A 68,295-nucleotide genomic window follows, 5' to 3' on the forward strand; every position below is an offset into this window, starting at 1 on the left:
AGGACATGTTGGTGAGAATATGGATCAATTTGATTATCAAATCAAAATTTTGGATATTTTATTTTTATCTTCTAATAGTAATGATGAAAATGTTGAATTAAGGTTAGTATTGTATATGTATACTCTGCATATGTAATGTATACAGGTTGGGTAATTTTAATCTATAATGGCTAATAGGTCGTTTTGTAATTAACCAATCAAAAAAAATAACTTAATAATAATATCCTAAACTAAACTTACTGAGTTTGATGCAGGACAACGTGTTCTGACGTCAGATTTGACCCAATTCTTCGTGTTTCTTTAACAGCCAATTTAGATCCTAAACGATAAGGAATAGAATAACACTTAGAAAGTTAATTCTCATAAAAAAACTAACAATAATCATCTAAACCTTTTTTTCGAAAATCGTCAGCTTTCGGAGAAAATGCGACTTAACTACAAAACGAACTATTAGCTATTAGAGATTAAAATGAACCACCTTGTATAATAATTATTAATTTATTAATTACGCCAGAGAAGTATAACTTTTCACGTGCGTACATAAATACACACACTTATTTTTGTTTTTAGAAACGCATTTAATACGTTCTTAAAAAGCGCTGTAAAAGAAGTTGAAAACAACAGTATGGATAAAAAAGATAAAATGATTTACATGAATATTTTTAATAAAATCATAGATTTATTTAAAATAACTTCATCATTAATGCTACTAGAATATGCTACAAATATGGCATTAAAATATGATGGATGTAAAAATATTTTAGAAGATTCATTAGAATGGAAATTAAAACATGTCAATAATGATGAACAAATCAAAATTATAAAATGGATACAAAATCAATGTCTCACAGATACATCAAATTTTATACCATTATTAAATTATTTTATTACAATTATCAATTTTGCACGAGAAACAACATTAAAAACATATTTTGAACAAAATATTCAAGCTATTTATTATGAATTGGAAGAATCTGTTTCGGAATATTCATTTGAAAATCTTTATCGAAAAGTAATTGCATTAATATCGATAAAGTATTTTTTTATTTTGAATGAAGATACAAGAATATCGATTATAAAGAACTCACTTTTAGAGTTATCTGAAACTGATTTTTCTAAAAATGTTACAAAATTCTGTTTTTTGATATCAAATATTAAAATTGAGCAAATTGAAAATGTCGAATTACAGAAGTTAGGTCGGTTATACATATGCATGTCTTATAATACTTTGGCCGCAGTTATACAAAATACAGAAACTAATAATCTTTACTTATACGAACCATTATTTAAATTTTATGGAATATGGTCTAAATTGATTGATTGTTCTGTTAATTATACCTTTCCACAAGATTTTGAAGAAATACCGTCTAGGAAAAATAAGGTGAGATTATTATTATAGAGTCACCAAAATTTTACCTCGTCTTTAAATCCTCATATACAGAGTGGCTCATTTTAATCTAAAATGGCTAATAGCTCGTTTTGAAGTTAACAATCAAAAAATAACTTAAACAAAAGTTACAGAGTTTGATGGGGGATATTATATTCTGACATCAGATTGGATTTAGTTCTTTAGGTTTCTTTAAAAGCCAATTCAGATCCTAAACGGTAAGAGGTAGCATAGTACTTTAAATTTTCTACGGTTGCAGAAAACTCGATAGTCTACCTAGCCTTAGATGAAACATCTTGGAGCACACTATATCAGATTTAGTAGTTGCCCGAGAGTAACAAATAAGAAATCCCATAAATTAAAGCATTTCTCATTCTAGACATTCTCATTTAGATCTCTTCTGTGCATAGTAGGACTGGCGTAGAGTCCACTTCATACTAGTGTCCCAGAAAGTGCTGCCGACAGATGGCGACATTATGACAATGCATGTAGGTTTTCGAAGCACAAGAAGGGCATACCGAAATGAAGTGCATCAGTCTCTCCGATTGAGATTTTCACAATCTGCATATAGTAGTAGAGACTGCTTCCTTACATACGTACTTTTGGTGTATTAAAGTAGCTTTCGCACTGTCTTGGTTAGCGATGAAAATGCCATCAGATTTGAGGCCAGCTGATCGAAATATCGAAAGAAAGATATAACAAGATTAACGTAGAAACCACAGGAGGCATGATGTCAGTAGAATATACTCTGTTGGTCACGATTACAATAATTATCAAAGAGAGCGTATTTCAGCTCTTTTCATAGCTGAACGGAATCGAGATTTAGAGAAAAGAACCAAATTATCATCGAGAACACGATTAGTCAGATCACAAATATCCAATTTTTACGCTGCACGTTGTGTTGCAGATAACAATAATACTGCCTTACCCTGCAATTCGTAATCCCTCACGAGTATTATAAGAAAGGTCAGAATTAGTAGTGACCTGTCAACTATATCCTGTAAAATTATCCTGTCATGTAGACAGTCGACGGACAGGAGACCTCTACCATATTGCTGACGACCTGACGTGGGAAGTAGTTTCGAGGCACAGAATCATTATTATTATTTATTCCATATATTTTACCCGTTGGCAAAATGTTTTCATGATATCAAAATTCAAAACTAAATCAATTTTCCGTGACATTGCAAATTACACGTAAACTTTTTTCATTTAGGCTACACTCTGTTGAAAATTGACAATGAAATTTGTAAATTTTTAGATAATATCTATTAGAAGAAAAATTCGTGAAGAAAGTTTTTCAACACATTCAGCAAACACCATGGACTACCAATTATCTACACAGAATGTAATGAGCAGTAGTCTAGTTACAGACATAGCCAAATATGATTTTTCAACAACACTTTTAAGAAGTTCAACACAACAGGAAATTAATAATGAAGTACCCGTAATTGATAACTTTTATCTAAACATTGAATTAGACTCGATTAATAGCCATGATTGTATGCCAACAATATGTGGTTTGATTATACATTTAAATCAACTTTCATCAAATCAAGAAGATAATTCAATACCAAAATGGATAGAAAATGGTCTTTTAAAAACGTTAAAATCACCTAATACACATAAAAATATCAAAATATTTGTTTTAAAAATTATTGAAAATAATTATAAATATTTTAAACTATATGCAAAATGGCTTATGGGTCCCATTATGAACGAAATTTCAAATGGAACAATTGGAGATGATTTAAATTATTTTGCATTGGATTTGGTAAATATTTAAATTTATATATTCATATAAACTCATTACGAGAAAGCTAATTTTTTTTATTTTGTCTTTGATAATAATGCACTATTTGAGATCCTCAAATTTTTTTTCGAACAATTCTTATTTATTCTATATATTCATTAAGCCCATACTATTCCATGGATCACTGGTATGGTGGACAGCACTAGAAAAAGGAATCCACCAAAAACTACTGGTTAAAATCCAGTGGTTAGCATCCGTACTAATCTCGGTATGTCTATGGACAACACCAGGCTAAATCTGGTCTCACCTTGGGCTTAGATGCATTACATACACGGATCTTACGAAGGTACTCAATTCCAAAATCGGTTGACTACGCTGTACCCTCTCCCTACTTCGGGAACAAGTTCTCTGTAAAGATTCCCTCCAAGCAGAATTGGGTTGAGAATTTGGTTAAGCCAAAGGGCGTGGATGGTATTTTATACCGACGGATCTAAATTGGAAGGGAGGGTAAGCTATGGGATTTTCTCTGAAAATCTAAATTTACGGTTATCATTCCGGCTGCCGGGTCAGTGTAGCGTGTATCAAGCCGAAGTGATGGCTATTTACTAGATATGTGAATGTATAAGACTGAATGACATGACATGAGAGGGTGCAGTGAAATTATTATCTTCACCGTTAACCAAGCAGCGTTAAAATCCTTCAGCTCAGTCTACCTAACCTCAAAGGTCGCACTGGACTGCGGAACAAATGAATGTAAACCTGGTATGGGTACCTGAACATAGGGACATTCTGGAAAATTGTGGAGCCGACGGGCTTGCTAGAAATGGCACAATGCTGCCGGACACAAGCATCAATAGACATCCGGGAGGATACCTTAAAAAAGGCCAATCTAAGATTGAGGGAGGAACGTACTTGTGGTACTACAACACAAATATGGTCTGAGTACAATCTTAGGCGTTCCGAAGATCTTATATCACTTCCAAAGGACTCTATTAGCAAAATTGTTGTTGGTTCATGGAGTAATGGCCTGAGATGGGCCAATCCTTTTTTCAATATCACGATGGACCCTATGGTCTAAGTGTGTCCCACCCCAGGACAGCCAATCTAACTTAAGCTAACCCATTTATTCCAGGAACAATCATTTCAAAATATTTTTCAAACATCTGAGTGGCTTAAGATATTTTAAAACCATTACTTTTATGGGCGGAAACAAAGTGGATAAATATCGGATTTAATATCCGGTTATTCATTTATCCATTTTTCTAAAACCCTTAATGATTTTAGCCAGAAAATGTAGGCGGAAATTTTCCCCATTGAATAGTTCATACTAATTATAATTGATTTTTAGATATTAATGTTATTGAAATGGAATTGTAAAGATTTAACAAGTGATGATCAATTTAGATTATTAAAATTATTCGATTACGTATTACCTCGAACTTACAACATCAAAAATAATTTATATAAACATAATTTAGAGATACTTAAAAGTATTATTGAATTGTGGAAAAATTACATTAGACCAACAGAATTCTTGGTTACATTTTTAAGTGAACACAATATGGATCAATTATCAATTGATTTACAAATTCAAGTATCTATGTATCTACTTAAAAATAATATTCCATTATGGATCAATGAAAACCAAAAAACAAAATATCTAAATAATATAATAAAATATATGTCGAATAGTAATGTGAATATTTATTTAAATTCAACGGAATTAATTGGTTAGTACAATATAAAATTTTGATTTGGGTATATTCCTATCTAAAAATTTTAAATAAAACAGGCTTTTTTTGTTATTAAAACATAATAAATGTCTTAAAGTTGCTGTGTCATTACGGGCATAGTGTCAGAAAATTCATATGCCGTCACTTACCCTCCTTTTGTTCACAATTTCGTTTAACCTCTAAAACTTCGGTGTTTCTCTACTATATTACGCATGTATTATACAAAACAATATTTTTATTTAAAATTGCCTTGGCGCTCGTACATCCTTACTAAGAGAAAAGGCACCAAAAACATTTCATATAGGACTAAAACCCAAAACTTAGAAGTCAGGATGAGACATATTGGACATTACTTAATAAGTTTTCCCTATTAATGACTTTTCTTTTTTGTTTTTAGGTAATTTAATCAAAATAATGGATGATACAAATGATAAAACTGAACAAATTCAACAAGTTAAAAATATTATTGAACGGTCAAAGGATAAAAATACATTTTATAATCAATTATATGCAATTCATAAACATTATCCACAAGTAATTGATGCACAAATCGTAGCACAATTAATCAATATTGAAATTGATCAATCATCGACTGCCACAACTCCATTTACAATAAAATTATTAAAAGTTATAGCAGCCTGCTGGCCACATTGTTATTCAAAAGTCAAACTTAAACAAAAAACCAATTTAATCAATTGTTTGAATCATTCGGATATCGATATACAATTAAATACACTACAAGTATTTGATGCAATCTCAACAGTTGCCGATCAACATCTTCTAAATGATTATTTTACAAGTATCGGTAGTTTTGTGAAACATCCAAATGTTCGATGTCGTCAAATAATGTTTTCTTTCATGAAAAATATTTACCAACGTGTTATCAACAACGAAATGTTATTAGAATGTAAGAAAATTTTATTATTAGGTTTGGGAGATCGTGATGAAAATGTACGAAAAACTTTATACCGTTTTTGGTATACGCAAAAGAATCATAATTCAATTTTTCTATTTATTTTAAATTTATATGATTTATTCACGATTGAAACCGAAACAGATTTTTTGATACAATATTTATGGTGTTTACTTGAATATTCAATCGATAGCGAGCAATGTAAAGAGAAAATGTTTAATACACCATTAGTTGATTGTAATTTTACTGACTATAAAATAATGGTGAAGAATTATGTTGAAAATGCATCGCTAACACCCCTGTTTATAAATAGTACATATTTCGATCGATCTATTTCGAATACGCATAACACGTTACAAATATTAGCTACAAATCAGGAAAATGATATAAAATCTGTTGAAAATGATGCTACGGTTACCAGTGACGACATATCACAAATTTCACAAACTATATACAGAGATTCTACGAATCGTAAGCGGTTTTTGATCAATCAAAATCGTACAAATCGAATGAATGTTTTAGAAATACATAATAGAAAATATATGATGGAAAAGCGTAGACAAGAACGTCAAAAACAAAAATATCTGAATGTTTCTGTGCAACGTAAATACAGAAAAGGTGATTTTCCAGATATTGAAATAACAAATGAAGATTTAATTAAACCTCTGCAAATATTAATACAGGTATGGTTAAATATTAAGGGGTTATATCCAGTAAGAATTTTCAAAGAATCAATTTTTTTGGCATTTCCGGAATGTACATATATTTCAGTTTATTCTCTCGAAATTTCAATTTGATCCGATAAATATTCAGGAAGAAAAACGCATAAAAATCATTTCATACTTGAAATGCGTTATTCTCGTTATCTTCTTAGATATTTTCCCCAGATATTAATCGAAGGAACAAGATTTCTGAAAATTATTTCGATATTTTTAGACCACTTTCAAGTTGGAAATTTTTTGCGGAAACTTGAATTTTTTTGGAAGCTACCTGCTATTTCATTTTCTATTTTATTTCTAGCAAGACACAATTATATCAAAACTTTTATTTGTATCACTCTTTAATGGTATAATAGAAAATTTATCACCTGAAGCAGTCGAATTTCTGGAAACTATGAATAATAAAGGTATTTTTAGTAATATTTTACAAAGTATGAACTTATATTTACCTTCAATGGTTGGTGCCTTCTTCGAATTAGCTTTAAAGCATAAAAATTATATAAATTTATCACCTGAATTGATTACAAATGCCAGTAAGCAAAGTGGTCTACTTTCTCTTGGATGTTTACTGTTAGAAGAAAGATTGATAACTGGCTTTGACGATGAAGAACCACCTGTAAAAAAATCTTCTAATTGCTCCACTTTAGAAACTGACTATTGGTTAAAATTATCTGAGTAAGTATTTTTGTTTTAAATAAAAAGTCTCATTTAAAAAAATACGAATTCCAATTTGTAGTTTTTTAAATATCATCACGTAGGGGTTATAAGCAGTATATATTAGGAGTTATAATAAATTCCAGTACATATTTTAAAACGTTTTTAATCTGCAATCATTATCATAAATTTGTTGTTACCATAAAGGTTCGCTTTTGTAAATTGCTAAAACGAATGCGAGAAATTTCGCAGAAAAATTTCGTTTTTAGTATTTAAATCGTTTAAATAAATAATTAAGTAGCACAGCCCTCGTTTTACGGAGGCTAAAACCATGCATAGGTTTCTTACGAAGGTTAATACAGTTTGTTCATTTAATTAATAGTACCTGAACTAAAATGTCTCCATACATCTACCAATTAGAATTTCCCGGTAATGTACTTTATTTTGTTATTTACGGTATACGTATATATCACAACAGCTATAATCAACCAAAACTGATAAAGCCACACGGACGCTATAGAATTGGATTTTATGCTCTATACCGACTTACTTCCTTTGCACACAAGGGAGTTCCCTCTTGACCCCCGTGCCCCCATCGGCCTTGGTTCCGCTTCAAAGGTAATAACATTTTATGAATTGTAATGTAAGGAAAAGATTTTCTCCAAATTTAGGGAGAGGGTTTAATTTTTCAAATAACCTCATTAGTTTGTAGAAATTTCTCACCAAATACAAAACAAAAACTGCATCTCTAGCATGTATAGAAGAAAAGGGGTAGTTTTGGGGGTGTTTTTCCCATTTTCGGGTGGGTTTTATTTCGGGTCGATTGATGAAAATACCACCTTCCTAGCATGTATAGAACTGAAAAACGTAAATTGGGGGTTTAATCTCCGTTCCTCAGACATACGTCTATAACAGAAATCACCTACATCATTACGCGATATAGTGTTTTTAGCTGGGCCTATCTGGGCATTACTATACTGTTATTTTCAAATTATAATTCCTATTTTTAATCCCCAAATAAAAAATATAAGTTTGACTGCTATGTGTGTGTGTGTGTGTCTATCTGTTTGTGGTATCTTAGCTCCTAAACGGTTGAACCGATTTGATTTTTTGTTTTTGATTGATTCTTGTTTTTGATTAAGGTAATTTAATGAAGTGTTCTTAGCTATGTTTCAAGTGCGAATTTAGGGTTCCGTACCCGAAACAACTAAAAAAAGAGGCGATGATCTTCAAAATCGGTTCAGTTTGGAGATACAATCAAAAAAACCATATTTGTCTAGGGTTTTTTAAATTTTGTAATTAAATTCATCGGAAAATATGACTTACAGTTTTCAATCCATTTACAAAACAATCAATGGAATGAATCGACTACAAACCACTAAACAAAGAATTTAATCGGAGTGTAAAACTGATAACATACAAGAAAATTAAAATTTGAAATTTTTAATCCAAAATTTATATCAATAATTTTCAGTTTATATAAAACCATGGCGGAAACGTATTATGTTTACGGAATTATGGGAGAAAAAATCAATAATAAAGATTTGTACGAAGCATTTAACTACGAATTAAATAATAAATGGTACAATGCTAGAGAAATATACAAAAACAAAATTGATAAATTAGTAAAAACAGACTCCATTATAATCAGAGATTTCTACTACGATTCATACTTCAATTGTTTTGCAAAATTATCTGAATGGAACTGTGAAAATGGATTAGATGAGAATTTAGGAAAAGTATTAGGGATAAAAGGTTTCGATGAAGTGTGGGAAGATGACTGGAATCAAGAGAAAGTATTGCCATGGATAATCAAAACACAAATGCATAATTTATGTCAAGATCAACAAAATAAAGAATTTTTGAAAAAATTATCTGAATGGCTAAAGGATCAAAATAAAGCACAATATTTAGAACGGAATTTTTATGAATATTTAATACTGTTTTCAATCTATGGTAAGTAAAAAACTATTTAATTCGTGCTCATACATCCTCAATTAGTCGCTGTGCCCGACTAATTGAGGATGTATGAGCACGATAGTTGGGACACAAACTAAAAAAAATCTATATTTTCAATTTTGATGTTGATTTAATTATGTTATAACTTGACAATATGTGACGAAAAGTAAGAATAAAATTTTTCGAAATCTGGATTATCAAAATATTGAAAATTTTGTTTAATTATTTGGCTTTCGATATTTCGTCTACATTCATGAAGTTATAACAAGTTGAAAATAAGGTACAAATAATTTCAACTCTAAATTGGAACTTACCTTGGTGCTCGTACTACCTTAAATAGAGTTTATAATTTTATTTCAGCTAATAATTATCAAAAAGCAAAATGTTATGTCACACTGTTTGAACAATTATTTGTAAATGAATGGATGGATATCAGCAATAAACACAGTTTACTAAAAGTTCTTAAATTAGGTCAGCTACAAGTATTTTACGATATCAAAACATTTTTACATACATATGAAAATATAAATGATGATAATCAAGAATCATTAATAAAAACATTAAATATTAAATGGAATAATATAGCAGAATTTCAATCACTAGATCATTGTGAGACTACATTATGGTATCGTCAAATGTTTACAAAAAAGATTTTCACTAAAATCAATAACAATCCAAACAATACTAATTTACTTGGATTATTAAATGAAACAATTTTAACAATGTATACGGATATTATGAATTATGCATTAAATAATATGAATTGTGCAGTATGTCGAAAATATAATAATTTTACTACAAAATTATTGAAACAACCAAGTATCCCTTTATCGGAATCGATTTTATTGAAATATGAACTTGCTAAAAGTCGATTGTATCAACTAAACAATATTGGAAAGGATCAATCAGTTCTTATAAAAAGTCTTAATTCATCATGGAACATTTTAAGTATGTATAATTTTTTTTTTTTATAAAATACAGGTTTTATACATATTAAAAGACAGACCAAATAAGAAATATTACATTACTCGAAATATGTAGGGGAAGGTGTCCTATAATGATCTCTCTGAGAAAAAGTGTGATTCTTATTCAAGTGTTGCAATATTGGCTTGCCAATTTTTTTTTTATTTGTTCAAATGTTTAGAACTATTCAATATTTCTCAAAAGGTATCGTTTTACTGACCTTGTAAGAATAGGTGGGTAAAATGAACCCATTTCATTTGTTACCAAAAAGTTTACATAAAATATGAATTGTTCTTTTACATTACATCAACGATTTGTATGAAAACAAAAATCACTGGTAAAATCATCTAAATCAACACATGATGGAGGGACCCGCCACATGATGGAGGGATCATTTTACCTATAATAATTTTCACATAAAATAGGGATCATTTTAACGTATATAAAGGTAAAGGAGATCGTTTTACCCGTAACCACACCTTTGAATATTATCATAAAAATTGGCCATAAAATTTATTATACGCATATCAAAATGTATTACATATAATATTAAAAATCAGCAGAAATCAAGAGTAAAACAATCAGCCGGCCAAAACTACCACAAAAAAAGAAATTTTACATAAGTTTGCTTTAGGACATTCGCCTGTGTCCATGACTTTGACCTACAATTATCGACAAGCTTAAAGGGAATTATCTTTCGATTAAATGCAATAATGACATATTTTTTAGTCCCATTTTCTGATAAAGCTAATGTTTTTCGAAAAAATGTTTTACACAAAAATTGTTAGCTTTTTTATGAGGATCAACTTTCTAATTTAAAGTGTTATTTTATCTCTTATCGTTTAAAATCTAAATTGGCTATTAAAGCAACTCATAGAACTAGGTCTAATTTGATGTCATAATATAATGTCCTTCGCCAAACTCTGCTCCTTTTTTTAAATTTATTTTTTGATTGGTTAACTACAAAACGAGCTATGAATCATTATAGATTAAAATTACCTACCCTATTATATTTATTTTTTTCAATTATTTATTATTTAAAAATTATTGAACATAATAATTATATTTGCGAAAATCATCAAATTTAATTCCTCTTAAATTCCTACTTCATGCGCCTTCTCTATCAATTCTTTATACTAATAATTTCTTTATTATTTTAATCTTAGCACTTATAAGCAGTTTAAAATTTGGTACTCAACTCAATATCGGCAGATTATTTAAACAATTAATATTATTATTTCAGATAAAACTACATTTAACGATTTTACTGAATTAAAAATAAAATCTTATGAACAAAAATATAATTTTCTTATACAATTATCATCGTTAAATTTTCCATTAGAAGTGAATCAAGAAATTTTAAAAGATAACAATGAAACAATCAATATACCTGAGATGGCTTTAAATTCATTGTTAAATGCAGAATCATTATGTATTGAACAATGTCAACAAAATAAAACGAACCAAAAATATAAATATACATTAATTAAAGTTTATTTAAAGATTGCTAATTATTGTCGTACTTTAGTTAATATAAATGATAAATTTATTGAACATTTAATAAAATCAATATTAAAATGTATGCAGTTAGGTTCAAATGAAGCTATACAATTATTTCCGTGTTTGTTATTAAACTGTGAAACTTATAATCCAAGGGCGCAACAATGTTTTATGGAAGAAGTGAGCATATTTTTATTTTATTTTTTGGTGGTGGCGAATAAAGTTTGCATTTATCTACTTGGAAAATTATTAATTTTGAATCATGTACACTTACTTTTGTCACAGTAGCGCGGGCATGGGATCCTACAGACCCCTCTACTTAGTTTGGACTCATTTCATTTCTAATTATTTCAAACAAACAATTAAAAATTAGATTAAAATGGATGCATGAATTGCAAATAATAACAATTTAAGGTAGTACGAGCACTAAGGCAATTTTAGATTTAAGGTTGAAATTATTTGTACCTTATTTTCAACTTTGATGATGAATTTTGTTACAAGTTTATGAATGTAGACGAAAAATAAGAATACAATTTTGCGATATCTACCTTGGTTTTCGAAATATGGAAAGCTCAATAATTAAACAAAATTTTCGATATTTTGAATATTACTCCAGATATCGAAAATTTTATTCTTACTTCTTTTTTCTAAATTTGTGTCCCTACTACCGTGATCATACATCCTTAATTAGTCGGGAATAACTTTTTTTTTTTTTCAATAACATATCATCCATCTACCGTTTTACCATAAAAGCAATGTTAAATATGCCTACTTTTGAATTCATTTAATAATTTAAATAATCGGGCAAACCCCCCCTCCCCAAATTTTCAGAATTGAATTAGGCTTAGTCCAACTTCATATAATAATAAATGAAGGTATTTATTTTAAAATTGCCTTGGTGCTCGTACATCCTTAATTAAATTATTTTATCATATTTAGCACAATTACAAAACTTTAAATTTTAGGCTTCGAATGTACCTACATGGATGTTCTTAAATTGGATTCCACAACTATTGTCAGCCATGAATAAAACTGGTACTGGCATGTTGAATAAAATATTATTAAGAATTTCTACTGCCTATCCGAAAGCTATGTGCTACATTTATCCAATAAGCAGGGAAAATTTTACGGATATATCCAAAAACGAAGAATTAATATCACGGTAATTTAACAGAAAGGGTGCTTTGTAAAATGATTAATACATACTTTAAATCTCGTGAGTTGCTTCTTTTTGGCAAGTCTACCAAACTTCTCTTATTTCGATAGCGCTGCGTTCTCAAATAAGCTCGATGACGTCTAATATTTAAGATACCGATCTGGAAAAACGCAGCAGGAAATTAATTTGTCGAACACTATGACCATTTGATAACATTAATAATTATTTAACAATTCAGCAAAAATGAACTACGTATGTATTGAAAGGCAAAAATACTTAAGTACGTCATGTACGAGGCCGTAGCTCATCTATGCAGTATTTTTGTTGCACAAAATATTTTATTGTTTAATAATTATTAATATTATCAAGTGGTCATAGTGTTCGAAAAATTCCTTGCTGCGTTTTTTAAGATCGATCGCTTAAATAGACGACATCTTGCTCATTTTAAAACGAAGCGCTTTCGAAAAAAGTCGTAAAGAGAAGTTTGGTAGACTCGCCAAAAGGAAGCCACTTTCAAAATTTCAAGTATGTATTAATCATTTTACAAAGCATCCTTTCTGCCCCATGGTCTACCTCAAATCCTAAGTCCTAAATTTTAAAAAAACTTTTGTTAACTTCTGTATACAATTCTTAATTAAAATTATTACATCACACGATGTTTTACGAAAAATTTGTGTTCGGACGTTCTCGTTTCTCTTTTGAAAAGCTTTTTTAAAACTATATGTAACTTTCAAATTATTATGAAACAATAAAAACAGTTTTGTTATAAAATAGATCACAAGCCCATGCTGAAATTTTTCAGGTGAAATGACCCACCAGAAAAATGATGTTGAAAAAGATGATACTATATGTAAAAGGCAGTTACTATGGCGTCAGTTTTGCGCGGTACAGGTGAGTACAGGTGAGAATATGAATGTCACACCCATTGGTGTCTCATCCCTTCACCACCAAATATGTACGGCGTTGATGGATACTAACTCTGCATAGGTATTCGAAGTGAATTACATAAATGCCGAACAAAAAAGATACAGCAAGGGTGTGACATTAATATTCTCACCTGTACCGCGCAAAAATGACGTCATGTTGCTTAAAGTTACTTTTACATATATTAGCATCTTTTTCCACATGATTCCTGATGGATTATTTCACCCGAAAAATTTCAGCATGGGCTGGTGGTGTAAAACTTATATACGATCTTTCCATTTTTGTCAAACAAAAATTTTGTTCAACAACTCAAGTATAGAATAACAAACAATATCATTTTGCAGGTTGGATAAATTATTTTTAAATAATGATGACATGAATACTTTTTTGCAAGCACTTTTAAACGTCAATATACCAGAAGTGATTCTATCATATCATTTAAAGAAAATTCTAACAGCATTGAGAAAGAAACAAAATCAAAATGAAGAATTATTGAAAGCTTATCAAAGGATGAAAAAGGATTGTTTTCCTGATAAATGTTATGCTAATGAAATTCCACTTTTCGGACCAGTTTTTCATGACATAGCAGAATATGAACCAAAAATTGAAAATCTTTTAAATGCAGGTATTTATGATTTTTTGGTAAACAATTTTTCTTCCATCTCTTATAATTTAAGGTCCTAGGGACCTAAGAAACAGTTAACAGTCTAAATTCAACAACTCCAGTAGAGAAACGAATCTCGTGCGGGAATCTAGTACTATTGTTAAATTTAGACCCCGGATCCGTGATCAGCGACCAAAAAATTCCTCTGAGAGAAATTATCACAACCAAATATTTATATTTTAAGTGTTTTTTGGCCAAAATGGCACGAATCCCCTACTAGAGTGTGCTGTTTTTGAATTTAGACCGCAGACTCGTGATCAGCGACCAAAAACATTCCTCGGGTAAAACTCTCCCACTAAAGACAGACAGTGATTGGTGGTGATAAATGTTCCTAAAGGTAAAAAAAAGAATTTTTGAAATCGGTGCTGCCCGACAGGTTTTCAACATTTTACTAGATTTTTCGGCTTACCATTTAATTTAATTATAATTTATTTTATTATTTTAGATAAAGAATCGGCAGTTGTTGATCAAGAATTAGTAGCGATGATAAATCAATTACAGCAAATAATACAATCGAAAAAAACTAATGAATTAAATAAAAAATTAAGTTACTATAGCCCTTGGCTATCAAAATTACAAAAGTTGCAATTAAATGCAAGAATAGAGATACCTGGTCAATATACAAGTGATCGACAGCCATTACCACAATACCATGTACATATAGTTTCAATTAAAAAGCATGTAAGTATCTTATATATTATTACGCTAGCAAGTTTTTTTTCACTCCTACCCTTACCTTCCTTATTCCTTTATCAAATTCTATAATTCACCCCTCACTTTGAAGCTTATTATGTCTAGGTTTGACGAAAAATATACTCACGGTCTAAAAATGTACCACTTAAGAAAAATACGCTAGACAAATAATTTGAACGAAAAAATATCATAAATTTAAATAATAAGTTTAGTAGGCAAACATGTTAGTTTTTACGGATGCTCTCCTAATACTCTAGACATTTAATAAGAACATTATTAGGGAAACATGTTAGTTTTTTTTTCTTTCACCACTTTTCTACGAAATTTGTTGTTTTTGTTTTTAGCCGTGGGTACAGGGTAGCCATGGGTTACGATACCAACGGGAGCAGAATTCTGCACGAGTCGATCTAGTCTAATAATATTAAATTAAAAATTAAAAGAACCCCCCCACATCAAATCAGATCTCCATCCATTCTTTTCTGATATCGTAATTTGATAGAGAGTATTTCAAGAAAATCTGCTCGGCCGTATGAAGATCATCGTCTCTTTTCTAGTTGTTTCGAGTACGGAATCCTAAACACGCACTTGAAACATTACTTATAAAATAACCTTGCAAAATCAAAGTACGATGCCACAAAGTACGAATGAATTGATTTTAATCGGATCGCCCGTTTAGGAGCCACGACACCAAGGACAAACACACAGAGACACAGACACGTTAAACTTATAAAACCCCTCTTTTGTCGCAGGTTAAAAAAGAGACTAGGTACTAGGATAAAATATCCCCGTATAAATATCTTGAACTAAAATATCCCCGTAAAAAAACTCGAGCCAAAATTTTTTGAACACACATGATGCAGTAACGCAACGAAATAAAATAAGGCAAACCGTATAAAAGGCAAAGAAAAATCTGCAAAGTGTGGTAACTTATGAATTGTCTTTTGGTTCGTACAGTAGGACCTTAATAACTCAAATTGCTTGATACCTCGAGTTATTTGAACCCCCTCCTTTTCTTTATAGTGTTTGCCTTCATTATTAGGTCTATATATCCGAAACCTATAAGTTTGAAACCTCTTAAGATCGAAGTTTTTGATACCTCTTCTTTTATAACTCGACGTTCTGTGTACGTGAGTAGAAGGCTTAATACAGATTAATTATTTATACCTCTATAACTTGAAGTCGATTATTTTAAACCTTGATAAGTCGAAAATTATTTCCTCGTGATTTTCAAATTACCATTTTCTACTATAATATAAATTTGTTACGTTTATTTGCTACGTACACGGTTTATCTTGGGTTTCAGAAGAAGAAGATGTACTCAGTCTTTTATAATAAATGAGTACAATGAGTAGTTGAAATAATCAGCCAAAGTGTACCCAACTCGGGCAACCTAACCTAACATAACCTAATAAGACTAGTTTTTACCCGCTGAATTAATTGTTTCAAGGTATCAATCATTCATTCATTAAGAAGACCGATTAAAATCACTATTATCGGTAGCGATGCAAAAGAATATTCATATTTAATAAAATTTGGTGAAGATGTAAGACAAGATCAACGAATTCAACAGTTATTTTCTTTAATAAATTCATTTTTACAAAAAGATAAAGATGTTACTAAATTAGCGATAAACACTTATAAGGTGAGTAAAATATTTTTTTCTTAAAATTGGGAAAAATGAAGAATAGTAAAACATGGAGCATATTAAACAACTGTAATATTTGTATCTTTGTCAAAGAAAAAATTTTTCCGGATGAATAATTTAGTGCATTTTTCAGTTAATTATTTAACAATATTGATTTATGAAAATAAATAAATGTTTTTCACATGCCATGAATGTTCATATTTTTCGAATAATTTGTAATAATTTTCGTTGAAATCTAGTCATTCCTTATTTGGCATAGAAAGATTCACTAAATTTAACTGATTGTTTAATAACGTTTCCCGTTTTATCCTCCATGAGCTAAAAGAAGTTGTAATATTTTTTCTAAGGTAGTATGAGCGCCAAGGCAATTTCAGATTAAGGGTTGAAATTATTTGTACCTTATTTTCAACTTTGATGATGAATTTTCTTCTAACTTCATGAATGTAGACGAAAAATAAGTTAAAAATTTTTCGATATCTGCCTTGGTTTTCAAAATATGGAAAGCTCAATAATTAAACAAAATTTTCAATTTTCCATATTTTGAAAATTACTCCAGATATCGAATAATTTTATTCTTACTTTTCGTTTTATTCCGTCAAGTTATAACATAATTCACCACCAAAATTGAAAAAATATTTTTTTTTTAATTTGTGTCCCCACTACCGTGCTTGTACGTCCTTAATTAGTCGGGCACAACGTTTTTTTTGTTTTCAATAATTACCGTTCCACCATAATTAATTAATTCTACCGTTTAACCATAAAACCAATGTTAAATATGCCTACTTTTGAAGTCATTGTTTAGACTTGGTCCAACTTCATACAAAAAAATCAAACTTTTTATTTAAAATTGTCTTTGTGCTCGTACATCCTTAATGTGACCATCTTTTATAATTCATCTGAAAGTTACTTGATATAAATTATGATCTTATTAATCGTTATTTTTCGAAGTAGATCGGAATGAAATTTGTCGAGCTAAGATAGAATTGAGTATCTTTTGGATCTTTTTAGAGCTTAATACGGGTCTGTACGATAACAAAACATGTATTTTTGGCATGAAAAACCCTAAAACATTAGTAAATACCTTAAAAATATCAGATCAGATTACAATACATCGATTTTAACATGTTGTAATCAAGGTAAAAAAATAATTTTTATATTTCAGATTGAACCCCTTAACGATCGTCTTGGAATTATAGAATGGTTAGATGAGACTGAATCTTTACAAGAATTTGGTTTTAAAACTAACGAACAGAGACGTATATTAAATGAAATGAGACTTAAATATAAAACATGGATTTTATCAGTTTCGAAAGATAAAATAAGTGAACCCGAAGCATATGCTGTGGCTAGCATGAATTATAACAAAAATAGTGTTTTGCAAAAATACAATGAAATAAAATATATGCTACCTTGGGATCTATTCAGGTATATTATTAATTTCGTTTAAAATATTTAAATTCTGTACAGAATGATATGCTTTGGTATAACATCCTCAACGTGATCAAAATTTATATTGTACAGCTACAAAACGCTACTGGTTTATACAAAATATTTGGAAAAGTTAAAATTATTAAGTCGTAGTTTGAAGAAAGATAATAAATAATAAATTTTTTATTTTTTGCTATTTCACTTTATAATAGTCTGTACAGGGTGGGTCATTTTGTAGTTAATCAATAAAAAAATAACATAAACAAAAATTGTAGAGTTCGATGGGGGATATCATGTTCTGACATCAGATTGAACCTAGTTCTTCGGCTAAACGGTAAGAGATAGAATAACACTTAGAAAGGTAATCCTCATAAAAAACTAACAATTATCGAAATGCGACTTCAAAATATGTCATTATTGCATTTAATCGAAAGAAAACACGCTTAAAGTTTATCGATAATTGTAGGTCAAAGTCATGGACACAGGCGAATGTCCTCTATTGCCCCTAATAATAAAAACATTGTGTTTTCTTTCGATTAAATGGAATAATGACATATTTTAAGTCGCATTTCCTCCGAAAGCTGACGATTTTCGAAAAAATGGTTTAGATGATAAATGTTAGTTTTTATGATGATCAATTTTCTAATTTAAAGTGTTCTTCTATCTCTTACCGTTTAGGATCTAAATTAGCTATTAAAGAAACCCGAATAACTAGGTCCAATCTCATGCCAAAACATAATACCCCCCATCAAATTCTGCAACTTTTAAGAACGAGAACAAAACGAGCTATTACCTACGATAGATTCAAAAGGGCCACTCTGTATATGAAATATATCAAGGTATATTAAATTTATCCCCAAGTTTGTAACGCTTCATCAATAACATTGATGGTACTAACAAAATTGTGGTATATGTGTTCGTAAAATCACCTAATTAGTCCATTTCCGTTTGTTCGCCTGTCTGTCCGTCAATACGATAACTCAAAAGTTAATAAAAGATCTCGATCTGAAAATTTTATATCGTACTCAGAGCGTAAAAAGTGTCTGAGTTCGTAAATGAGCAACATGTCAATTGGATCTTGTGAACCGTAATAGATAGAAACAAAAGTGTGCATGTAAAAGTTGTTTCTTATAAAAAAATAAATAACTTTAGATAAAAACATTTTTTTATACTGACATTGAAGTTTTTACATATTTTTTATATCACTACGAGTTCTTTCGAATTAAATTTGTTTACTGCCTAGTAAAAGTCTTTTACGTAGGCATAAACGAATCGTTTTAAACCTAAAAGAACGCAGTTCATAACATTTGAGTCAATTCCGAATTATTTCATAGATAAAATTGAAAACTCATGGGAAATTAACTAATCGATTTTTTTTAAATAATTTCAGGACAACATTTATAAATCTAACGTCTACATTTGAAGATTTTTTCTTTATACGACATGAATTTATTAAAAGCTATGCTACACAAGCCATTGCACAATGGATACTGGGTGTAGGCGATCGACATTTATCCAATACATTAATATCACGAAAATCCGGTCAAGTGATTGCCATTGATTTTGGATGTGCATTTGGTATTGGAACACAAATATTAAGTATTCCTGAATTAGTCCCATTTCGATTAACGTCACAAATACTAAATGTTATAAAACCATTTGAAGAGAGTGGCCTCTTGAAATTATGCATGATTAAAACACTACGTACAATTCGAGAAAATAAGGATGTTTTATTATCTCTTATGGATGTATTTATTCATGAACCAACCACCGAATGGTTAGAAATAGCAAATTCGAAATTTGATGAGAATAATAAAAATCCTATTGATTGGTATCCAACGAAAAAAATTAAATTAACTAAAGATAAATTAGAGGGAGCAAATCCTACTGCTATAACTCTTGATGAACTAAATGATAATTATAATATTGTTAACAAAATGGGGTATATCGATTGTTTAAAACTTGTGGGTGATTTTAATTTACAAAATCAAACAAATTTGACTGTGGAAAAACAAGTAGATTGTTTATTAAATCAAGCTATGGATCCTAATCTTTTAGGTCGTATGTATTGTTATTGGGATCCGTTTGTTTGAATATCATTTGTTAATCATTATTTTGAGGCAATATGAGGAGGTATATTCGTTGAAAACAATTTAAGGTGATTTTTTCGATGTGTTGGCTATGATCGTCTTTTTAAGATTAGTCATTTAACAGCGGGGATTGTATTTATAAAGCCAAAGATGCGATTAAAAAATAGCTCTGTTACGCGAGCAATGCAAAGTACGGAAATCACTTAGAAAAAATTCCAAAATTAGGTACTTTTTAGGTGCTAATGAGGTACCAAAGTCAGAAATTAGGTGCTCTGTAACAATGCCTCGAATTTTGCAAAACAACGGATCTAAAAATTATGTTTCTCTAAAACTAGGACGAACGCTTAATCAGGTATAAACTAAGCGTTTTAATTAAGTGCTAATTAGACGCTTACAAGAAATTAAGATGAAAAAAAATCATAAAGAAGAAGAAAAGAAAATTCGAGATTCCTGATTTGAGAGAAAAAATAAACAATATACAATAAAGTCTTAAAATGCTTGTAAACTTTTAATCATTTTTCTAAAAGGGACATAAAAGATTTATGCAATTATTATTATGTTAAATTCTTTTTAGATTCTTTATGGAAAAACATCTATTTGCTTGAATTCCATACTTGTTTGGAAAAGTCTTTTTACGGTCAGGGGTATAGGATGTTATTTGTATGCAAATTCACGTAACTTCAAAAATTATTTAACTTTATTTTTATTTTTATTGATTGATTGAATTTTTTTAATATCTTTTTATATTTTAAATTTTAAAAAATTGTATGTAGTTAAAAATGTTGAAAAACAAATATATTTTTATCAAAAAATGTTATTATTTTCCCATCCAAAAGTGGAGCACTTTGTAAAAAAGTGCATTGATTTTTTTAGGATTTTTATGTTCTTATTTAATCTTAAATATCTAAAATAAAATTATATTATGGAAAGAACTACTTAAAGAAAAACTTAACTGTAAAGCGTCGATTATCTGGACTAATCAATACTCTTAAAGTAGTCCGGCTGTTGTGTAGTCAACTAGACAATTTGTATGACGTAAATGAAATAAAATGCTCTAAAAATATTGTAAAAGCGTCAAAAATATTCATTAATTTAAGTTTAAAGTTTTGGCACTCTTAATATTTTTGTTAAGTCATAGCTGAATGACTTATCTATCTCTAAGTAAGAACGATGATAGTGTAGAATTTGCTCATTAACGATGATATTTATTTTTTTAATTGTGTAATTATAAGAGATAATTAAAAAAAACAAGTGGTTATATGTTAGTCCGGGAGGTAGCTTTATAAAAATAAAATTCATAGCAAGTCGGATGATTTTGAAATCGATATTTGATCTTGGTTTAATAACTAATAAATAAATCGACCGTCAGCTGCTCAAGCAGCGATTGGTGTGGGAGGTAAGGGGTAAAAAAAATTAATTAGTAGGGCACTGGCTGAAACTTTTCATAAATAATTTCATACTGAATTGAAAAAAAGTAATAAGTAAAATAAAGTAGTAGTCCAGCAACCTGTAAAGCATATAAAGAATAAATGGTTGACTACATTTATTTATTATACAATATATTAAATTTTTATTATAATAAGTACCATTTATTATTTATATTTTTTTTCATTATAATAAATGCCGTTGCATTAATTATTATAATACATAATCAGTAATAGTGCCTATATTAGTCACCTCAATTATTAGTCATAAAATTTAACGCTACCTCCCGGACTACGAAGGCTATCAATTTTAGATATTATTTTATAGTTCAATAAAAATTATGTTTAATCTTATTTTGCTAATAAGCTAAATCTGAATTTTGTAGCCGTTCAGGATTTGCCAACATCCTAAATAATTCAAAAAAATCTCATTTGCTTACAGCACAGGCCTTAATTCAAAATGATAATGAATTATATTAAAAATTATAGAAAATAATATTTTATAAAAAATTTCAATTTCGTAATTTTGTTCAAAAGACGAGATAAGAAACTGTAACTATGCAGGCAAGAGCAACGACTACAAAATCATCTAATTATAATAATTAGAATGCAAGATTTTTTGCCAAAACGCAAAAAAGTTATTTTCCAAGATGGCGGCCAAATGGTTAATTTTGCAAAATCAGATTTAAGATCTCTAAGCAACCCCCTATCGAATGAATGAATAAAAAAATCGACTGTCACAAACTTTTGGATCAATCTCAGTACTGAACTGGACTATTATGTCGGCAACAGAAATTATCTTTTCAAATTTTATAAAATTTTATATTTTATTCATAACGTTTTGTTCAATACCGAGGCAATTATTTGTTTATAATAAATAATTTAATAAATGGTAAAATCAGTGGCGGATTTAAATTAAAAATATTATTTAATAACACATTGGCGAGTGCGGATTCAGAAAACTTTTTGTAGGGGCATTATATGAAAGCATTTTCGTTTTTATATTAGTAAATATTTTAAATATTTTCATGCTGTTACTTTTTATTTATTTTTTTTTCGTTGTGCTTTCTTCGACCTTTTGTTTACTTGAATTCTATCTCTATTATTTATAATTTTAATTTAACGCTGTAAATAGTAGGTACGTCGCATTAAATAATTTTTTTAAGGTATTAAATATTAATTAAAAAATTTAATTGGCGTAAAATTTTTGGCTACACGAAGCCCAACTTTTGTTTAGTTTACAATGAAAACGAAAATGGTAAAGGTAATAAATTCTTGAAAGTATCTATTTAGAATACACCATAATTTTTTCAAATTTTTAATTAATATTTAATACCTTAAAAAACTTATTTAGTGTGACGTAGATACTTATTTATGTCACAAATAAAACAATCGAAAAATAACTCCTATTTTCAGAATGAAATTAAAATTGTAGTGGAGATAAAGTTCCGGGAGTGGAGATTTTTTATTGGAAATTTCCTCCTCTTTAACAATATTTTATTTTAAATTTCTTAAATTTTAATATTTTATGAAACATTGGCGAAAAATGAAATGCTTTTTTGTTTATAACTTTATAATCTTTAATTGTTTATAACTTTTGAAATTTGTTATGTGCTGAAAAAGCTTCTGTGACATTTTTTTAGACATCATTCCGAATACAACGAGTAGACGAATCATTTTAATAGAAAAAAGTATAAAATGAAGAATTTTTATGTACCTCAATCTATCGGGCCATTTTTTTTAATGTTCAGGAAGGTCCATATATCAAAATCTACATCTAACTTTTTGCCACTAGAAAGTTTGGCCATTGCTATGGGCCAAATAATCCAATTATTAGGATCCATTTCTGAGGTGATTTTTGAAAATTTTAAAACATTGAAAATATGAAAAAAAAACTTGCCAGAAACGCATACTCGGGGGTTTTTGGGATCACTGATCACTATTTCGAAGTCAGAATTTCAATATAAGTCAGAATCGATTATCGACATTATGGAGTAAAGTAACATAATGTTTTACTAATTAAAGTTTTTGTATTGCTAATATTGGGCTGCAACTGTGCCCATACGAGTCGATCCAGATACTGTTCATAGAATTATTCGTTGTCAATAATTAGACAAGCAATAATGTGTTCAAGGGAGCGGCGGAATATTTGAAACCCAATTTTTAATTTCATTTGTGTTAGCAATACAAAAATTTTTAATTAATAAAACTTTACTCAACAATGTATTTACTTACTTTATTGGTTAAATTTAATAGGGCACATAACTCAATTAACTATTGTGTTTTGGACAAAAGTATATAAGACACTTTCGAGTTAAAATTATCAAAAGAATACGCTTTTAAAGTATGTCCACCGAGTAACGAAACACTCTGTATATAAGCAATACGTACTATTTTTTCAGAACACTCTGTATTTGTTATTATTAGTATATACTATGCACGATGTTCGATTTACATCTATGCATATAAATATCACGAGTATGACAGAATACATGCGTTAAGCAATGCATCTAAGTGAGATGTATTATATAGATGTGTTGACCCAACCTCAGTGCAGGCACATAATAGAAGAACTGTTGTATAGCTTAAAAGACATCGAAGCCACGATACAAGTCACTTTTGCAATTTCATATAAAACATTTATTATACCTCTTACTTAGATGCATTGCTTAACGCGTGTAGGTACTTTGTCATACTCGTGATAGTTATATACCTAGATGTAAATCGAACTAGTGGTATACCAATACTGCACTTCAGAGACTATATCAGTAAAGATATATTCTCTGCTGCACTTATTTAGTATGTTCTAACATAAGTATGTCAATTAAGTTAATAATTTTTATTATTCGTGTTGTGTCTGTTGAGTAATACACATCTTTAATAGACAAGCTAATAGATTTTAAAATGGCCCCAAAAGTTTATGGTGTAGATTTAAGTTTTCCAGTTCGAGGTGTTTTATTAACAGCCAAAGCAATTGATCTGGATATAGAATTCGTTCCAGTAAATTTACTGGCTGGAGAACACTTGACACCAGAATTTAAAAAGGTATACAAAATGATTTTTATTGACATTATTTTTTTCTTAAGTAGTATTTGATAAATATATTTACGATCTATGTTGTAATTTCTTCTTTTAAAAAAGCGCAAATATAAAAAACTTTTAAGAGAGGACATATGAAATGTTTAATGAATTTTTTATGATTATATATTTAATATTTTTATACACTGTAAATTCCCACATAATCGAAAAATATTTGTTTTAGATGAATCCACAACATACGGTTCCAACCTTGGACGATGATGGATTTTACCTATGGGATAGTCATGCTATAGCAACATATCTTGTTAGTAAATACGCAAAAAATGATTCATTGTATCCAAAGGATTTGAAGAAAAGAGCAGTAGTCGATCGTTTACTTCATTTTGATTCTGGAATTGTATTTCCTAGAGCTCGAGGTGCATTTGTAAGTGTATTTTATTGATTTTTACATTCATATTTTTCTAATTTTTATATCCTGAAGGTATGTATATTTATTTGACTTACTATTAAGATAACTTTATTTTGAAAGACACGAAGTAGGTTGTTCATAATTACGCTAGTAATCACTTGACCACTTTCAATGTAAAAATTTTTCGAAGCTCATTCCTGCGCGGGTGAAAGTGGGGGATAACCGAGTTTATAACCAAATTCAATGTTAATATATCTGTATAAATATTAAATATCGAGAAGAGAAGGTAAGAAAATAATTAATTGTAGTGATTATTATTAAAATTTCAATTTTGATAATACTAATCGAAAAAAATAAAGGCACACTTTGCTAGAGACGGCTAAACGACATTCGTTCAACGATTTTAAGCATGTAAGCTACAATCATACAGTCGTTTGTAACAATTAATAATCGTAACAAAGCCTACTCTTAATTAAGCTTCATAAAATAATATGCAATTTTTTTTTATGGCCTTAAGGGCATAAGTACCGACATTTTTTAAACAATTTGTTTTCTATGTTGCCCTCAATAAAATGACCTGAAAATTCCCATGCATGTTCCAAATGATGTTATAATCTGCTAAAGATGACGAGAAAAAGCTAACCTGATTGTGATGTTGTCGCTAATGTAGGTAGCTTTATAGAAAGGTTCTTTATTTCTGTTGAATTTTTTTTCTCGCCGCCAGATGGTGGCACCATGAAAAAACATGGCTACGTCCATACAAATGATTTGTATCGCTTCCCCTTAAAGGTGACATAAAAATAGAAAAGGAAATAAATTGTTTATTTCATGTTTTATGAACTGTCAAATAATTACTCAGTTTTCAATTTTTTTAAATGTAAATAGTATGTCTGATAACCTTGATTGGCAGATTTCCATAAGTCTCCTTCACCCTGATTTATGAAATGTCAAAAAAAAAATTTAAATTTTTTGATTTAAAAAAAAATATATCTTTATAAATTATAGCTCATGTGTTATTCTGATTTATGAGCTATATTGTTGTACAGTTTCATTCAAATCCATTTTCTAGTTTTTGCGTAAAAGCGTAACAAACAAATATCCTTACTTTCACATTTATAATATATAGGGATAGGGATTTTTTAGGATGTTATATTTCATCTATTTTAAGCATAAAATCTGTTAATTAACTTACCTATTAACTTGGAGTTAATTTGTTTTCAGTTTCCTATTTTGTTTCTGAATGAAAAAACAATTCCAGAAGAAAAAAAGGCAGCAATTTATGAGGCATATGACTTCCTTGAATCATTTTTCGATGGAAATTCTTGGATTGCTGGAAATGAATTGACTGTTGCCGACTTATGTATCATCCCAGCCGTTACCACATTAGGAGGTATCTTTCCAATTGAAAAGTCAAAATATCCGAAATTATTAGCTTGGATTGAAAAATGTAAAACTTTACCGTATTTCGCAGAATGTAATAATCCTGGCAATGATGGCCTTGTTGCAAAACTTAAAGAGTTACTTTCATCTTAAGTAAATACTACTGGTAATAAAGAAGTCCATTAATCTTGTAAAAAAAAAAAATTAATGTGAAATATTTATAATCCAACAATTGCTAATAATAACAATCAATAACTCCTTAAAATACATTGAATAAAGAAGAAAAAGTGAAAATCAATATTTTTGAGGGCTAACTGAATAACAAATAATTTTTTAGTAAATATAAATAAACAACGATAGAATAAATCATTTTAATGTGCAAATGAAGAACAAACGACGAACAATAGGCTAAAAAAGATTATCCGAAATAAAAAATTCTAAAAGAAATTGTGGGTGACCAAATTACGTTAGCTTTATTTATATCAATGATTTTTTTTGTATATATATATTAGGAGAACATGTTCAACAAAATAAAAAAAAAAACATTAAAACTTTAGAAATGATAAAAAAAATTTAATGATAAATATGTTTATAATTTAGAACAAATAAAAACGTTATCCCGAAAAATGATTTTATACTGTATAAAATAACCACTATTCATACATATTTATTTTAGGTGAAATATGTACAAATATATTTAATAAAATATCGTTTTTATCAATTTTTCTGGTATAATTATTACTATTCAATATTATACCTACCTTTATTATTTATTAATTATTATTTATTTATTATTATTCAATATTATACCTACCTTATTAATGGGAGTGCAGAATTGATCACATTGTCGTCGCTTGGATAAGAACGTAGTAACCGACTCCACCCACATCAAAAAATGTAATTGTAAATATAATTTGAATTTCCTTTATTACTCTAGACTAGCTCCGCGATCTTAGCACCTCATGTGCGGAATTTCGATTGACCAATTATACCATCTGAAAGGTCAGAAATTGGTCATAAAAGGTCAGTTGGTCTCATTAATTGGTCAGCATCAGAAAATTTTTTATTAAAGATTGAAAAAACTCCACCTATGCGCGATCGGGAAGCATTCGCTGATAATTGGTCAGCTAATATAAATAATTGGTCAGTTTAATTTTATATTCAAAAAATAATATAATTTCGAAAAAATTTTCAATTTTTTCAACATTTGTACTAGGAGAACATAAGTGGGAATTAGTAGTTCCTGATAAGGAGAAAGGTGAGTAAGTGTTTTCACCCCGAAAGTCTAAAATTTTATTTTGGCAGAAAGTTATTGGTCTGCCCACTAGAGGTCACACTCACCAAACACGGGTGTGCAGACCACTAACTTTCTGACTTACGAGGTGACAACAATTACCTTGCTATCAGGTACTACTTATTCCGTCCGTCCTTGATGTTCTCCTAGTAGAAATGTGAAAAAAATTGAAGTTTTTGAACGAAAAAAAACTAATTTTTTCATCATTTACTAGGCAAACATGCTGTGGTGGAAATTTGAAAAAAAATGAAAATAAAAATCAGATTTTGCTTAAAAGATTTAATGAACTTTTTTTAATATATGTCCTCACCTAGTTTCGAACCAAGGGACTATTTATTCGAAGTCAGATACGCTAACCATTATACCATTAGGGCTCTGTTATTCGTATTAATAAATAATTATATTCATATTTTCGACTTTCTTAAATTATAACAAAAAGTAAAACTCATTTTCGGAAAATTTAGAGTAGTATTATTACCAAAAAACAATTACAATCCAACTTCTTTATCTCACCTATATTTTATAAGAATTTGTTTGTACCTTTACTAAAAAAAAATTAATTAGTTAATTAATAATTTTGTTCTGAAAGGAAAAATGGGATAGAATAAAATAAAACAAAATTTAAAATATATAACGATATTTATTTATTTATATTAATTTGAAAACGTTATCCCGAAAATTGATTTTTTACTATATAAAATAACCATTATTATTATTCATTCAAATTTTTTATAGGTGACATATGTACAAATAGGCATTAATACTTACCTTTACTAAATAATTAATAAATTGACAATTTTGTTCTGAAAGAAAAAATAGGATAGAAAATTTAAAATATATAACGATTTTTATTTATTTATAACCAAAAAAAAAAAAAAAAAAGTTTTAAATTTTCATGAAAAATCATATTGTACATTTTCATCCAACAAATTAACAGAAACCTATTCAGTTTTTATACAAAATAAGTAAAATTCTGTCTCTTATATAATAATAATAATAATAATAATAATAATAATAATAATAAAGGATGTCCCAAGATTAACGTCTGATTCGAACTTCTTGCGTTAATTTTGGAACACTTCTTTATATAACACAATATATACTTTCTTATAGAGATATGAAGATAGCGAACACTAGCCTATAAGTGGATGCGATATGCGAACCGAGAGAGAAGAGTGCCCGTAAGTTCCTCTGTGTGCTTGCCTAATACATATACTTATACTTATATTACTAATACAAATAATAAGTATATATGTACATATGATTATGACAAGGACACAGGGGAACTCACTGACAGTTTTCTCTCTCATTCTTCATATCGCATCCACTTACAGGCTGGAAGATCTCTCGCGATCTCTAATGTATAATTAATGTTCTATGAACTAAATAGGTTAGGCACAAGAGGTTAATTATTAATTATTACAATGTTACAAGTTATTTTTGGTTTTCTTTCTGTGGTATTATATTTTTAAAACATTTTTAATTATTTGTTATTAAGTTAGCACCCCATAATATTGATTTCCACTTTTTCCTCTTTATTCAATGTATTTTAAGGAGTTATTGATTGTTCGTTTATTACCTATTTGCAATTGTTGGATTATAAATATTTCACAATAATTAATTTTTTAATTAATTCAATTCCTTCTCAGGTATTTAACTTCTTAATATTATTATATTAAATGACATTCTTTCTTAGATATTATATTTTTAAAACAAAATTCCGTATGCATGATTTGATAGAGCAACATATATCATTTATTTTATGAAAATAAGTAATGCTCAAATGTTTTTGATCTGTTATAAAATCTGAAATTTTTATATATTTTTATTTTATTAAAAATATATATTTTAATAATTTTAAACCTTTTAAAGACTCGGAATTTGTAATTATCTTCGTCAAATTATCATAGTCACTTTTAGTGTTGAAACGGATTCCAATTATTACAAGTGAAAACAAACAATTGACTGAGTTAATTGTTGAAATACCATATAATACATACTATACAATTTGCGCTCTCACGGGTAAACAGTCAAGTTTACGAAAAAATATTTCAAACAAAAGATGTTTATTTTTTTATAAGAAACATTTTTTACAGTTAAACTTTTGTTCTATTTTTAGCGGCTTTTGACTTATGTTGCTCATTTACGAACTTGACATCACTTTTTACGTCCTAAGCACGCTATGTACTATATACTTTCAGTTTGATCTCTCTTTTCGTTTTTGAGTAATCGTGATGAAAGACGGGTAGACAGACGACAGATAGACAGACCGACAAACGGAAATGGACTAATTAGGTGATTTCATGAACACCTATACGAAAATTTTGTTCATAGTATCAATATTTTTAAGCGTTACAAACTTGGGACTAAACTTAGTATACCTTGTTATATTTTATTTACATGGTATAACAAAGTTGGGACTAAACTTAGTATACCTTGGTATATTCCATATACATGGTATAAAAATTGCTCATTCCCATATAGTAAAGCATAAGTAGAATAAGCGATACTTACCAAAAAAGTACCTTTCGTACACAATTTATTGAATCTATATTCATAACTTTCAATGCTTTTACACCCTTAGTTTTCTTTCCCCTTCGAAATATGGGGCCTTTGGAATCTCAATTTTAGTAAAATAGCTTTCCGCGTTTTCAAAATTTTATCTATAGAATCGTGTAGTTCCCATACGAAGCAATGTATGTATTCGCACCGTGTGTGAGTCTTATTGGAGGCGTTTCCATGGTAACGATACACTACTTTAATTATAGAATTGTATGGATGCATATATAATTGTATGGATTGCACTTATGGCTTACATTGAAAATTTAAAATTATTGGCTCACAAATTTAAATAAATAATTATAAGTTTAATTAATTAGTGTTTTTCAATAATTTTAATTTGATATTTTCTATAACATTAACATGTAAGGAATTGCAAATTAGTCATAACAGTTTATCGCCAAAATTTTTTACTGGAAGCGCTGGCATGGATTTTATTGTCCCATGACTACGCACACAACGAATACGATATCTGTTAAACCCTGTATATCCATTAATTTTTTGTCAGTTTTTTTTAAGCACTTATGCAATTAAATTTATTTTTTCATTTTCAAAAAAATGATCGAATATTAGCTATTGTAACCAAGCCAGGAGAAAAAATTGCACCGCCATTCGAATTTAGAAATCACATTTCAGATGTGACGTCTTTTTATTATTCTCCGGATACGAGTTATAGTTGAAAAATATCAAACAGCTTCATATCTAAGACCCAATTTCCTGCCCCCCCCCCAGATATGGTCATTTTATTTATCATATCTGTATGATGATTTTACGATGCGGAAAAATGATCCAATCGTAACGGTTTTGTGATAAATTTTACTGTCGTATACAAAATTTTTATATTAAAAAATGTAACCTCTTTTACGAATATGATGTTTATATGTAAAACTTTATTTTCACGTTAAAAATTTTGTAATTTACCATAACTCTACATATAACTACAAAATTTTCACGGTCATTTCTAGTAGATTCGGAAATTATAAGCTGTGACAGACAGGCAAACACAAAAGCAATCTTCAATAATCAGAAACTTCAAAAATATTTTTTCTGAAAAAAATGCTTTGAAACTAATTTTTAGGTACATATAAAATTTTTGATCGCATTTTTACATTAGCAATATTTGGTTGAAATCGAAATCAAAAGTTAAGATTTGAATCTAAAACTTGGCTATTACAAATGAAAAAAAATTCTGATGAATCATCATGCAAAATTAGAATAAGAGTTATTGTGGAATCATTTCCAAGTTTTTTTTTTAAGTAATTATATACCTACAAATTTCAATAGAAGATAAAATAACTCTTTATATGATTACAGAGATAATGACTATAGTCAATTATAAAATTTTATATGATTCATGTTGCATCTGTTGAATAAAAAAAAATTCACATCTTTACTGTAGATCAATTAGGACATATTAACCGTTTTTTTTAGGACATATTAAACAGTCTTTGTATTGCTAATATTGGGCTGCAACTGTGCCCATACGAGTCGACCCAGATACTGTTCATAGAACTATTCGTTTTCTATAATTAGACAAGCAATAATGTGTTCAAAGGAGCGGCGGAATATTTTAAACCAAAATTTTAATTACATTTGTGTTAGCAATACAAAAATTTTTAATTAATAAAACTTTACTCAACAATGTCTTTACTTACTTTATTGGTTAAATTTAATAGCGCACATAACTCAATTAACCATTGAGTTTTGGACAAAAGTATATAAGGCACTTTCGAGTTAAAATTATCAAAAGAATACGCTTTTAAAGTATGTCCACTCAGTAACGAGACACTCTGTATATAAGCAATACGTACTATTTTTTCAGACACTCTGTATTTGTTATTAGTATATACTGTAATTATTTAGTATGTTCTAACATAAGTATGACAATTAAGTATATAAAAATTAGTATTATTGGTATTATTCGTGTTGTGTCTGTTGAGTAATACACATCTCTAGTAGACAAGCTAAAAGACTTAAAAATGGCCCCAAAAGTTTATGGTATAGATTTTAGTCCTCCGGTTCGAGGTGTTTTATTAACAGCCAAAGCAATTGACTTGGATATAGAATACATTCAAGTGGATTTATTTTCTAGAGAACATATGAAACCAGAATTTACAAAGGTATTTGATTAATATATTTACGATCTATGTTATCAAATTTCTTCTTTTAAAAAACCGCAAATATAAAAAACTTATTAATTTATATTAAAAAATATTAAAAAAGAGCGGACATATGAAATGCTTAATGAATTTTTTTTTTATGATTATATATTTAATATTTGTATACACTGTAAATACAGTGTGTCCCACATAATCGAAAAAATTTGTTTTAGATGAATCCTCAACATACAGTTCCAACATTAGACGATGATGGATTTTATCTATGGGATAGTCATGCTATAGCAACATACCTTGTTAGTAAATACGCAAAAGATGATTCATTGTATCCAAAAGATTTGAAGAAAAGAGCAATAGTCGATCGTTTACTTCATTTTGATTCTGGAATTTTATTTCCTAGAGCCCGTGGTATATCCGTAAGTGTATTTTATTGATTTTTACATTCATATTTTTTTAGTTTTATGTTTTATGAAAGGTTGTTCAATTACGCTAAGTAATAAGTAATCACTTGATCGATTTGGATGTTTTCAATAACCAATACCTTATCTGATCCTATACAATATAAAAACTTTTCGATGCTTATTTCCAGACTTAAACAACTTATTAAATTATACCAGTTTTTCTCAAATGTGTGTTAACCCGATTTGTAACTAATCGGTTTCTGTAGTTATTTGTATTTTTTTGCAAATTGATGGTAAAAAACTGGTTCGGAACCAAAAGTTTTGTTAATGCGAGGTGGCCATTATGCATATTCGCTCCGTGCATGATTTTTATTTGAGGAAGTGATCATAGAAACGACAAAGCTACTTTATTAATATAATTGTATGGATGCACATATAAGCCTATATATTATTTACTCTACATTGAAAATTTAATACTATTTTCTAACAAATTTAAATAAGTAATTATGTTAATTTACATTTAAAAATATTATTTTTGCAATTTTGTCTCTTATTTTCATAATTTCTAATGCAACAAGTTTAATTAATTGTTATTTTTCAATAATTTTAGATATTTAACCGAAATTGGAACTATTTCGAGTCTATTTTTAGTTCAAAATCTGCTAATCAACTTACCTATTAACTTGAGGTCAATTTGTTTTCAGTTTCCTATTATGTTTCTCAATGAAAAAACAATTCCAGAAGAAAAGAAGGCAGGAATTTATGAGGCGTTTGACTTTCTTGAATCATTTTTCGATGGAAATTCTTGGATTGCTGGAAATCAAATGACTGTTGCCGATTTATGTATCATCCCAGTCGTATCCACATTAGTATGTCTCATTCCAATTGAAGAGTCAAAATATCCAAAATTATTAGCTTGGATTGAAAAATGTAAAGGTTTACCGTATTTCGCAGAATGTAATAATCCTGGTAATGATGGCCTTGTTGCACAACTGAAAGAGTTACTTTCATCTAAGGTATAATACTACTGGTAATAAAGAAGCCCATTTATCTTGTTCACAATGCTCTAAATATCTATTGTCTATTGCATTAAAAATATACACGCGTTTTGTATTAACGTATAAAGTTTTAAATACAAACAACACTCACATCTTCAAACTCTAGAGTTGAACGCAAATGTTTTTTTTTATTTCACTGGCAACAATTTTAATAATATTGTAATTTTAAAATAAATATAAATCATAATTACAAATATAAATGAGTTTGAATTCAAAAATATGTTTACCTAAATTTTTTTTTTTCATAATAAAAATAGAAAAAATTTAAAAGCGTCTAATCTAGAAAATTGAGTTGATATTTTATTTTTAAATAAATGCATGTATAATGTATATAGTATACGATAATATCTTCGTTTTCTGTATGAGTGTCCCATTTTTGAACGCAAGGGTTAAAAACTTCAGTACCCAATCTCTATAATCGACACAACAATATGGAGTTATCAAAATTAAAATAAAAAACTTTCAAGATAACAAAAAATGAAATATATCCAAAAAAATCCAATAGAGTTGATGATCTGTAAATGGTCTTTTATAATATGTATAAATAAAATACAGTGGACCCTTGGTAATCTGGCAAACGTTTTGTAGGACAAAAGAGTACCTTGTAATCCGACAAACCACAAATCCAAATGAATATAAGATTCTATATGTTATACTCTGAAGTCCAATTCATAGTTTCATTTTAAAATTGTAGCAAATTTACTCATATTGTAACAAATTTAGTCTATTTTAAAAACGTTCTGAAACGGATTTATCAAAAAACTAGTCCATTAAGGTTATAATCGCCAAAATCCTAAATTTTTACGGATTTTTTTTTTGACAAAGTTGCGTTTAGCGCTCGAGGTCAGAAACTTTGATTATTCATTAGACAAGTCATCATAAACAAGTCTACAAAAAATCGTAACTACCGGATTTGATGCAGATTACACCACACCATACTTTTAAACGACAAGGTTACTGTATTATTAATTTTTTGTTAGTTTTTTCAAACACTTATGTAATTGAAATTACTTTTTCATTTTCAAAAAAATGATAGAATATAAGCTGTTGTAATGAAGTTTCTTTCACTTTTATTCTCCGGGTACGAGTTATAGTTGAAAAATATCAAATACCTTCATATCTAGGACCCAATTTCCTGGTCCCCTTAATATGGTCATTTTTCAGATCCAATCGTAACGGTTATGTTAAAAATTCTGCTGTCGTATATAAAATTTTTATATTAAAAAATGTAATCTCTTTTACGAATATGTTTGTTTATATGTAAACTTTATTTTCACGTTAAAAATTTTCTAATTCACCCTAACTCTACATATAACTACAAAATTTTCATTTTTTAAGTAGATTTGGATGATTATAGGCTGTGGCAGTCCGACAGACAGGCAAACAAGAGAAATCTTTATTGTACCTACCACTTTTAATATTATTAGAAAGCTTCTAGGGTTCCGTCATCATCATTCTAGTAGAAACTTCAAAATATTTTTTCTGAGAAAAATAATTCATTTATTAGAGATAGTATGATTTTCGGAATAATGCTTTGAAACTAACTTTTACATACACAATTTTTGATCGCATTGAGACGAATTTTTACAATAACAATGTTTGCGTGAAATTCGAAATCAAAAGTTAAGATTTGAATCCAAAACTTTTGCCTATTACAAATGAAAAAAAAATTCTGATGAATCATCACGAAAATTAAAATAAAAGTTATTGTGGAATCATTTCCAAGTTTTTTTAAAGTAATTATATTTTATATACCTACAAATTTCAATAGAAGATAAAATAACTGTTTATGTTTACATGAGATAATAATAAATTATAGTCAATTATAAAATTTCATATGATTCATGTTGCATCTGTTGTCATCTATACTGTAGATCAATTAGGAGATATACCTAAAAATGGCCCCAAAAGTTTATGGTACAACTTTAAGTTTTCCGGTTCGAGCTGTTTTATTAACAGTCAAAGCAATTGACTTGGATATAGAATTCATAAAAGTAAATTTACTGGATGGAGATCACAAAAAACCTGAATTCACAAAGGTATACAACTCATTTTTGTTGGTTATTAATTCCATATTTAATTATATGGCTCAGGATTTATACACGATTTTATAATATAATGTCTCAGTATAGTTTAATTTTAATAGACTTTTGTAGGGTCGAATCCAAATACCTGTAAATTATTTACTTTAATCCTCCATTTTTTACAATAATCTAACGATCATTTTAACTTTTAAGCTATATAGTGCAACCAAATGATAATTCTCCCGCCCGGTTTTTCAACGGGATAATTATGATAAAAATAGTAGTTTCTAAAAAAACATACTTTGGAAGAAATCGGTGTAGGAACTTTTTCAAAAACTAGCTAAAATTAAATCCGATCGAAACCTTACGAAAAAACGGCTTTTCGGAAACTCATATTTTTGCAAATTGTGCGGAAACCTTATAATATTTTGCGAAGAAAATTTTTTTACAAAAAGATTAAAAGGAAGAGACCAGAACAGATTTCCGGCGATTCATATAAACCGAGAAATTAAATGGCGAAAAACAAGATATTTTCGTCCTTAAAACCTTATTTTCTCTTATAGTTTTGATCGGATTTAACTTTGGCTAGTCTCATTTTTCCGGTTTTTTTATTGAAAAAAACCTGATTTTCGCAACTTTCGATGGTTTTTGAACAAGTTCCTACACTTCGATTTTTTCCAAAGTATATTTTCTTAAAAACTACTATTTTTTATTTATTTACTGCACTAATATGAATGACAATACAAACGCAACAACTCTCAAGCATGTGTTTGTGTTATTCCTTAAATACTATAGGCAATATATATTACAGTGTTGTATGTAAATTACAATACTCTTTAAAACTACGCAAGTGATTCAAGAAGGTTGTTATGTATATAGAGTAAGGGGTTTAAAAGGGATGTGCTTCAAAAACTTGTGCAAAAAGTTGTGCATAGTTCCGATTTTTACGAACTTTTTATACCATGTATATATGAACTATATCAAGGTATACTATGTTTAATCCCAAGTTTGTAACGCTTAAAAATATTAATGCTACGAGCACAATTTTGGTATAGATGTTCATTAAATCCATTTCCGGTTGTCCGTTGAATGTCCGTCCGTCCGATAGCACAATAACTCAAAAACGAAAAAAGATATCAAAGTGAGGTTGAGATCGTAAATGAGCAACAAAGATCAATTGGATCCTGGGTCCGTGGTACCAATCTTGTAAACCGTTAGAGATATAGAACAAAAGTTTAAGTAAAACATATTCCTTATAAAAAAATATACATATTTTGTTTGAAACACTTTTTCGTAAAAATCACTGTGGACCCCCGGCAATCCGACAAACATTTTGCAGGAGTATCGAATAGATATAGTTCATAATTTTTTACAAAAGAGTACCTTGTAATCCGACAAATAACAAACTCAATGATAAGATTCTAAATGTTATATTCAATAATACCTATGTATATATTTACCAAAGATTTTGTATTCAGTCAATTGTTTTTTTTTCACTTGTTTTTTTGTTAAAAACAGTAAAAAAAATGAACCTGGAAGCAATTAATAGGAAATCTGTTTTAGATGAATCCACAACATACGGTTCCAACTTTAGACGATGATGGATTTTATCTATGGGATAGTCATGCTATAGTAACATATCTTGTTAGTAAATACGCAAAAGATGATTCATTGTATCCAAAAGATTTGAAGAAAAGAGCAATAGTCGATCGTCTACTTCATTTCGATTCGGGAATTATATTTCCCAGGTCACGAAGTATATTCGTAAGTGCATTTTATTAATTTTTATACCCTGTATAAAAATATATCAAGGTATAAGGAAATATATCAAGCTATACTAAGTTTAGTCCCAAGTTTGTAACCCTTAGAAATATTGATGCTCTGAACAAAATACTGCGGTTGTCTGTCCGTTTGCCGTTGGACGCGAGAAAACACAAAGGAATATCAAAAGCTGTATAAGTTTCAAGTAAATTCTCTGTACGGTTTACGATAAATTAATTATTAAAAACAACCCTTTTTACATGGTGGTTTAATGAAAAAGTCGTAATAATGTTGTTTTTTTAGACAAGAAATGCTTTAAAAATTTTTTACCATTTACATAAAAAAGCTTTTATGAATATTCGTCAAGTTTTAAGCTTTAAAATCATACCAAAATTAAGTACTGTGCATAAAAATGAAAAACCTTTTTCGGTATAAGCACGTACTTTGACAGTTAACTTCTCCTAAAGCGTACAAAGAATCGATGTGAATTTTTTTACGGTATCCAAAAATATCTTAATAAGTTATTTACCAATATCAACAATTCTTCTTAACTAATCATAATTTTATTTTTAGTATCCTATTTTCATGTGCAAAGAAAAAACAATTTCAGAAGAAAAAAAGAAAGCAATTTATGAAGCGTATGATTTTCTTGAATCATTTTTGTATGCAAATTCTTGGATTGCTGGAAATGAATTAACTGTTGCTGATTTATGCATCATACCTGCCATTACCTCATTGGAAGCTTTCATTCCAATTCAAGAATCGAAATATCCAAAATTATCAGCTTGGATTGAACAATGCAAGCGTTTACCATATTATGCAGAGTGGAATAAGCCTGGTTGTGATGCACTTATTGAAAATGTGAATGAATTACTTTCATCTTAATAATGCACACCTTTAACATAAAATTAAATCTACCTTAATAATAAACAAGTGAAAATAACAACTGAGTTGATTGTTTAAAAACCCTGTATATGATTTATACTTAAGATTGTCAAATTACACAAAATGCTTATCTAGAGATAATAAAAGTTAATAAAACTTTTTAATAATCTAGTAATAGATAAACGTAGATGGCATTTTTAGTATTTTTGAATCAGGCAGAGAAAATACAGAACATTTTTAGAGAATCTGATCAAAATATTATCATAAGTAGATTCTATAACAGAAATTGAAAAAGAATTCCTTATTTAAAAATTAGAAGAAACGGGTACACAAACAAATTAGCGATTTATATCTTTTACGGGTTTAAAGAAAATCCGGCGGACCCATGACCCCCGCCGTTGATTTAAAATTATATTCATAAAATATCACAATCATATAATAATATTAATAATAATAAACAGAAAGAAATATAATTTTCATCATTATTTTGATATTCCTAGATTATCATTATCTTCAGCTGAGCAATGAAGGCCACTGTTCCTGAAGCCTTTACTTTACTACCCTTTTGATCACAATTTAATGGATTTTAATTTTTTGGAGCGGAACATTAATTTTTTTGAAAATAAAATACAACTCACCCGTGTTACTTGCTGATAATGTAGCATTCTATTGGTGAAAGAATTTTTGAAATCGGTTAAGTAGTGGGCTCAAAAATGACGGTTTGCATATATTTTCATACAAACTTGCAACCCCTATTTCACCCCTTTAGAGAAAGAATTTCGAAAATCCTTTTCTTACACCTACAGTATAAAAAAATCAATATCGTCTCGTAATTTCAAACTTCTATCATTAGTGATTTAAGCTGGCCGTTGATTTATCAGTCGGGACATAGATTATTTTCCCGATCTGAAAGGTTTCTGCCTTTAAATAATATTTTTTTTTAAATCATTTAAATTGGAGCTGCTATTGAGAACTTGCAAGTAAAAACATTCTTTCATGCGACTAAAATGGATTGTAAATAATTTCACCTGCATAGTTATTTTGGGAAAAATAATTAAAACAGTTGTAATACTGTAATATTATATTTAATCATAACATAAATTAAAAAAAATTATTTAATAGAAGAGTAAATTCTTAATTCATTTTATAATTCATTTATGCAAATCGTATCCATTGTAATTATGTACAACCAAAATCGAACGAATATAATATCAAGAATGAATATTGTCAATTAAATCGGCAGCATAAAGTCCCTAACTTTGATAAAATTTAAGTAGTCGCTACATTTATTTATATTTTTCGGATTATTCAATATGAATTTGTTGAATACAAATTGTTTTTCTATTATGGATTTAATACCCCTCCCCGATAATTCGTGCAGGGCTATCAAAGCATCATTGTAATGGATAGTTTTTCGCTCTAATCAGAAAAACTATGGGCATTCCAATGCTTAAACGAATCTTTGGGGTGTTAAAGTAGGGATATTTTTGCCTTTGATTTTGTTTGTATCGCAAGTTTCCACCCGACGGACAATCAAACTATATAGTACTATATAGTAAATTTTGCTTATTTTAACTTTGTATATAATGATATTTTCGATAAAATATAAACTGAAAGCTCGGAATGAATTGGAAACTTCTGTTAGTAAGTTTCAGATTCAAAATCAGCACTCCAAAAAACAAAGAATCGACTACTTGAATATTTTCAACATGCAACTACCGATTTACTGGACAAAAGAAATTGAATATAAAATGTTAATGTTAATCATCATCAGAACTTGAAGAGAAAACACCAGCACGATTATAACAGCGATTATAATTTGGTTTCATAATAACACTACGTAAACGTGGATGACTACTTGATGAACTCGCACCACTCACAATTGAATCATCATACTTGAGGTAACTGTTTGGCGATGAATTGTTATTATTTCCAAATGAAGTACTTGGTAAATTATTATTGCTATTCTCATGATCAGATTCATCTTCGCTGCTTGTTAGGATAACGGTTTGTAAACGTCGCTTTTTACGGAATGTATATGATCGTCTACGATCAGCAGTCGAAGGTTGCTGATCACTTTTACCACTTGAATTTGATGTGATACTTTTTCTACGTTTTCGTTTCACTTTCTTCTTTTCTAATGATGTATTTGTTGATTTTGATGTGTTGCTGCTTTCTGTATCGGATGATGATGATGTATTATTATCGTTAGTCGATGAATCCGATGAATATTTTCTTAATTTAGGTCGTCTTGCTTTATGATTGTTTTTTAATTTTAATTTATAACTAAATTTAACATCCATTTTATAGCTACTTTCACTACCACTATGATTTTTTTTCACTTTGATGTCATTCGCTGAACTTGAAGTTGATGAATCACTACTGATTGTAGCTTCAGGATCAATTGATTCAATTTTTGTTGTTGATGCCACATTTATATCATTATTTCCAACTGTGGTTTTATCAACATTTGATGGAGTTGAATCAGTATCAGATAAATTCTCTTTCTTGTATTCGATTTCAGCTGAATTTGATGTTTCTATAATGGGTATGTTGTCATTAATTTGTGGAACACTTGGCTCATTATCATCGGGGCCTTCAGAATCAGTAATTGTAACTACTGGTGGTGGTGTAGGTTCTCGGTATATTACATCCGAATCATCACTGTCTGAATCAGATAAAACTATTACGTCATTAGAATCAAATGTTACTGGTGGTGGGGTTGAAATCGTAATGCTAACGGGTTGTGTATTAATCACTTGTACATCACTGTCACTATCCGATGAACTGCTACTCGAACCTAATTCAATATTTTGAATGCGTTGTGTATATTGTAAATTTCGATCATAACCAATCATGTCGTAGGGTGAACGTAAGAACCAATAAAATTCATGGATAAAATGATCTGTTTTATCACCAAAATAGGGTGCTATTCTCTGCTTGAATTCATGACTTGTTACGTGGTATTCTATAAGTAAACTGTTTATGATGGACATAACATATAAGCAATGTGGACCATTTTCATTTAAAAGTGCATTCAATTCGCGTGCCAACCATGGCCCAATTCGATTTCGTTGAGCTGGATTATCTCTGAAAAAAATTAATATTGTCTTTTAGTTATTATTAATTTTAAAAAACTAACTTAGCAAATCCTGTACTTTGAAGGCACGTTAATAAGTAGCCGTCAATAATTGAAAGAAAACGATGGTCATCGAAGAGTATTCGAAGAACATTTAAAGAATGTGTTACTGGCGTTATTTTAGTAATTAGTTAAGAAAAAATTAGTCTTTTGCAAATAAAATAACGCCTGTTACATGTTTTTTGATACCCTACTCGATAGGTTTGTTTGTTTGTTTTATTAAAGTATTACTATTTTGCGCCAAAATAGCCACCACTTTGCTTTTTTCTTTTAAATACCCAACTAAGGACACTCGCTTTTTAAGACAAATATAATGATACCTTAAATATCAATATCCATCGAGCCGTTTGGAAAATACGAGGTAATAAACAAATTTATAAACAAACAAACATACATACTTAGGCAGTCGGGTAAAAAAGATCTCTATGCTTAATCGCCTGTATTTAAGCCTCATCCAAAGATGGGGCGTAGTTCCACAGTCAAATCATAGTTTCTGATTCATCTCTGCTCATAAAATTGCTTTACCCGTGCTTGTCTTGCTCTACCAATACCCAGATAATAAATATATATTAAAAATTATTGAAAGAGTGATTCAAATTCATCCTAGCTACGGATAATAAAGTTTCTCAAGATCTAGCTTTTGTTGTAGATCATAAACTTTCTGAGCAATACTTTCAGTCAGTCAATTCAAATCATCAAGGATAATGACTTTATATATTTCTATTCATAGAAAAATATTCAATATTCCTTGTACTACTGAATTTATAGACTTTTGGTTTTAAAAATCGCATTATCAATTTTTGAAATTTAACATATTTATTCCTTATTCCACCTTTTAATGTAGCATGGCTTTAAGGTAGTTTCGTAACATTGATTAAAAATTTGTTGTGATTTTGTAATTTCTTTATATCAAATAAAAAATTAATACCTATAGAATTGAGGTGAACATTCACGATAACGTCCTGTGATATCTGCTGTTGATACAGGATTTACCCACCAATTATGCTGGTAAATAGCATGACGAAAATCTAAAGAATTAGCTGGTCTTGGACTTCCAATTAAACGTGTAAGTCTAAAAATAAAATATACAAATAATTTATTAGATTAGATTCCAGAAATTTTAATTAGGTTTATGAAGCAGTAATATATTTTTGCATTTGTTTATTTTCATATTAGGGTTTTTCTTTATTCTTTCTATGGTATAAGAATTATACTGCGAAAAGTTAATCGTAGTTCAAATTCGTTTCTCAAAGAGGTTGCAAATTCATTTTAACAAAATTTCGTAAATTTTATGAAAATTTTTCTACTTTTACTGTAGATTCATTTAAAATTATAATTTTGTTGATATTAAAAATAGAAATCTCATTGTTAGGTTGGAAGAATAAAAAACAACAGAGTAGCAGTTCCTTATTTCAAATGGAAGCCTAAAAATTTGTTTGATATAATTTAACGAACAATAGTATATCACAAGTCAAGATTTTGTTTCAAAATAGCAGAACTGGTGCCATTTTCAAATTTGAATGTGTGTAAATTTCGAAGTACATGGGTGTTGTTTTTATTTACTAATTCAGAAGTTTTTTAAAGAACATTTCCGCAAAATCTAAAATAGATATTGCATAATACAAGATAGACTTTGAATACTTTGTAATGTTAGATACACAAAAATGCTAAAAACGTAATCTCACAGAATTTTTAGAGATAAAATATTTTTAAAAAAACTATAAGGTCGGTCGTTTTTACTACAATAAAATGAGATTAACCTTTCTCCTGAGAGAGATACGGTCAATTAAAAACTAAATACACGCATATTTGAATGGTAAAATAGTTTATAACAAAATCAGGAGTGATGAAAATCGAGAATGTGGATTATAGTTATCTGTAATTTTTTATTCTATTCACTTCATTTAGAATCAAACAAAAACATTCGTTTTATTAACATAAGTAACAGAACATAACAGAACATAAGTATTATGTTCTCATGTATTAATCAATCCATAATACATAGAAGAATCGTAAATATTTGGAATAATTTATTTTCAAAAATAAATATTTAAAGCATTTAACTCAACATAATATGATCTATGAGAGTAGCAAAAAAGTAAAGTTTTATCGAATTTTTCGCGATATTTAATATAAAGATCCGACATAGTTTCGTTGAATGAATCTTTAAAAATGCAATAAGTAAAAGTTTCAAAAATTTTTATCTTTAGGTGTTTATTTCACGAGAAATAAGATTTCAAAATATTTAACTAAATGTAATTTTCGCAAGACAAATATGAGTACAATCGTAAGAGTTCCAACGATCTCATAACTTCCAAGGGCCTCTATTAGGTACGCTGATGAACGCCTGAGTCTGACAGTGTATCATGACTACTAAAGAAGCTGTCACAGTGAGGAGGAAGAAGAAATCATGTCTCATCTTCTCTTTCACTACCCAGCTCTTGGCACGAGGCATTGAGCTCACTTAAGCGTATCATCGAAGTAATATTAGTTGAAAGTATTTATTTAATACTAACCATTGACACATTTTTCAGATTTCTAAATCACATGACATAAAATTTAGAGGAAGGGGGAAGAGGAAGTTTTCATCAGTTCTTGAAATTGAATTTAAATTTGAATATCATCATTTATCAGAATTAAGATAGAATACACTCACCTGCGCCGTGGCATTAATAACGTATTGGTGAGTGGATGGGACATAAGCATTTGTTGAATAGCAATGTCTTCATGGGGATCCAAATAAAGAGTTGTTCTGAAATTAATTTAATTCAATTATAAAATATATCGGAGATTTAAATAGAGGCTAAAATTTAAATATGTTATAAATAAAATAAAATTATAAAGATAAATGAGATGAAAGAGCATACTATCTTCCATTTTAATTCATCAAGTTCTTGGGTGTTTATGTCTAAATACTGTTGATTTTGACAATTGATTAGCAGGTTGTAAGTAAATCTAAAGGAATAGAATTGACATGAATTTTAACACGCATATAAAAAATAATAAATAAATTTTCCAATTTCTGCCATCTAAGATCAAGGAATCATTAGGAAACAAACAAACATACAATATTTCCGTCTTATGCTAGTACCCTTTTTATAAATAAATGGTATTTCTCAAAAACAATTTAAACTCCAAAAGTAGAGATAAAATTGATTTTTGGTTACAACTGGTTAAACACTTGGGTAAAAAATGACGGTTGAGAACGAGAATAAAATTCCTCATACCAGCGACTTTCGATAAGGTATTAATTCATTTTAAAAAATCTCTCCCAAAACAGAGCCAAAAATTTCAGTTCATTCGCATACCCTGATAGAAGCAACAATAAAAAAATAAGTAGTATTGTTTTTCCAATCACTTTATTACGAAATGGGGGTTTCTCATCTCAAAATTTTAAATTAGGGTCATTTTTTCCTTATTTTTGGGAACTAGAGGACATTTAGAACAAAAGGACCCCATTATTCGAAATAGAACTGGCTTAAAGTAGAATTTGAAATTCAGCACCGATTTCAAAACTTTAAGGATGTAACTATTTTTAAACGCCGATGTGAAATATCTGTCCATTATCGAAAGTTTCAACAATAAGCAAAATTGTTTCTCTTTCAAAGTTTTAAAAAAAAATCTATTGAAATTAAATTTGCCTGAATTAAAAAAACAATCCTGAGCGTCAACCTTTAAAATGGAAAAAGCATTCATTCAGGCACAATTGTATTATCGTTACTAAAAATAACGCATATTTTATTTTACCTATATTGAAAACGTCTTTGCCTTGGTGGTTGTGAAACAGTTGGTAAATAATAATGCTGTTCAAAATCAACAGAAATGTCTTCATGATTATGATCTTCAGTTGGTGGCTGAGCTGATAAAATTGCTAACTCTTCATAATCACTGTTGGAACGCACTGTATGTATAATTGACTTGAATGGCTGCTTGCATAAAGGGCATTCTGCTTTCACCTGAATATTTAATAAATAAATGGTTAATTTTTTTTTTAATTATCAATGATTAAATATAGGGTGGTATTATTAAATAATCGAGAGACTATGACGGTAAATAAAAATTGTATGTAAGAGTTTAGTAAACAAAAATAAAAATTCGATTAGTTGAAAAAAAATTACACTCAGTATCTAGAACTCTTATGGACGAATAAGGCACTTGGTATGAATCAAAGAGGTCCGGGTTTGACTCCCAGTGCGAGTGTATTTTTTTCAATTCTTTTTAATTAACACAACGTGTCTTTGAGAATTACTTATAAGTTCTCAAAATGTTAACGAATTTTCTGGAATCGAATTTTCTCGAATATTCTACAACTAACTTCAATGCTAATTTAAAAGCAAAAAAAATTTATTTGTTGAATTTAACAAGGAAATAAATTTTCTTTTAAATTGATTTTTAGAACTTAAATTACTTTCTTAAGAATTTCTTATTACTTATTGTTTATTGTGTCGATATTTCAAATCGATATCTGCATAATTACCTAAGATACAACGGAATTAATAATTTTGTAAAAGAACTTGTGAAGAAAAAATGTTTTCAGTGTTTTTAAACATGTAGGCACGTTTCAATTTTGTTCAAAATCAATCGCAGATGTGAACGCCTGGACTTGACAGTGTATCATGACTACTGCAGGAGCTGTCACAGTGGTGAGGAAGAGGAGACAATGTCTCATTGTCTCTGTCACTGCCCATCTCTTGCCATGAGGAGAAGACCTTTTTGAGCCGGCCTCTCTTTGACGACCTCTCCGACCTAGAGTCCGTTGACGTCAAACAGCTCCAAATGGTTCATGGAGTAGTTGCCGGGGGTGGGCAAATCCTTTTCGGTATTACATTGGACCCTATGGTCTAAGTGTGTCCCAACCCACGACAGTCACTCTAACTTAGCGTAACTAAACACATCTAATCACAGATGAGTTTTTGGGTAAATTTTCAATTACTCACATGTCAGAAGACGTCATTATCTTAAAGTTACCGGACAAAATTATCAAAAGTTTTCTATTCATATCGGAAAACCCATTTTCATCCTGAAAAGCGAAATTTCTGGTGTGTCCATCACGTCATAATCTGAGGATACGTTATAAGCTATAAGGCAGCTTTGGAGGAAAATTCAACTTTGGCGGTGAAAGTGGAATTCTCAATTAAAAAATAGTTAAAATATTCAATTTTAAACACTTTAAAATACTTAATAAAAATTTAGCTATCTTTTTTAAATCTAAAAATGAATAAAAATTCATCGTTGGATTTTTTTACATTTACCCAGATACATAAATATTAAATGTAACATAAAACCAACAAAAAGTACACATTTTCTCATCAACGATCTCTTTATACAAGAGTAAATACGAGATGATAATTACCTTTGACCATCTCAATAGACAGGCGAAACAAAATTGATGCATACATCGATCAGTAAAACTTTTATTATCGCAATCTGAAAGGCATATTGCACAATTTGGTGGTGGACTTGATGACAATTGTAATTTGGCCCTTTCTGGTTTCGTAGATGCATCTGGAGCTGGAGAATGTGTCGAAGACGAACACACTTCTGCTTCCATGTTTTATTTTTTATTTTTTAAACACGCTAATTTAATCACTTTTTTTTTAATTATTTAAAATTATATTTGAATAAACAATTCTCAACACAATTCACTTTAACGTCATTACAAAATTCCTTAATTGGTAGAAATCTTGTAATAATTATATTGTTTTTAATAAATCGTAAACTTGTCCACCAACTATCAAAATGTACAAAGTGAAATAAATGTCACCATATTCTTAAAGGCACTACTATGTTACAATATATTATTATTGTATTTAAATAACTCATATTTAATATTTTATTTCAATTTTACACATATTATATTACAAATATTATCATTAAATATTTAATAGAATTACTATTTGAAAAAAAAAAATTACGATAGTTTCTATTTAAAATTAATTTTGATGCACCTCAGACATAAATTAACGTCATAGTATTGAGTTTAATATATCCGACATAGAAAATAGTCCGTACAAAATAAATGTATATTGATTTTATAATATTGGTTTTAAATCAATAATTGTTACAAGCAATATTTAAATTCATAATTACTTTTATTTGTATATATTATCACTGTTTTTATTTGATTATAATTAATTGTGAAATTATTATTTATTTTTAAATACTCACTTTTTAATATAAAATGTATTCACCGATCCGAATGAACTGAAACAACCATCTATTGTCATTTATATTATTTATGTATTTATGATGGAATAATTTCGACTATATTTATATCTAGAAGTTTACTCTTTTTGTCACAGAGTAATTCACAAGTGTAAATAGAAAAGGATGGCGTTATTAAAAAGTAATATAAACATCCTTTATTATCAATACTTAATATAGTACACCGTGGCAAAAAGAGCATACTCAGGTAAAAGGAATAAAGGACACCGCAATTTTATCTTATGAAGATTGAGTCTCGGATAAATTTGCGAAATTTTCTTGTAGGTCTTAGCCATAGAATATATAACGTCTTAGCATCCTGATCGGCTCTAGTATTGACAATAATATAATATTGTCAAAAATAGTATAATAAAGCGAAAATTAAGAGTACCAATTTTCGACTTTAAACATTGATTTTAGAGTAATTGAACTTAATAACGTTCCTATTTAATGTTATCAGCGAAAATCAATAGTTTTCCCAAAAACCACCTTTTTACAAAAAACCAACCAAAAAAGATCGTCCCGGGGCAACTTTTTTGGATTTTTGTTTTTGATAACATTTTGAACCCACCCCCCGCCCATCACCACGAAGTGTGTACCTCTAAAGTTTTTTTCCATTACATTGTATTGATTATATTGAGTCTATTTTTGTGAACAAAGTTCTTATAGTAAAATCAGTTAGAAAAACTCAGAAAAACTAGAAAGATAATGTGAAAAGTTAAACACTCAGCAAAGACTATATATATATTCTTATGTTTGGCGTCAAATGCTACACAAAATAACACGGATAATGTGTCCAAGGGAAGCAAATAGTAAATTGACAAAATATTTGTTAGATTCCCTGGCACAGAATTTTCTCCAGAAAAAGTTAACGTAATTTCAGATACTTTTGTATTTCCGTGAAAAATAATTCTGATTTGACCAAATGCAGCTCATGTATTCACTAGGATTTTCTCTCCAGATTTGATCGGGGAACTCCTGAAATGGTATAGTTTCTCCCGACTTTGCTATCAACATAAATTCTCCCGATCTTAGTAAAAAAATATATTTTTTGATTATTTGTTTTATATTCAGGTAAATTCAACATTATTGCAGAGACGCATTTATTTTACTTGAAGAATATTTATTTATGGAAAAATTGGGTACACAAATGATAAAAAAACATCTTATATTAAACTATCGAAAGTACACAGGCAGTCCCGAATATTTCCGAAGTTAATATTTTTTTGTTTACACTTTTGCTCTCGTGATGAGAGAAATTCTCACAATTTCTGAATGACTTGAAAAAAAAATTGTAGCTAGGTTGTAAATTACATACAATTCGAATAATAGATAAAATTATATGAAGTATAAAATAAAAAGAATAAAAGTTATTTATGTATTTTAAATCGATCGTGAGCAAAATGCTTATAACGCGAGTACTGACGGGTTAATTGTCTCGTAACTCGCTTCTATTTATAAATTTGTTGATGCAGAATATATTTACAGTTATATTATAATTATATTTATTTAGAGTGACAATTTTTTTTGAAGTCAAGTGTCTTAAGTTGTTCAACTACTTGGTGCATAGCATTTTCGACAACTTGGCGTATAGCATTTTCAGGAGACTCTGAAGAACTGGAAGATTCTGTATCATTTGCATTTTCATCGTCCTCATTGCTTGAATCATCATCATTATCTATATCAGATAGTTCTATAACATCTGGTTGTGCTAAACTTAAAATGGCCAATGCACGTTGTAACATTGCTCTGAAATAAGTAACATTTTTTTTATTAACTTGCATTATATTTAAAAAGAATTTCCTTCCTACCTGCCCTTTCGAAGAAGATACTGCGAATTATCTTCGATTTGGATATCTTCTTGAGGTCTTTCAGATTCGGTGAGATCAATAGTTTTTCTTTTATTAAATGATAAATTTTTAATTAATAATAGTATTATACTAAAGTAGATTACAAAGTAGAAACACAAACCTCCTTATTAGATCTATTCGTTGGCGAATGTCTTGTGTTACAATGTTATCATCATTTCTGGTATTATTATCTGGCAATCTTCTCCTAGAATCTAATTTAGATATTTAAGTTATTTTTTACAACATGTGGATTTTAACTATACTGGGTAATGGCATATAATAAGTACATACCAAAATCTCTATCAGTTTCAGGTCCTTTTGATTCGGTGAGATCAATTGGCTCACTAGTTTTTATTAATTAAATAATTAAAAATCAATTATAATAACAGATAAACTTAATACGTTAAACACAAACCTGCTCATTAGAAGTATTCGTTGGCAAACCTCTGGTGTGAAAACGGTAGTGAGATCAATCATTGGTGGTGCAGGAGGCTCTATGTATATAACATCTGAATCTTCACTTTCTGTATCAGATATTTCTGAATATTCACGTTGATTAATTCTTGGACTTGGTATATCATTGTCATTTGAATACCTGCCTCTCAAACTTGTCCCTGCATATATTTTAAAAGTATATTTTTTTAAGTATTAGCCTGAAGGTACTACCCTGGCCTTTCGAAATCAACAGTATTTTAACAAAAGGGGGTAGTTGTCCTACCCTAACCCCCACATGCCCATGGAAATTACTATTATAGTATCTACGCACATACATATTTATCTACACTCTGCACTCTGTCTTGGTGCAATATCATTTCGTTTTGAGCAACCTTTTAAAAAATTATAAGAATTTTGTGTAGATTTGTTTATAATGGTAGTGAATAGACTGGTTATTTAAACTACCTCTATGCTATCTATGTTCCCAATTATTTTGAATTATCTTACCCCTAAATGGACTCATTTTTTAATTATCACTGCTCAATTTGACGGTATAAAATCACAATTAAATTACTGTAAGTAAAGAATATGCATGAACTAAAGTAAAATATTATTAATCAATAAGTTAAGTATTGATAATTAAGATTACGATATGAATACCTTTTATAAAAATACTGGGTGTGCCGTAAAAATGTAAGAACTCCAGAAATATAAGAATAATAGAATTACGTCGCGGTTTTTCTGAGAAAATCTTGTAGAATTCAGTATCCCATTACAAACGTCCCAAGTGCCAGCACATAACCGCGATTTATGTTACAAAAAATAAATAATATCATTTTCATAGTTTTTTCTAAGAAATTAATGCTGTATTCACAACATATTTAGGTACTAGTATAAAAAAATTTGGTATATTTTTTTACCCCTCACACCGTGTTTTTTTATTTTTTCCGTTTATATTCCGAAATTATGCTTTATTAGTTGCACCCTTTCGAATGGTGTGTATAAACGAATTACTTAGAAGTATAGAGGAAGTAAATAATAATTTATTATAGTAACTCTTCTGAAAATTGTATATATTTTTTTTAAATTATTTCATTTTATATAAATTTAATCAATATTATAATGAATATATTTTATTAATAAAATTTTTTTAATTTTAATATAAAAGTCAAAAATTAATATAATTGTCAATGACAAAAATCTAGCAAAAATTTTTTTACAATAATCATAGTCATGTGATGATAATGTCTATTTAGAGATTTCGTTATCCTCGAAAATGACATTGTTTATCATAAAACTGTCTTTCTGTAAATTTTGCATACCTATATATATTTCTTTCCACAATAAAAATATATAGCGTGTGTAAAATTAACAGAATAAACGACCGCGTTTTATTTTTACCGAAGAGCCCCACTAGTGTCCCTTGGCCATATAGCGCCAAGAGAACACCGTATATATAGTTTGGCAACCATCCCTATTATCGAAAGCGGAAAGATAAGATAAAAAAATGTCAAGATTCAAAAAGTCTTTATAATTGTCCAAAATGGTGTCATTTTTGGCCAAAATCACAAAATAATTTTTATTTTCTTCAATTTTTCGACAAAAATTTTTACTTTAGTTTTTTTAAGCGCTTATATATTGAAAACGGTGAGGTTTGGTAAAAATTTTTACGTGTCAAAAAATACTTAAAACCCTCCAAAATAATATCTAATCGCTTTCAAATTAAATTTTTGATCGGAACCACAAAATAATCTTTATTTTCCACAATAACGAATTTTCGGCGAAAATCTGTATTTTATTTTTCCAAATGCTTATATTTCGAAAAGGGAGAGGCTAGATAAAACATGCTGGGAATTGTCCATAATATAAAATACAATAATTTTTTTTAATATAAAGAGAAGTGGTGTCTGGATATAGGTACCCTATTGGAGTAAATCGAAAAAACACAAGTTCCGGCAATCATTTTCCACCGGCTCCCGTAAAAATCTACTGACGAGGAGTCAATTCCTTAGTTAGACTGTTTTTTCGGTTTTATTTTCTCAATTATAATTAGGGTACATAATTTTCAAATATGAAGACTATAAAAAAATTTAATTTTATGTATTCATCATTGATATAACTTTTCATTTAAAACAAGACTTTTTTTTTCGGACAGATGTCAAAAAAAGTGTTCAAGTAAACACACATCACATATCGTCTATCTTGGTTTAAAAATGCTGATTGATAAAGGTAAAATATATTTATTTTCTTAACTTGAATAATTTTTTGACAACTGTCCGAAACAATAGCAAAGCGATGAAAAGGCCTATTAAGTAACGTATTAAAACTTCAGATTTAAAAAAAATTTACATTGCTCTCCTGACAGAAAACTGGCAACGCACACTACAAACTTTTTAGGCTCCCGATAGATATACGCTAGATTGAAAAATCTTGTGTTGTGATACTCTAATAAAGTTACATCCTTATTTAAGATAGTACGAGCACTAAGGCAATTTTAGATTTAGGGTTGAAATTATTTGTACCTTATTTTCAACTTTGATGATGAATTTTGTTATAGCTTCATGAATGTATACGAAAAATAAATAATTAAACAAAATTTTTGATATTTTGACAATTACTCCAGATATCGTAAAATTTTATTCTTACTTTTCATCTTATATTGGCAAGTTATAACATAATTCACCATCATAATTGAAAATATATAATTTTTTTTAATTCGTGCCCCCAATATTGTGCTAATAAATTCTTAATTAGTCGGGTATACGAGTTTTTTTTTTTCAATAATATATTAAGGTTTAAATTTTAATTTAAATAGTTTTTTTTTTTAATTTCCACCGCCTAGTTTTGGAGAAATTTATGAAAACATATCATCCATCTGCCGTTTTACCATAAAACCAATGTTAAATATGCCTACTTTTGAAGTCATTTATTTAAATAATCGGGCAGCCCCCCTCCCTAAGATTTTCAGAATTGATTTAGACTTAGTCCAAAATCATATAAAAAATTCAAACTTTTTATTTAAAATTGCCTTGGTGCTTGTACATCCTTAACTGTAAGTCGACTAAAAAGTGTGTAGTGTGCGATGGTAAATAGACTTAAATATTTATTACAAATTTGAAAAATTAATTTTTATGACAAATTGAATTTTCTTTGATATAAAATGTTATGGCCTTCGATTATGTTAATCACATTTTATTGTATTATAAGTTTAATCATATTTTTTTTATCAAAGAAAATTCATTCTACATAAAACAAACTTAATTCTTTTCCATCAATCTTTTTTCCGAATTTTAATAATAACTATATTTAAAACATAGGGGGCACATTCTGACTAGCTCAGTATTTAGAAACATAGTAACTTGTTCTCCTGAATACTATTAAATATGAATTTTTTATGGCATCAAGCACGAAATAATATAATTATTTATAAATCATGCAGAAGAAAATCACTAACCGCTACTGTAGTCTGAATGCGCCCCTTGGCAATATTAACTACATAATTAATTAAACAAAATTAATGAGAATTTTCAATTTTCTAGTCTATCACCACAAATTAGAAACAGATCTACTATCAATAAAAGTATCTTTATAGCCTTTCAGAAAATATTTCGCTTGAAACCATTGTGCTTGTTCTATACCATTATTTTCTAACACTTCTTGTTCAACATAACAACTGTTCACATTTTTATCACGATTTACACTTTTATCTTGAAATATTTCTAAATTCGAGCAACATTTATGTTCTTCTGTTAAAGTATATTTTAAATTGATATTAACTAATCGTGTATATGTGGGAATACGATATTGATCTTTTGGTAGAAAATAATCACTCTTTTCATGTTCCAGTAAACCGTTACTTGATTTTTTAATCAATACATGCATATTTGTTGGTGGTATCGAAGATTTTGTTACTTGTAACCATTCATCACTTAATATAATATTACGCATTATTTTATGTACTGTTTTATTCATTTCACTTAAATGGTTTGTATCCGTGTGACCACTTAACATATTAGGTAATACAATACTGTAAGTTTCCGTTGGGGTGGCAATGTTCACTCCAAAACACAGCAAAATTTCACATATAGTACAATTTTTAAATTCTTTATGTAATTGTGTAGATAAATTGTCTAAAAAATCTAAAGCCGTTAACGCTGACTTATAACAACGATCTATGTTTGCGATTTTTACATTGTTCTCATTATTTAATTGTTCTGATTTTTTCCTTCTATTTACAGTTGATTTTAACCAGGAGTATGGATATGGAATTTGTAATTTTTCATAAACTAATAGTTTTATTAATTCCATTATAAATGATGAACATGTTAGCGGTGTTATTATTAGATTAGTTATTGGACAATCGATATTAATTTTCTTTGTGTTTGGTTTATTTGTGAGAAATTTTACATTGCTTGATGCCATTATAAATCCCACGTTTAATTAAATTAAAATATTTAAATTTAAAAAAGTTATTTATTTAAGCAGTCTTAACCTCTCAACAGTCAACAAGGCATTATTTATTTGTTGTGTTGTCTTTGTCCATAGAGTTTACATAGAGTAATATAACCTCTTTGTTTGATGACTATCTATGGTGAAATTATCTAGGACTATGGAGGGTAGAAATAAAGAGGACCATCTAAGTGTATCAAAAAGTGTCTCAATAGAAAAGCAGCAAATATAAGGATAGCGCTGCTGAAGTAAAAGTGAAGGTTTTAAAAGAAGTGCTCAAAGTAATAAGAGCAAGATAAAGATCTAAACAAGTTGTTAGCGAAGGGTAGAGAAGTTCACAACAAACACCTTTTGCTATACAAGCGCCATTCTGGTCAATTTTAGGACTATTATTTGATGTTTTCAGTTGGATTGAGCTGGATAGATTTTTACTTTGACCTAAGTAGGCTAAGTAATACCATTTTCTCCTCTTTTTTGCGTTGCGTATTTCATATTATCTTTTATATTATATGCTAATTTGCTACATACAACAACTTGACAAGTTGATAATAGCTAAAGAAAGAGCGTTGCAGAACATATTTCCCTTCTAAATGTCAGATGTATAAGTATAATACGTTCTTTCATGATAATATGATTGGTTTAATTAGTTTCCGTCAGCCTTTTTTTATATCCAATGGCCATTACATATCAAAAAGTTTTTTCAAAACTATCTTACAATGTAACTGAATCAATGAATCTTACATGTAACTTTATATTATCTATCTTTGAGGTAAGAATCGCATTCTCAAAAAGTTTCCTTGAAATAGTATTAAATAAAAGGGCTAGAATGGCGTTCGTGTAGTGGAGAGTATAATCTGAATTGATCTGTATGTATTTAATTGTATGTATGGTCCTCTGAAACAGCAACCTCATTTTAAAAAATATTTGGAGGACACATTTCCTTATGTAGAGATTGCATTCCTTATCTTCTATCCTTCATACTTTATTTTAACAGACATAATTTTTCCGTCTATTTTCATAAATTTAATGTCTGTGTTGGGAGACTACCATATCATGTGAATGAATGATTTTAATAATAATTAATATTCAAAAACTTCGATGTTAAAAATTCAAATTTTTGATTAAAAGTAGAATCAAGGCGACAAAATAATTTTTTTAATAGAATACAAATATTTTATTTACTATGCAAAATTCAAGATAACAATTAACTTTAAATAAATGCATCAATAATTTTCCCGGAAAAATTTAAACAGATTAAAGACGTAACTGAGTCGGTAAAATCCGACAGATAATAAAGAGTTCTGTCGAGTTGAGTTAACGCATGACATTAAAAAATTAATAAATATTAACAATAACAAAAGTTGGAAAAAACAACAAATAATGGATGCCTGTGCAGCTGTGGAACGCGAAGTGGATCGAGTTTTATTAAAGTTTGGTGGGATAAGTGAACATGCTGATCGTGTGTTGCGTGAAATTATATTACACATTGAAAACTTAAAAAAGGAGCTCGAAGATGGTGGGTAAAATGATATGGACAAAAACAACAGGGTAAAAATTATCTATTGTTTATCAATTTCAGCTCCAAGTGACCATGAGTTGACACCTGAACAAATAAATATACTTAAAGAAGCAATGACAAAAGTAAAAGAAACTGTCCATCATCTAGCAACTGATCATCGTGATTTACATAGTACTGTATCGAAAGTTGGTAAAGCAATTGATCGAAATTTTATTGCCGACTTTGCTGCCACATGCAGAGAAGATGTTTTTGCAAATTCAGGGAAAATTCAACTACTTAATGAAGTTATTTGCCAACATTTTTATCGACAAGGTTTACAAGATGTTGCCGATGAATTAGCTTTAGTAAGCTTAATTTTTTTTTTATTCTCAAGTGAAAATTCGTACACAATCGTGTGTCCAACATGTCTCAAATGGAGTTAGTTGGGCAGAATTAATATGAGTTCGCGATTTTTCTATATAAATGCGACTCACACAAAAGATCCGATTGTGTACGAATATAATCGCCATTTTTTATATTCAATTAGTAGACTAAGTAGAGATTTCAATTCGGAAAATCGAACATACATTTTTTAAATTAATTTCTTCTAATCATTGACATAACCAACATTTTTGATACCACTATATAGGTAGGTATTAGCTATATGATAACAAGCAGACATAAAGCCATGATGATAGAGCAATCGTTGTTTTTAAATATAAAAGCTGTTTTGTAGACAAGAATTAGTCTCTTTCTAAAAAGTTCGTAAAAAGACCTTCAAAATAATATTGGTATTAAAAGAAAACTAACGGAGCTATGACAAAAACAAAATTTTACTCGACCTCAAAATTTTACAGTTCAAATATTATTGCAAACTAACTCCAATATTATTTATGTACAGACATAATATCAAATTTTGTACATAATAATATGCATAAAGTCATGCAAATTGTCGAGGATACGTAAATGGATATGCAGGGTATTTAAATAATTCATTCTGTTAATTATTATTTTCATTTGGTTACAGGAATCTGGTGTTAAAACAGATGCTGCATGTAGAGAACCATTTGTAGAATTAAACCACATTTTGGATTGTTTAAAAAAACGAAATTTAGATCCAGCTTTAGGCTGGGCTGAACAACATCGAAATAGTTTAGAGGCACAAAATTCATCATTAGAATTTAAATTACACAGACTTCGTTTCATTGGACTTTTACAAGAAGGACCAGCACGTCAAGAACAAGCTATTAATTATGCTCGAAGTTATTTTAATCAATTTGTAGGAAAACATGAAAAAGGTATATTGGAAATTTTTATTAATGTTAAACGTTGTGTCTTATTTATTGTTCGCTATCGTGTAAATAATTTTAAAAATTATTACACGAGAAGATTGTTCGTATTTTTAAGGCTGAACTGAAGCCATAATTAATAAAAGCAAATATTTTAATGTCTCAGATTTTAGGTTCATTGTCAGATCTTAGGTTCACCCTTGGCTTCACCTCGGGCGGCAAACATGAAATCTGAAGACATTCTTTACTTCCTCCCGTGATGTGAATAATATTTTTCTCCCCGGCGGAGGTGGAAAGCGGCAACTTCGTTTTACACAGTTGGCAGAAAGTAGACATTTTCTTTCTGGAGATGAGAAAAATAATTTTATGGAAGGATTCACTTTATTTTGTTTAATGTGTAAATAATTTTTGAAATAATTTGCTCTAATTTGTTAAGGTCCAAATTAACATATTATATTTTACGATGTAAAACGTACTATTTTTATTTTATTTTATTTCAGAAATTCAAATTTTAATGGGAATGTTCCTTTATTTACCAAAAGGTATTACTAGTTCACCATACAGTTATTTATTAGATCCTGAAATGTGGATAGAAATATATGAAGTCTTTACACGAGATGCTTGTGCGTTGTTAGGCTTGAGTGTTGACAGTCCATTAGCTGTTTGTGTAAACGCTGGTTGTACGGCCCTTCCTGCTTTATTAAATATTAAACAAGTTATGCTTCAGCGGCAAGTGACAGGAATATGGAATGGAAAAGATGAACTACCGGTAATATATATACCTTTTTTAAAACAATTATTATACATATCCAATTGCTAAAAATAAATTTTGTATCCTCGTCAAAACTAAGTAATATTTTTCTGAAATTTAAAATATGGTCTAGACCTGGATCAATAATTTTAATTTGGTTCTAGGTTTTAAAAATATTATTAAATACATCAAATAATTTATTAAGGAGGTATTCTGATCCACTAGCCTCAATTGTAGGCACTTTTCAAATTAAGATTATAAGAAAAACATTTATGCAGCCATTTTTTCATTTTTATTTATTGAAATTAAAAAAATATAAAATGAATATTGTAAAAAAAAATAATTAAAATTCTTCGAAATACAGGCCGTTGAAGTGGGGTGCTACAAAAAAACACGGCACCATGGTTGACACGATTCCATCCTGATTTGAATAAAAAAAATTGAAAAATTCTTAATTAATCAAAATGTCGTTATCGTCTGAACTTCGGTCAAAAAAATTCACAAAATGGCGTAGAAATAAAAATGAATTCATTTTCCCCCTTTTAGTGACCTTTTCGAATTTTTAAAAAAACTTTAATTTTTTTTAATCCGATCTTCAGACGATAGAGAGATTTATGAGGAAGACTCTCACCAAATTTCAAAGAAATCGGTCGAATAGAACTTGAGATATCATGTCAACCACCTCCAAAAATGTAGTTTCAAGAAAAACACATTTTAAGTTTGAGAGACAATTCCGGCAGAGTAACTCAGATAATAATATTACTCACTTGGGATTAATCGGCGCTACTTCATATGCAATGTCTCGCAAAGATATTTCTGCTAATCAAGCTGTTTTGCCTTTTTTGGAGCAGCAGAAGCTCGCAGTACAGAGCGATCAATTCAAACTTCGTTATCAAAAAAATCCACTGTTTAAGGACATATTCTTAAATATCTAAACTTGAAAACATGCAACAAAAAAAAAAAAACGATTTCTTCAAGTTCTAGACCAGAATACTGCCTTAACTAACAAAAGCTACTTTATGTTATTATAAATCAACTTTAAAAACTAAATTTTTAAGAAAATGATATATTTAGATGAAAAATTGAATAATTTCCATTCGGTTTTACAAGCCAAGATCATTATGGATCGAAATGTTTTTTTAATCAGACCGTGTTTATAATATTTTTAAGTATAATATTATAAAAGGCTTTTTCTTTACTTTTAGATTGAAATCGATTTGGGAAATGAAAGACGATACCATTCAGTATTTGCTTGTCCAATTCTGCGACAACAATCAACAGAAAGTAACCCACCTATGAAACTTATATGTGGACATGTGATATCCAGAGATGCTTTAAACAAATTATCAAATGGAAACAAGTAAGTGATTTAAATGAATATTTTTATTTTTTTTGTACTTTTCAATACTTAAGAAATATACAGGGTTTTAAGTATCGGAATAGGAAAAGAAATCGAAAAGTAACGATTTTACAAAACAAAGTTTTATATAACAGACTTTGACTATAAGATCAAAAGTGAACTATTTTTCATAACTGATAAGAGAAAGAGGAAAACTTAGTAGAAAGTTGTTCTTCATAAAAAACTCAATAACTTTTGTTCGTAACCTATTTAAAAAAAAAAATGAAAACTGAATACCTTCGTAACAAAAACGTTCCGGTAAGTGGCCCGATGACTAAAGAAAATGCACAAAATTTCGCGCGAAGGCTCAGTATGCATAATTTTATTTAATAATCGCACCTCTATACCTGAAATAACCTGTTTTCTGACTTCTATTAATAGAATCCTCTGTAAGTGAGACAGACATTTATTTATACCCGGATATCTGATACACTGGGTAAGTGGAATACCTCTATAAGTGAGACAAATTTGCAGGTCCCTTGATATCTCACTTAACCAGGCTTCACAGTATTAAATTTATTAAAAAAATTGATACTTATCTTTAATTTTCAGAATGAAATGTCCTTATTGTCCTGTGGAACAAACACCTGCCGATGCACGACTTATATATTTCTAGTAAAATAATTTGTTATATATTGTATTTTATTATAATTTATTAGTTCTATTATTTACTTTTGTGGGTGCTCAACCAATTGCATAATCGATTTTTTTTTTATGTTGTAATAATTGATTTATTTTCTTTTTCGCCACCTTTTATTAATATATTTTTTTAATTCATTTGATTTGTTTCCCCTCTTTATTAATATAATTTGATCTCTTCAATATAAAAATAATAATAAAAAAAAAAAAAAAAAACAAGTGAAATGTTTGTAATTATAGTTTTATCATAACGCAGATTTATTACATAATAGTTATTGTTTTTAAATGTAATGATTATTGATATAATTAAATGAAGACTGTATTTTTAAGATTTTGGGGTGTAATATAATTGGGAAAGAACATTGAAAATTTATTTTGTGTATTTTTATTTTAAAAGAAACTCAAGTTTTTTCTGGCTTTTGAAAATTTTTAATCAGCAAAAATTAAAAGAGATTTATTATCATCTCCAAAAGTGTAATAATAAGAAAATTTTCTAATCGCAACCTTCGGAAATGGGAAAAGTCCCTCAAAAATACACCATTTATTTTTAGGCAAGTAGTTAAACGTTATCGATCTAAGTCATTTGTCTAGCTGTTTGATCGAAAGACTGAGTATAGTCGTTTAGTAAAAAGACTAGGCTGTAATAAAGGAAGATTATGGCTAAATGGCTTGATTTTAACAAAATTTGTGGAATGTATACCGGTTCGATTTACAGTCTAGTCTTTACTAACGACTATATTCAGTCTTTCGATCAATCAGCTAGGCAAATGATTTAGATCGATAAGGTTTAACTACTAGCCTAGCCTAGCCATTTAAATTTAGTTCGACTTTCTGCTACCTGGGGCTGAAACCCACACACACAGTCAATGAGGATCAATTTTTAAGGGTGAAATGGCCGGAATAAAAGATCCGTCCATCTAATCACGGAGCTGAGTGGCCTTGGAACAATCTGAAAGAGAGCATAACGTATCATGAACATGATACTGAACTTAATTTTCGATGGTATTCGATATTAAATGAAAAATATTTACGTTTATTATTTGTTTACACAAAGACATTTTTAAATTAGGCTGAGATAACATACTTTATTGATATCATATAACATTAATATTTATAATGCATCACGTTAATGAACCTGTATATTAATTATTATTTATGGATATGCCGCCGATAAACAATATCAATATTTGTTGATAATGGGTATAAAATTTTTTACGAAAAATTTAAGTTTAATACTTGAACATAATAAATCATATCGATATCGATAAACAGTTTACCTACTGAGTACACACCAATCTCATTATTAAAACATGATTTATGAACACTCTTATCATATTACTATGTACTAACAAAGCATAGTAAAATTGTAAACATATAGAAAACACAAGTAAAAACAAACAACTGACTGAGTTAATTGTTGAAATACCTTGTATAGAAAGTGTTGTAAATTATAAGAGTTTAAAAAACCAACACTATTATGGCAGCCTTTCGGTCGCCATTAATTTGATTTTCGAAAATTTCGAAAAGTTTCAAAAGTATTTTCTAGAATTTTGTTTCATTTTTCGAATTTTTCAAATGTTTTCAAACCTTTTTCAAATGTTTCACAAGACCACTAATTGCAGCTACCTGGAAATTTCCAATTATCATTTATAATTGTAGAGAAAATGGACACCAAAGTTTTGTCCTAATTTGCGTCCTCACGGATAAACAGTGGCGTTTACGAAAACATGTTTCAAATAAAAGTTGTGAAATTTTTTATAAGAAATATTTTTACATTTAAATTTTTGTTCTATCTCTAACGGTTTACAAGAAGGGTCTTTCGGATCCAAGCCCAAATTGAACTATGTTGCTCATTTACCAACTTAGCCGCACTTTTTACGTCCTGAGCACGCTATAAGAATTGCAGCTTGATATCTCATTTCGTTTTTGAGTTATCGTGTCCACAGACGGACCGACAACCGTAAATGGGCTGGCTAATTAGGGGATTTTATGAACACCTATACCAAATTTTTTTTCGTAGCATCAATATTTTTAGACGTTACAAACTTGGGACTAACTTAGTATACCATGATATACATTACATATATACAAGGTATAATAATAAACAAATGAAAACAAACAATTAACTGAGTTAATTGTTTAAATACCATGTATAGACAATGTTGATTACGCTATGGTTTTTTTTTACGTCATGTAAGTAAAGAAATAGAGTCACTCTTACATACAAAGTTATAAGAGTATCTTTCCTCTCACTTCTTCAGTATACACGTTGGCTAAAAAGACAATTACATGTACGGAAATCGAAAGTGGATACGCTGAGGCAAAAACGAATTGCAGATAACTGTTTAGGAATGAATTGTTAACGATGTGAATGTTTTGGCCAGTCAATTTTCAATTAAATTTTGCTAATCTAGTTATAAAGCACGTTATCTGTTATCCTAATTAACCAGTCATCGTACTTAAAATGTTTATTTGCTAATTTGAAACATTTATAAAAAAATAATTAATACAGATAATTTATTTTTCATACTTTACGTAACAATTATTATTTTTGACGTAAGTAACAACAGTTATCTTCAGTTCATTTTTGCCTCAACGTATCCACCTTCGCGTTCGATACATGTAATTGTTCTTTTACAAAATTGTTCAAATACACTCCTACATATCTCGGAAGCGATTTCTTGAACCGTTTCCCTTATTATCTGTTCAAAATGATCTAAATTTCTAAACGACTATTAACATTCCTATCAAACTCTTTCAATCTGTGGACACCTTATACATTCTATGTCAAAAGTGAATAGCTGAATATATTAAAATTTTCGAAAGCTATAGAATATTTGATTCGAAAGCTAGATATTTGTATAAAGAATCACTTTTTCGAAAACCTTATAATACCAAAGTTTTCCCTATGTACCAACTTAAGTAGCACCCTATATAGGTATCTGTATACATACTATGTAATGTTTCTTAACTTAATTTGCGCCCTCACGGGTAAACAATTATGTTTACACCTATACTAAAATTTTCCTCATTGCATCCATATTTTTAAGAGTTACAAACCTGGGACTAAACTGTGGTATACCTTGATATATTCCATATATACTTGCTATGTTTGAAATATATAAAAAAATTACGATTAAAATCACACGGATAGTTTAAAAATTATTGGATGAATGAACTTTGTTTGATATTATTATTTTTATTTTGTTATAAGATTTGAAAGGGTTGTATATTTCGGGTACGATTTCGACTATACGATCGTACATCGCATCAGAGTCGAAAAGGTTGTATAAATTTGATTCAAATCGTCTAGGGTTGGCAATACTGGACTGTAGTATAAACACTTTAAGGTCAATTCGTAGACGTAAGTTTACTCAATTACGTGCTATTTTATTAAATTACTATCATATAGTCTGAAAGTGCCTTTAAGTTCACTAATTTTTGAACTTTTTATTGTTAGTTAATAACTTCCATCCGCATTCTCTATTATTTACATAACAACGTTTAACACAATCGTAATAATCTGGAATATGTCTAGGTAAGATAATTAGTGATTTAGTTCTACAAATTACAATTGAAACAATAATTATTTGAAGAAATGTTTTATCATCAAATTTTTAAAATATTAAAAATTCATTTAAAATTAACAAAACGATATCAAATTTTTATAAATAGAATAATTAAAGCGTTATTAATGAATAATTCTTTTCAAAACCGGTATTGTAAATGCAAATTATTCATTAACTTGTTTTAATAAAGCTATTTTGGTTCAACAAAATTTTTATAAATACTAGAATAGCTTAAAACTTTAATCCTTAAAAATTTTATAATCTATTTCAAAAAAAGAGTCTTGTAACGATTCGTATAGATTTTACAAACGAAGATCACATCAAACAAAATTCGATTAAAACAATAAGGAGCTGTTGAAAAAGCTGCGGAAGCAGATAATGATAAATTTTTATTAATTGCGATTTTTTCTAATTCTAATAAGATAAATTAAAAATAAATATAAAATATTTTGCCCAACACTCGACAAAACAGTGTGTTCGTAATCCGATACCCCAGAATGCATTTTTTTATTGCATCGTTCTTATTAAAGTAGTACGAGCGCCAAGACAATTTTAGACTTGGGATTGAAATTAATTGTACCTTATTTTCAACTTTGATGATGAATTTTTTTATAATTTCATGAATGTAGACAATTTTTCGATATCTGCCTTGGTTTTCGAAATACCGAAAGCTAATTAATTAAACAAAATTTTCAATTTTCGATATTTTGAAAAGTACTTCAGATTTCGAAAAATTTTACTCTTACTTTTCGTCTTACATTGTCAAGTTATGACATAATTAACAACCAAAATTGAAAAAAAAAATTTTTTTTATTTGTGTCCCTACTACCGTGCTCATATACCCTTAATTAGTTGGGCACAAAGATTTATTAAAGCAAGACACCGTCCTATGTCGCGTTCAATCGACAAAATCGCTAGACCGATGAACCTTTCTTGGTCAATCATCGAGCGCAAGTAAGTTTTTATTAAACCCACACCTAAGTTTTTAATATAGTATTTTATTACCCGCCCGCCGCTTAGTCTTCGACCGGCCGTGTAGTCGGCCGGCCGCTTGACCCCGATAAACACTAAACACTAATACTCTCGCGAAAATCGAAAAAATAATAGTTCCATTTACCGTTTTACCATAAAACCAATGTTAAATATATAATACTTTTGAAGTCATTTTTAAATAACTAAACAAACCACTTAGTAAAACTTTATATAAAAAAAATCAATCTTTTTATTTAAAATTGCCTTGGATGCTCGTACATCCTTAAATTCAAACATTTGCTTAAAAGTGCTTAAATTTTTATTTTCAAAATATTAGGATTCATCAATTAGTTTCAATTGATCATCAATTTTTGAATATGTTAATTTATCAAACTAGTTTGTAAAAAAGTTTATATAAAAGCATCTTTTCATAATAAACAAATTTCAGAGGCGCTAACAAGTGACCTTTTGGCTAATTAGTATAAAATAGTGGCAGATGAGTTTAAGCTAAAATATGAGTATGTATATACATAAAGTGTAGGTAGTATGAAACAGTAAAATCGATGGTTCTAGACGGAGAAGTTGGGCTTTAAAATTTATGGAACAAAGTTTCTTAACGCAGCTTGCCATGGTGAACAAACTGGTAGAATTTAGCACGTAACAGTGTGAGATATGCTTTGTGTGTGAGTGTGTGTAATATCCATGGCAACCATAATATGTTCACCTATACTTTTTCACCTACATTTTTTTTTCTTCTAGTACACGAATTTTGCATTTTTGTACTATTTACATCCAAAACTAGTTATGCATATGCATATGCATAACTAGTTTTGGATGTAAAGGAATATAGTTCCTAAAAGGGGTCCCACGACCGCAATCTTTTTTTATACAGCGCAACAACAAGCTAAGTCCAAGTCAGGTAGGCTAAAAATATGCTCGATCCTAAGTCCTTCGTTTTATACAATTAATATACACTACTAGAGATAATAGTAGGGAAATATACTACAGGATCACTTAACAATTTAAAATTAAGGGCTTACAATAAAATTATCTTTAATTACTCTTTAGGATGTTCAAAGATTATTCACAAATTTTGGAAAAATGACAAATTTCATATATCAAGGCCTTTTATTCAGCCTTGATGAAAATGACCATTCTTGAGTTTTTCAAACATTAAATACTTTATAATTCGAAAACGACCAGCTTTACGAATAGAGGACCTTCATATATAAAATTATACTAAACGCTTAAAGAATTTTCAATCGGCTTTAAAAAATTCCGAAAAATTTATATGTTCTAACTGGATATTATATATACCTACTCATGGTTTTTTGTGTGTAATTTTACCTATATATTTTATCTTTTTTTACCTCAAAAATTCAGAATTTTAAGAATAAAACTTTAATATAATTACTGAAAACATTCCTCTTTTGAGTAAAGGTTTATGGAATTTGATAAAGGAATAAGGGAGATAAGGTCAGGGCAGAAAAAACTTGCTAGAGTAATCTAGAGCTGCATATTTTCTACATTCTTTGCTTTGTTGCAAATGATTCATTTTAGCTATAAATATAAAAAAACTTAATGTCTAAGACTGTCACGAACTTGTGACTAATCACTTTTCATCACTTTTCGCTTTTATGTCTACATGTATTTTCAACGTAATGCTTTAAAATAAAATAAATAATCGATCAAATTTTGTCGAATCTACTACTTTTGGAACTTAATGATCTGGCAACCCTATTTACTTGTTCCAAATCAATTCATAGTATAAAACAATGTCGCTTCCGTCTGTCCCTAATCCCTATGTATGTTTAGAACTTTAAAACTACGCAGCGGATTTACGGTTTTTTTTTAATAAATAGAGTGATTTAAGAGGAAAATTTTTATGCAATTAAATACATGCATTATATAGTAGAGTAAGAGGTTGAAATAGATGCGCTTCAAAAACTTAAATAGTTGTGCATCGATTAAGCTCAAATATTGACAAGATATACAACCAGCTTCAAGAATTTTTTTAATCTATTTTTAACTTTCGGCGGGTGGAGAAAGTGGGGATGAATAATGGAATATTTTCAAATATGGGGTTTCAAATAAAAGAGCGTGTACATTACAAAACTGTAACTCCTACGCAAGGGAATATGGGGGAGGGGGTGAAAGTGGGGATGTTGCCCAGCAAAGCGGGTAGATCACTGCTTATATTTTTGTATAAACTATTTGGAAGCGTTATTAAATAAGTTTATTTCAGTCCATACAAAGAGTAGCAAGCGTTACGCAAAATGTGTAACGTCTACGTAATGCTTTTCGCGTTACGCAAATAAGTGTTAATTTTTAATAGTTTTTTAAACTCATAGTGTGGCTTCTAACTTGGCTATCAGGTCAGGACCGTTGGCTTGGTGAGATTCGTACGGTATACTTGTACCGTACGTACAAGTACTAACAGTACTTGTAACTTTGAATTGCTACCAATCGAGTTGATAGCAAGTAGAGTTTAGATGTAACTCACGCACCGCAGAAGTGAGCAGAGCTACAATGAGTTATAGCTACTCTTAGCTAATAAAGGAGTTGAACCCAAACGCGATGAGGCAAATCAGATTAAACTCCTCAGTCACCCTTGCCACCCCGCAAGCCCGCGATAATGGACTTGCCAATGCCACTATGAAGCCATCGCCAAACTTTGCCTGTAACATGGAAGGAATATCTGCATGAGGTTATCCAAGCATGCCGGCCTTGGGATTATCCAAGCAATCCGTAATCTGTCCTACACAAACGCACAGACACACGCGCGCACGCGTGCACACATGTGTACTGACTTTTCTCCTTACCGGGTCCCCGCTTTACGTACCTTTAAGTAGGTACGGGGATGATAGTTTAGACAGTTTTTTCGAACCGGGTATGATAGTTTAGAGAGATTACTGTGATGGACACCTCGTACCTCTATGAATCGATTCTCTTTGGTCGGCAGGATTACTCGATTTAACCTTGTTGATATATTTTAATGAGGCTATCTGAAAACCATTGTGTATCTGTATATACATCGATACAATGGTTTTGTATTCATACTCGATATTTCAGTCACTAAAATTTTCAAAAATGAGAACTTTAGTACATGGACAATGGAGAAAATTACTTGCGCGATGTGCGTTGAATTTGATGTGTAGTGATAATTTAAAAAAACGCATTATGCAATAATAAAATAGTGTAAATATTGAGTCATATTAAATTTACAATATACTCGAAATTAAATCGGGGTTATGCTTAACATTTTAAGCTTTTCCATTGAAATATTATAAAATAACGCCTATGTCTTTCATAATTAAATATTAAATTTACATCCATGATTGTTATATGATAAAGCTGGCCAGTTTTTTAATCCAAATTTTCTAATTTTAACTGTGCCCTGTCCACTTAAGCTCTAATTGCAATTTAAGAAAGAACTTGTTTAAGAATGTTTAGAAAAACGGACGCCCAACTTGAACAGATAGGAGTCTAAGAATTGGTAAAATGGAACCAGAAAGTAAAGGACAGAAATCAAACCAGAGTTTTAGAATTCAGAAAAACTAAAGGGAACT

At 29.1% G+C, this 68,295-nt stretch overlaps 5 protein-coding genes across 5 annotated transcripts; 3 read left to right on the forward strand and 2 right to left on the reverse strand.

The window, feature by feature from the left end:
• The first annotated feature begins 24,434 nt into the window (after positions 1-24,434).
• Positions 24,435-26,908, forward strand: LOC123299094 (glutathione S-transferase 1-like). The gene is made up of 3 exons (XM_044881317.1): positions 24,435-24,650; positions 24,868-25,068; positions 26,275-26,908. The coding sequence occupies exons 1-3, from the start codon at positions 24,510-24,512 to the stop codon at positions 26,584-26,586; spliced, it is 654 nt and encodes a 217-aa protein (XP_044737252.1). The 5' UTR covers positions 24,435-24,509; the 3' UTR covers positions 26,587-26,908.
• A 5,274-nt stretch (positions 26,909-32,182) lies between these two features.
• On the forward strand, positions 32,183-38,593 carry LOC123297853. Its single transcript, XM_044879660.1, has 6 exons — positions 32,183-32,406; positions 32,619-32,819; positions 33,509-33,820; positions 35,749-35,901; positions 37,450-37,650; positions 38,221-38,593. The coding sequence occupies exons 1-6, from the start codon at positions 32,266-32,268 to the stop codon at positions 38,530-38,532; spliced, it is 1,320 nt and encodes a 439-aa protein (XP_044735595.1). The 5' UTR covers positions 32,183-32,265; the 3' UTR covers positions 38,533-38,593.
• Positions 38,594-39,685: 1,092 nt separating this feature from the next.
• On the reverse strand, positions 39,686-47,461 carry LOC123298334 (E3 ubiquitin-protein ligase Topors-like). The gene is made up of 5 exons (XM_044880310.1): positions 47,025-47,461; positions 45,419-45,627; positions 44,328-44,423; positions 42,600-42,743; positions 39,686-41,622 (listed from the first exon to the last, which is right to left on the reverse strand). Exons 1-5 carry the CDS (start codon positions 47,220-47,222, stop codon positions 40,293-40,295), a joined length of 1,977 nt encoding a protein of 658 aa, XP_044736245.1. The 5' UTR covers positions 47,223-47,461; the 3' UTR covers positions 39,686-40,292.
• Positions 47,462-49,148: 1,687 nt separating this feature from the next.
• LOC123298412 lies at positions 49,149-50,753 on the reverse strand. Its single transcript, XM_044880407.1, has 6 exons — positions 50,668-50,753; positions 50,141-50,339; positions 50,017-50,069; positions 49,847-49,937; positions 49,687-49,773; positions 49,149-49,624 (listed from the first exon to the last, which is right to left on the reverse strand). Exons 1-6 carry the CDS (start codon positions 50,681-50,683, stop codon positions 49,381-49,383), a joined length of 690 nt encoding a protein of 229 aa, XP_044736342.1. The 5' UTR covers positions 50,684-50,753; the 3' UTR covers positions 49,149-49,380.
• Positions 50,754-55,900: 5,147 nt separating this feature from the next.
• LOC123298323 (E3 ubiquitin-protein ligase RMND5A) lies at positions 55,901-60,333 on the forward strand. Its single transcript, XM_044880292.1, has 6 exons — positions 55,901-56,125; positions 56,189-56,472; positions 57,135-57,405; positions 57,897-58,165; positions 59,353-59,507; positions 60,099-60,333. The coding sequence occupies exons 1-6, from the start codon at positions 55,990-55,992 to the stop codon at positions 60,160-60,162; spliced, it is 1,179 nt and encodes a 392-aa protein (XP_044736227.1). The 5' UTR covers positions 55,901-55,989; the 3' UTR covers positions 60,163-60,333.
• Positions 60,334-68,295: the final 7,962 nt, after the last annotated feature.

This window comes from Chrysoperla carnea, chromosome 4 (genome assembly GCF_905475395.1).
Source record: "Chrysoperla carnea chromosome 4, inChrCarn1.1, whole genome shotgun sequence".
NCBI lineage: Eukaryota > Metazoa > Arthropoda > Insecta > Neuroptera > Chrysopidae > Chrysoperla > Chrysoperla carnea.

Excerpts from the sequence above, each read along its gene's own strand:
- LOC123299094 (XM_044881317.1), top strand. The coding sequence starts at position 24,510 with ATGGCCCCAAAAGTTTATGGTGTAGATTTAAGTTTTCCAGTTCGAGGT. Across the intron at positions 24,651-24,867 it reads TGACACCAGAATTTAAAAAG|ATGAATCCACAACATACGGT; the intron begins GTATACAAAATG and ends TATTTGTTTTAG. Across the intron at positions 25,069-26,274 it reads CTAGAGCTCGAGGTGCATTT|TTTCCTATTTTGTTTCTGAA; the intron begins GTAAGTGTATTT and ends ATTTGTTTTCAG.
- LOC123297853 (XM_044879660.1), top strand. The coding sequence starts at position 32,266 with ATGGCCCCAAAAGTTTATGGTATAGATTTTAGTCCTCCGGTTCGAGGT. Across the intron at positions 32,820-33,508 it reads CTAGAGCCCGTGGTATATCC|TTTCCTATTATGTTTCTCAA; the intron begins GTAAGTGTATTT and ends ATTTGTTTTCAG. Across the intron at positions 37,651-38,220 it reads CCAGGTCACGAAGTATATTC|TATCCTATTTTCATGTGCAA; the intron begins GTAAGTGCATTT and ends TTTTATTTTTAG.
- LOC123298334 (XM_044880310.1), bottom strand. The coding sequence starts at position 47,222 with ATGGAAGCAGAAGTGTGTTCGTCTTCGACACATTCTCCAGCTCCAGAT. Across the intron at positions 44,424-45,418 it reads CAAAGACGTTTTCAATATAG|AACAACTCTTTATTTGGATC; the intron begins GTAAAATAAAAT and ends AATTAATTTCAG. Across the intron at positions 42,744-44,327 it reads TTATTAATGCCACGGCGCAG|ACTTACACGTTTAATTGGAA; the intron begins GTGAGTGTATTC and ends TTTTATTTTTAG.
- LOC123298412 (XM_044880407.1), bottom strand. Across the intron at positions 50,070-50,140 it reads CGAATACTTCTAATGAGCAG|TGAGCCAATTGATCTCACCG; the intron begins GTTTGTGTTTAA and ends AATAAAAACTAG. Across the intron at positions 49,625-49,686 it reads TATCTTCTTCGAAAGGGCAG|AGCAATGTTACAACGTGCAT; the intron begins GTAGGAAGGAAA and ends TACTTATTTCAG.
- LOC123298323 (XM_044880292.1), top strand. The coding sequence starts at position 55,990 with ATGGATGCCTGTGCAGCTGTGGAACGCGAAGTGGATCGAGTTTTATTA. Across the intron at positions 56,126-56,188 it reads AAAAAAGGAGCTCGAAGATG|CTCCAAGTGACCATGAGTTG; the intron begins GTGGGTAAAATG and ends TATCAATTTCAG. Across the intron at positions 57,406-57,896 it reads TGTAGGAAAACATGAAAAAG|AAATTCAAATTTTAATGGGA; the intron begins GTATATTGGAAA and ends ATTTTATTTCAG.